This window comes from Gossypium raimondii, chromosome 1 (genome assembly GCF_025698545.1).
Source record: "Gossypium raimondii isolate GPD5lz chromosome 1, ASM2569854v1, whole genome shotgun sequence".
NCBI classification, from domain to species: domain Eukaryota; kingdom Viridiplantae; phylum Streptophyta; class Magnoliopsida; order Malvales; family Malvaceae; genus Gossypium; species Gossypium raimondii.
In genome coordinates this window covers 12,979,641-13,032,066 of record NC_068565.1, presented here as the reverse complement: position 1 = coordinate 13,032,066, position 52,426 = coordinate 12,979,641, and the positions used below count along the sequence as shown (strand labels likewise).

At 33.0% G+C, this 52,426-nt stretch overlaps 4 protein-coding genes across 5 annotated transcripts; 3 read left to right on the top strand and 1 right to left on the bottom strand.

The window, feature by feature from the left end:
• The first annotated feature begins 18,702 nt into the window (after nucleotides 1–18,702).
• Nucleotides 18,703–19,191, top strand: LOC105786793 (uncharacterized). The gene is made up of 2 exons (XM_012613270.1): nucleotides 18,703–18,840; nucleotides 18,907–19,191. Exons 1-2 carry the CDS (start codon nucleotides 18,703–18,705, stop codon nucleotides 19,189–19,191), a joined length of 423 nt encoding a protein of 140 aa, XP_012468724.1.
• A 4,925-nt stretch (nucleotides 19,192–24,116) lies between these two features.
• LOC105782828 (uncharacterized) lies at nucleotides 24,117–28,670 on the top strand. 2 transcript variants are annotated; one of them, XM_012607860.2, is made up of 7 exons: nucleotides 24,117–24,267; nucleotides 26,878–26,985; nucleotides 27,152–27,207; nucleotides 27,359–27,485; nucleotides 27,575–27,681; nucleotides 28,193–28,259; nucleotides 28,362–28,670. In XM_012607860.2, exons 2-7 carry the CDS (start codon nucleotides 26,904–26,906, stop codon nucleotides 28,439–28,441), a joined length of 519 nt encoding a protein of 172 aa, XP_012463314.1. In that variant the 5' UTR covers nucleotides 24,117–24,267; nucleotides 26,878–26,903; the 3' UTR covers nucleotides 28,442–28,670. The 2 variants fall into 2 exon arrangements, with proteins under 2 accessions (XP_012463314.1, XP_012463305.1); XM_012607851.2 differs by lacking the exon at nucleotides 24,117–24,267 and adding an exon at nucleotides 25,480–25,720.
• A 10,893-nt stretch (nucleotides 28,671–39,563) lies between these two features.
• Nucleotides 39,564–41,876, top strand: LOC105786792 (heavy metal-associated isoprenylated plant protein 41-like). The gene is made up of 3 exons (XM_052631892.1): nucleotides 39,564–39,788; nucleotides 39,986–40,184; nucleotides 40,857–41,876. The coding sequence occupies exons 1-3, from the start codon at nucleotides 39,590–39,592 to the stop codon at nucleotides 41,695–41,697; spliced, it is 1,239 nt and encodes a 412-aa protein (XP_052487852.1). The 5' UTR covers nucleotides 39,564–39,589; the 3' UTR covers nucleotides 41,698–41,876.
• Nucleotides 41,877–45,899: 4,023 nt separating this feature from the next.
• Nucleotides 45,900–46,902, bottom strand: LOC128040605 (uncharacterized). Its single transcript, XM_052629756.1, has 2 exons — nucleotides 46,706–46,902; nucleotides 45,900–46,611 (listed from the first exon to the last, which is right to left on the bottom strand). The coding sequence occupies exons 1-2, from the start codon at nucleotides 46,900–46,902 to the stop codon at nucleotides 45,900–45,902; spliced, it is 909 nt and encodes a 302-aa protein (XP_052485716.1).
• Nucleotides 46,903–52,426: the final 5,524 nt, after the last annotated feature.

Genomic DNA, 52,426 nt, shown 5'->3' with positions numbered 1-52,426 from the left:
TTTTGGTAATTGAACATTTGAGGCCTGGGTTGTTTATAATTTCATGATATTTAGGGTGTTATAGCTAGTTTCTGAAATACCTTGATTGGGGGTCGGTTTAGTTATCAAAAAACTCGATTTTAAGCTGTTTATGGATGGTTTCGTGACTACACGGGTGGCCACATGGGTGTGTGTTGGTTCACACGGCTGTATGGAATTAGGAATTAGGATCTTCGGGAAAATTTTTGGTGCCACACGATTTGTCCGCACGACCGTGTGGCTGATTTGGGGATTTTAGTCGACCTCCACACGGCCGTGTCCAGTGGGCACATAGACGTGTGGCTAATTTAGGGATTTAGAGATTTTGTTTGTTTCTCACACAGACTTGTGTTTTGGACACACGACTGTGTCTGGTGGGCACACGGGCGTGTGAAACCTTCACATGGCTGCGCCTACCTTGGACCTTATTTTAGCGCATTTGAACAGAGAGTTACACGGCCTGATCACACGACCATGTCCCTAGGTCACACCGGTATGTGCCTCCTTTCACACGAGCGTGTGTCCCTCTATATGGGTGTGTTGACCTCCCGTACAGCCTAGGCATTTCCATACGGCCGGAGTGCACGACCGTGTGGCCCTATCTCGTAAAATTTTGTACTGTGTTTGTTTTTGATTCGATAATGTTACTGTGTGTTCCGACCCTTAGCTAAGTCTTAGTAAGGGTGGCTGGGATTTTGTTTCGGCCTAGATTTGCTTGTAATTCATAATCATTGCTTTAATTGATCGATTTGATGCAATAAAATATTTTGTATATGATCAATTGAGTATGTGCATTTTTGATTCCGTCTGACTGTCTGGGATGTGTTCATCATTTCTGTGAGATTGTTCACATACATGCATTTGCATAAATGTTTGGGTTGGGATATGAAGAAAATGAAGTCTGATTTGATTTGGCAGTTTTAACTGCAACACGTCTATATAGCGATTTACCGCACAGTGCGATACTTCTGGCAGCTCAGCTGTATACTATTATTTGCGTGGCTTAGTTCTACATATGTGGTGTGTAAGGTTGGATGGGCCTTTCGAGGTCCTATGTGGTGTGCATGGTTGGTTGAGCTTATTATAGCTCATTCGTGGTGTGAATGGGGGCGGAGAGGTGTTTGGCTGCATGAGTGGGATTGTTCTTCTATTTGTACATACATATCACATTTGATCTATCTGTAGGATTGCGTGATTAATTGCGTAAAGGTTGTGTGCTCGATGTGTTCTGTACCTGTGTTCAATGAATGATAACTTTGTAATATTTCCTGGCTTTTAACTAGTTGTTGAAATGGGTTGTTTCGATCACTGATTGAGTTCTTGTATAGTTAAGTATCTGCTTTGAAACGCTGCCCTTGATTTAGCTTCCACTATTGAATTCTTATTTGGAATTCTGTTTTGTAACTCTGTCTTTTGTTACATTTCAAACTCACACTGAGCTCGTGTAGCTCACCCCCATTTGTTTCCCTTTTTCAGGTATTTCTATTTTCTGTAGCTAGACTCGGTATGCAGAGGCTTCGGACAGTCATGGTTAAACAAGTTAACAGTTCTTCTTTTCACCCATTTTGATATACTGTTTCGAACTGTAAGGTTTTATAAAAATTGTGATACAAGTTCTGTTTTGCATTTTTCTCATAAATCTTACTTTGTTCATAAATTAAACTTAACTGTAATTTTTCTGATTGAAATCTAAATGATTAGTTTTTTTTTGGTTCGAAAATAGAAAAAATGTGTTTGTAATGGAATTTGAGATAATTTGTTTTGTAAAATTTTCCTACGATCACTTCGGTGATCAATGTAACCTCCGGGATTCAGTCTAAACTTCTAGGCCGGGTTTGGGGTGTTACATCTGCCAACACGACCATGTGATCCACCCACACGACCTCACCCCTTCCACACTTTCAGGGGACATGGCCATGTAACCCCTATTTTCAGAATTTTCCTAACTTTTTATTTTGATTCAATTTGATCCCTAATTGTTACCAATCTGCTTTTAAGCTTTTGTAATATCAAAATAAACCCGAGAATGAATTTATTGTATGTTGTGTTGATTATATATTAATAAATTATTATTTCATTGATATTTGAACTATGAAATGTAAATTAAATATTCTGTTTTTACTTGCAGCACCTTATAGCTCGGGTCTACGATCGGATTGCATATGGGGTGTTACATGTTCAATATTTAAAGATGTAATTGTTGAGGCAATTATATGAGTAGTGTTTTATGCAATGCCACAAGCAATGTCTATTGTTTTTGGCATTGTGCAAGTCACATAACTTACCTTAATTGGAATTGACAATCTTTTAACTAAATCACTTGGGTAATGACTTAGGTGATTTTATGGACATGAGTTACCCATATTTGAATATTTGAAATATTTAAAGACTGAATCAATCCAAATCAAGCAAATCTGGTCCCTTGATTCATGGATATTGACTTCAATGACTTGAAGACATATCTTGTAAATCTTTGATTTATTCTGAACTCTATGAAAATATTTGTAAAGCCTTTTTTATTATGCTATTTTAATGATATCTTTATTGTAAAAATATTTATCTTAGCAAGCGTTAAACTATTATATATTACAGGCTTGTGTTAGTTAAAAGAGTGGAAAGTTAAGCATTTAATATGTTCATTAGTGTTAGCTTTGATTTATATTGTTCTGATATAACAAAAATATATTCCTAGCATAAAGTATTTCAATCACATTCAAATATATATTCACGTGTTACAAACTCAAAAACAAAGTTTCTAAATGACTTAAACTTTCTACAAAAGTTTTTGAGTACCCCCAAATCTTTTATAATGTTTCTAAGCCATATTTTTCAAAGTTCCCAACATTATCTCAAGACAAATTGAGTCTTATCTCGAGAAACAAGCTTTTTTGTCTCGAGACAACAAAAAATAGAAGCAAAGGTTTGCTTCAAGGGAGCCCTGTCTCGAGACAATCGAGAAATTGTCTCGAGACATATGGCAAATTGTCTTGAGACTAGCCTATTGTGTCCCAAGACCTCAAGCTCCAACGGTTATATTTTTCTTCTTCCTATCTTGAGAAATATTGCTATAGGTTGCATTAAATTGTTGAAATAAATGCTCTCAATGGCAAGAATGTAACAACCTAATTTTCAGTGGTGTCGGAAACAGTGATTCGAGATCACTAAATACGACCAATGAGTTTTAAAATTTAATAAATCAATACATATGAGTCAAGTATGATTATAGAAGAATTTTGGATTAGTGAATTTTGTGATTTAAAATGAAATTAATAAGTAAATTGGGTCTAAAATGAGGTATCGAAACCTCGAACTCATAAACCGAGCCATAAAAATTTTATAAATATTTATAGAGTGTCATTGAGTTGGTATTAAAGTTTCGTTAGAAAATTCTAACGTTTGGATGGTCAATTAATTAAAAAGGACTAAATTGAGAACATCGTAAAATTTGTTAAATTATGATTAAATAGCTTAAGTGACTAATAAGGAGGGATTTAAAAGGAAATTAGACCCAAGTTATATGGGCTGGATGGTTTGGGCAAGAAAATCAGCAAGAAAACAAGGAGAAACAAGGGCAAAATTGGAAATTTTGTAAATTAAATATATAAAACAAAGACAAAATTGAAAAATCTAGAGATTTCCTCATAATTCATCAGAAAAAATTCCATAGGAGGTGTAAAAAAAGTTGGTTTCTTATATTTGTATACCATTTGAGTTCAATTCTTGCTTTTTCTTTGAAGTTTTTATGTTTTGTGACTTTTACAACTAGGTCCAACTATTGAATTCATTAGTTTTTGATTCCATGGGTGATTTTTTAAGTTACCATGAAGAAGTGTTGGAAGTTTATGATGAATTATCATAGATTTGAAGCTTTAATTTCATTATATTATGATTTTATTAAGTGATTTTAGTACGACCTAATTGTGAAAAAGCTAGGAATTGGGGTTTTGTACTGAAATTCTGAATATAAAAGGCTGTATAATAGCCTAAAATTATTATATGAAGTGTTTGTTTGAGGAATAATTAGTTTAATTAAAGTGTTAATTGAGTTGGGACTAAATTGTAAAAATTATAAATTTTGAGGCAAAAATGTAATTTTGAAAATTGAAGGGCATAAATTGCAAAGTGAATTAGTATTGAATTAGATGCTAATGAATGGAAAATTTTATATTATATATCGGGAATCCGAAGATGAACGCGGAAAAGAAAAAATATCAAACTAGTCCCTGAACTTTTACAACTCCTACAAATTGGCCCAGGTAAGTTCATACGGCTGAAATTTTATAACTAATTGTTAATGTGGAAATGATTTAATGTATTAATTCGTGTATTGTTGTTGAATTATGATTATTGTAAAAATGTGAAAATCATATTGTAAGTTCAAATTAAGGGAAACGCAAGATTGAGTACGTACGTTCAGTAACCAATGGTGAATTAACGAATGAGTCTATGGTGGATCCATGGCAAAGTGTGGAACGTAGGTATGGTAATTCAGTAAAGAAAACCATACTAAGTTGTGTAACGTAGGTATGGTATTTCAGTAATGAAAACCATACTGAGTTGTGAAAAGTAGGTATGGTATTTCAGTGAAGAAAACCATACTGAGTTATAGCATTTTAAAGGATTCAAACAAATCGTGGCACCGAGCAAACAATGTACTCAAATCCGTAAGTTGATCCTTAATTTGACAAGTATTTGTAAGTGCAATTGAAGCTAAATGTCGGAATATAAGTTGATATCTGATATTGAGCTCAATTGAGTAAATTCATTGTTTGAGATTGTGGTTGGCAGGAAATATTGTATTATACTTGTTTATTATAATTGTTAGTGAAATTTTGGTGAGATTTTATTATGAGCATATGAACTTACTAATCTTTCTGTAAGCTTACTTGTGTGTGTTTGTTGTTTCTTGTAAATTGATGTGAATATATGTTCGGAGGATTGGATCTACATCAAGGATCACATTATCCAGATTTACTCTGGTAGATTTGGTTAAACAATTTTTTGATTTATATGGCATGTATAGGGGTTGAAGTAATAAAGTAATAGTATGAATGATTAAGTATGCAAAGTAAATCTGAATGTGATGGTTGAGGTAGATATTGAAAAATACATGTTTTAGCTTGAAATGGTTGATTGTGTTTAAGTCCGGTAATGCCTCGTACCCTGTTCTAGCGTTGGACATGGGTAAGGGGTGTTACAAAGAAACTCCCTCCAATGACTCCAAACATCCATAATTCAATGAAAGGGTATAAATATCATTCAAGGACACTCATATGAAGACAAGAAACAAGTATACAAAGATTAAGAGCTAAATTCCGATCAATACTTGTAACATCTCAGTTTTTGGGGTTAGAATATTTGAGATTTGTAGGTAGGGTTAGTGGCTAGATCGAAAAATTGGGTTAGTTTCTGTGTTTTAGTGTCAGAATGGGCCTGCTAGTTTGGTGGTTGGTTGTGTGTTAGTGTACCTTTGGGTCCCGAGTTTAATTCCTCAGGTGTGTGTTTTGAGGAATTATTGTATTTTACTATTAGTGTTTGTTTTGTGATTAAAATACATATTAGTTCATTTTTATTTTATTTTATTTTTCTTGGTAATTAAGGGAGAAAAGATCCCAAAAATTAGTTATTTTTTCACGTTCTCTCCTCTTTCACGTTTATCTCCTCCTTTTTCTTTTTGATCTTACGATTGATTTTCTTTTTCTTTTCTTTCGTTGGGAAATTCTGCTTTTGTTTTTGGTTTCGAAAAGCTTCAGTTTTCTTGTCGTCAAGTCAGTGTCTGGTTTGTTTACATTTTTCGTCGACAAAAGCTTCGAGTTCGTATTGGGGTTGCCGACGTGTGTCGATTGATTTCAGGGCGTTTTGATCGCGAATCAAGTATGGGATTCGAACCTCTTTAAATTTATTTACAAATTGTTAATTTAATTTTGTGAAATTTAGTAATTTCGTGTGTGTTCTGAACTGTGAGATTTGGTACCGATTTGCGGTGGAATTCGACAATCTTTTTGGTGTGTTTTGATAATTGAGCAATTGAGGCTTGTGTCGTGTATAATTACTTGAAATTTAGTGTGTTATGGTTGGTTTCTGAAATGCCTTGATTTAGGGTCTCTAGGATGATTTTGGTGCCATAAGGCCTGGCCACATTACCGTGTGACTAATTTTACGAATTTACAAATTTTTTTAGTCATTTTTTACACGGGCGTGTGTTCTGGACACACAATCGTGTTTTGTGGGCACACAGGCATGTGATATTTACACACGGTCGTGTCTGCCCTGCCCTATATTTTAGCACAAATAGACAAAGAAATATACAGGCTATCCACACGGCCATGTTCCTTGGACACACGGGCGTGTGTCACCTACATATGGTCGTGTGCCTCCCTCATACGGGCATGTGCCTCCCTCATACGGGCGTGTTGATCCCCACATGGCCTAGGCACTTCCACACGGCCGAGTGGCCCTGTTTCATAAACTTTTGCTTTGTAGCATAACTTAATCCATTCTATTTCTTATACCGTCCAACGGTTAGTGGGGCCTCCGTATAAGTATTAGGGACTTTTATACGGCTTAGAGTCCTGTGTTTATTTGTAAATATAGTGTTAAACTTTTGAGTTGTTCAAGCGTGTTTATGATGTGCTTCTGAATTGAAACCTTGTCCAATGATAGGACCTGAGGTAATCTGCTATTGAGCCTGTGTATATGTAAGAACATTTATGATTCCGTACTCTGTTTCTGTATGTCTGATTCTAAATGGTGTGCATTTTGCATTCGCATGGAAATTCTGTAAAGGACGGTCTGAATGTGAGTTTCTGTATCTATGAGACCGATGATGCTTGATGTGCATTCATTCACGTGCATAAAATTAGGGTTTTAGTTGTGAAGAGAAGGAAGTCTGATCTGATTTGGCAGTTTTAACTACAACACGTCTGCATAGCGGTTTTTCGCACAGTACGATACATATGGCAGCTCAGCTGCATACTGTTCTTTACATGGCTTAGTTCCACATTTGTGGTGTGTAAGGTTGGATGGGCCTTTCGAGGTCCTATGTGGTGTGCATGGTTGGTTGAGTTTTCTTTAGCTCATTTGTGGTGTGATTGGGGGATGGAATGGTGTTCGGTTGGTGGGTTGGGTTGTTCTTTTAATCTGTTTTACATCATCACATGCTTCTGGTTGCGCGAGCATCTGTTTGTCTAAAAGATACATTTAAAATGATAGGATGTACTTTGATTGTTAGTTATGATTGAGACATTGATTCCATGTGTGCATTTCGGTTTATAGTCGTGTTATAAGTATGTTTCGCTATCGAAATGCTATTTGAAATTCTGTTTTGTAATTTGGCCGTTTGTTATGTATCGAACTCACACTAAGCTCGTGTAGCTCACCCCTTAGTTTCCTCCCTTTAAGGTACTCTCTTAATCTGAAGTTGGACTTGTAACACCCCTAACCCTCATCCGTTACCGGAATAGGGTTACGGAGCATTATCAAACTTTACAAATTAAATACAGAAATTTCCCAACTTTTGTTACACATATTAATAATCAATTATATAACACTCATATTGTCCCTTAGATAGACCTTTGAGGCCCAATATTCACCTTAGAAGTGAATCGAGACTAAACCGGGTACTCAGGGAATTTTTCCCAAAATTTCAAAAATTTTCTTAGAAGTAGGGGACACATGCCCGTGTCTCTGCTCATGTGAACGAAAATAGGCCATTTTAAGGCCACTTTTGTAACAACCTTACTTTCAGTGGTGTCGAAAATAGTGGTTCGAGGCCACTAAATTCGACGAGTAAGTTCGTAAATGTTATTATTTAATATTTACGAGTCAAATGTGATTTTAAAAAAATTGCATTCCTGGGAATCCGTTCCGGTAAATTGGATTCTTAAATATTTTTAATAAATATTTACGAAGCTAGTTCTGCAGTTAATTAGGTTTTAATTAGGTGAGTTTGACTTAATTAAGGTTAATTAGATAAAAGGACTAAATTGAATTGATTGTGAAAGTTTAATTATGAAATAGAAAAAATAAAGGGACTAAATTAGTAAATAAACCAAAAATGTGACACTTGTGTGGTAATAATAAAATACACGTGTAATAAAATATATACATACAATTGTAATAATATGTATAATTTACCTATTATTTAAGTATAAGATATTTTAGATTAAAATATTATTATTATATTTATAAAACAAATAGAGAAGAAGGAAAGAAACAGAGAAGCAAAACGAAAACAAGGGAGAAAGGAAAGAAAAAGAAAAAGGGAAAGAAAGAAAGAATATTTGGGATTTCAAGGTTCAAGGTTTGATTGGTAAGTTAATTTAGTCCATATTCTTATAATTTTGATGTTTTTGGAATCCTAGAACAGAATACTACTTGATTTAAGTTGAAATTTTGAAAGTTAGTAAATTTTTAGATGTTGTTCATGTTGAATTAATTGATGAATTAGGGGTTAAATTGATTGAATTTTAAGTTAGGAGTTAGTAAATGGTTGATTTGTAAAATAAATTATAAGTTTTGAATAGTAGGGACTAAACTGAGTGAATTTTGAAATTAGGGATTTATGGTGAAGTTAGATAATTAAATTAGTTTAAAATGGGAGTGAAATGAAAATATGAAATTAGTTTTGAGAAAAAAAGTTAGTCTCGGTTCAGGGACTAAATTGGAATATAGGCAAATATTGAGTAAAAATTGAAATATTTAATGTGAGATTGAATGGTGTTGTATTGGTGATTTTTAATTGTTTTAATTCCGTAGCTGGCGTCGTACCGGAATTCTCGACTAAAAAGGGGAAAAATATAGTTGACGAGGAATAGCTCGAAATTCCTGGTTTGTATTTCTATAATCCGAATTTAATTATTAATTGTTGTATTTTGATTAAATGTTATAGTAAGTGATTGAGGTGAGAATTATTGTGTTTTACAATTGAAATGGATTGTCTTGATATGTGATGAAATTATATTGGTTGAATTGAATTGGAATATATATATTATGAATATATATATATATATATATATATATATGTGTAAATGTGAAATTGTGCAAATATGATAATTGGATTATTTTTTATATGTATAAAATTTAGTTTTAATATCCAAGTAGACAGAATTTAGAACTACTGGGATATTAGTGGCATGCCATTAAGGAACTTTAGCGCGCTCTCTGATTATTAGCACGTTGCTGCTCTCTGATTACTAGCACGTCAGTGCTCTATGTTTAGCACGTTTGTGCTCTTTGTATATCACTTTAATGCTCTCTGTTCATTAGTGCATAATAATGCACCTCTGTATTTGTTCCGTATATCTGGTGTGTTCTATAAAATCTACTTTGGGATAAGAATATGAGATAGTAAATTAAAAGTAAAATGTGAAATATGTTGTAAATACATGGAATACACGAGTTATATATTCATAAATTGAATGTGGAAGGGATAGTGCCATTGATTAAATGATACGTGAATAAATTATGGAAAGGTATTATATATAGCAAGTGATGAAAATTGAGTATTGTGTGATTTTAAATGTTCAATTGTGGTTAACATTTTATTATACATATTTTATTGTTTTATTTTTTAAAAAATTCGGATTATAGAAATACCACTGAGTTTTTACTCAGCGTACGGTTTTGTTTTCCGTGCGCAGGTTAAGTACTTAAGTTTGATCACTGATTCAGCATCCAACAACGATCCCGAACTCATATATGGTGATGTTTATTTCTTTGTGTCGGCATGTACCTAGAGTGTCTAAATATTAGTTATTTTGTGGTTTGATTGTAAATGAAGTTATAAGATTAATTTTGGAGAGTTTATAATTTGGATTAAAATGATGCTTTGATGACTTGTTTCAATGATATAAAATGTTTGAGATTTTTGTCTGCTTGATCTGTAAACTCCGGTAATGCTCCGTAACCCGGTTCCGGCGAGGGATACGGGTTAGGGGTGTTACAACTTTTCTCACCCATTTTGACATTAACATGTACTCAACATTCACATACACCAATATATCCCAACCAAGCAATCAATACAAGCTAAAACATGTTCTCAACATGACATAACATCACAAATATTTCATTTACTTATACCTACCTATTTAACTCATTTCATTGATTTATCAAATTCTACTACTAATTACATGCATACAAACATTTAATATTCACAGCCACAATTCAAACTATTTCATTGCCAAACCAACCCTATACATGCCATATAAACCAAAATTTACATTGTAAAAACTACCGGAATAAACTGGATAGTGTAGCTTGATGTGTTGATCCGATCTTCGGACTACATGTTAATCTACAAGAACATTAAACAACACGAGTAAGCTTAATGAAGCTTAGTAAGTTTAATAGATTAAACATTGATCTTATCGAATTTAATATAATATAATAAATTAAATTGTAAATAAATCATACATTTTTCCCTGTCAAATACAATATAATTGATAAACACACTTCCTTCAGATCAATATCAATAATAATTTATAAATCTTTCAATTCAATCACATAAGTCTCTTACCATTTCTTAATGAATCGAAGAACGGCTTACGGATATGAGTACACCGTTCTTTTTGTGTCGTAGTCCAATTATGGTCTTACACATGCATTGCTATTGCAACGCCCCAAAATTTCTAATTTCGTTACTATGAAAATATGACACAAATATCTATCAGCTTTAGTGGTTATGTGTTCTGGAAGTGTTTGGGAGGTCCCAAGTTCAAGCCTTTGCTTTGGCAAATTTTGGTATTTTGAATGAATTGGGCATTACTCTTGTTCAGTAGGCTTTTATTTGATTGTTGGGTAAATTATATCAGAATGGGCCTGTTGGTCTTGTGGTTAAATGGTGTGTTATTATGGTGGAGGTCATGGGTTCGAATCTTTGGGACGGAAAGGGTTGTATTTTTTTGCTTCTAATTTCGACAAGAGTTGTGTTGAACTGGGTTTTTGAGTGGTGGATGTGTAGTGGGAAGTGGGGGAGTGATTTTAGGAGTGAATTAGGGGATTATATCCAAAATCTGATCATTTTTTTTATTTTTCAAAAAAAAAGAGAGAGTCATTTTTCTCTCCATCTTTCTGACGTTTTCTCCCCCCATCTCTATCTAACTTTTCTTTTTTCTTTGCTTCTTACTTGGTTTTCTTTTCTTTTCTTTCCTCTACTACAGCTGAAGTTCCATTGTTTCCCCTAATCCATTCTTTCCTCTTAATTTTTTAGCGTTAAGCAGCGCTTGTGCAAATTCAGTAAGTTTTTGGGTATCATTTTAAGATATTATTTTGTGTTCAACACTCTAATTATGGGGTGTTGGCAGCAACATTTCGCGAGGATTAAGGCTCTCATCGTGATTTTTGTAAACGTACCGATTTAAAGTTTTGCGGTAAGTGTTAATTGTTTTATGGGTAAGTATTTTGGTTTCAGGATTTTGATTAATCACGAGGTAAGACTGATTATGGTGTTATTTGTTCAATTATAGGATTTGGAGTGCTCGGGGACTGTTTTAGCATCAAACAAAACCAGGTGTGTATCCGAAACATAAAAATAAGGGATTCGGCGAAAAGCCAAAATTGCTTGCTGTTTGGACAACAGCAGTAGGATAAATTTGAAAAATCACCATAAATTGTGGAAACGAATTAGAGGATGAAAAAATATGGTATTAAAGATATTTGAGTCTAGTTTCTCATAGAAGAAACGAAGTAAGCAAAAGAATGATTTTGGAATCCCCTGTCCTGAATTTGGAAAATTATTAAAAATTGTATAAAAATAATTATGGGTTAGAATTTATATGTTTAAAATCTTGAATGAGTTTACTTTCAAGGGAAACAAACGGGAACATCATCCAAATTCTGTAAGAGAAGATAATTAATTTTTAGTGCAGAAAGGTCAAAACTGTCAGACACTAGAAAAAGGGAAAATTTAAAGAATAAACTGTACTTATTGCCTAAACTAATAATTCTAAAAATTTTATGGTAAAAAGATATGTGAGTTTGGTTTCAGGAAAAAATTGCGGATCTTAATTTGGAATTCTGTAGCTTAAGATACAAATAATTTAGTAGCAGTGACTCAAGTAGACAGCTTTGAAGGATCATATAAGTAACTAGTGGAAACACATCTGAATAATTAACTAGCACGGGTTACATTAAAATGGATCACGAGGCCTATGCCAATTTGGGTCATGTGGGCCACATGGGCGAACATCATGGGCTTGTAAGCCCATTTTCACTATTTGACTGATAAGGTTGCATGGGTCGCCTAAGTCGACTGTGAACCTACTGTAGGGTCGATAAGTTTACCTAGACCCTAATTGGTGAAATGATGTATGGTGATATGATTAAGCTCGATGATGTCCCTTTGGTTTGATCTTGTATGCCTGTTTACATGCATGATATTATGTTATAGCATGTCATATCTGTATATTGCATTACATTGGGTTGGCAGATTATAATGTTCAGAGGAAGTGTACTGAAAGGCCTCGAGCCTAATTTACTGGTAGCTCAGCTACAAGCTACTGTCTAGTGCCGCATTCGGTACTACTTGGAGTGTAGGGATAGGTGGGTTAATTATATCCCCACATGGAGTGCAGGGTTGGACGGAGATGGTGTGTAGAGGCTGGATGGGTAGGATTTTTGTGACTGCATATCTGGTGCTGCTACTGATACTGTAATGGGCTAAATCCCTACTGCATGACTGTTTTTGTATTGAGATGGGCTAAGGCCCAAACTGGACTGATACTGATACTGAAAAGGGCTTAAGCCCAAACTGTGATTATCTGTTTACTGTCTGTTCATTTGTATGGGGATTACACACTAAGTTTACGTAAACTCACTCCTTCTGTTTAATCTGTACATGTGATATTGAGATTTAGACGGATCGGTGCAGCGGAGTACTCGGTGGTGGCCACATGACTTCTTTTACACTGTTTATTACCTATTTATGATTTTACTTTTATTTGGGAGTATTTTGCTGAAATTATGGCCTTTATGGATTTTGGTTTAAATTTGGTTTTTATACGGTTTTATGATTTAAATCTACTAGTGTTAGGTAAAACTCAAGTTTTCAAATGAAATTAATGTTTTATAAAAAATACCACTAATACGTAAACTATTTAAAACCTTTCGCAATAAGAAAACGTTTTGAAATTGAATAACGATTTGTAAATGAATAATTTTTTGGAAACGAATGACACGATTTGAAATTAATATAAGATAATGAAAAAAATGGTTAAATAGAAAAGGGGATTTAGCGATGACATATTTTTCGAAAAGCACTACCTTGTGACATCATCAGATTCGGCCATAACGTCTAGGCCGAGTCTGGGGTGTTAGAGCCATGGCCCTGCCATGGTCTTATCATCAAAATGTCATAGCCCAGTTATGGTCTTATACATGTATTTATATTGCCATGGTCCAACCATGGTCTTACGTTCAAGATGTCATAACCCAGTTATGGTCTTTTCATTAAAATGTCATAGCCCAACTATGGTATTACATTTAACCATTGCCATGATCCAACCATGGTCTTATCCGTCAATTCATTCTTTGCCACGGAACGATCGTACTCAATCCTGCGTTCTACTCGTTTTAAACATTCAATTTTCATACTTTTACAATAATCTTAATTTCAACAACAAAATATGAATAAATATATTATACCATTCCTAAATTAACAAATAATCATGAAAGTTTAACCATATGAACTTACCTGGGTTGAATTGTAAAATTGGTAATAGTTTAGAGACTACTCGGCTAATTTCCCTTTTTTCTCGTTAATCTACGAGCTCTTGATCTAGAATGTAAAATTTTTCATTCATTAGCATATATTTCAATTTCAGTCCACTTCACAATTTATACCCCTCAATTTTCGAAATTACACAATTACCCCAACTTTTATAATTTTTACAATTTAGTTCCTCACCAATTAACTAATCAAATGAGATATTTTTTCTAAATTAACACTTTATCTAAATATTATAAGCTATTACACAGCCCTTAATAAATATAATTTAATACCAAACCCTAAGATTTAATCTTTTTAGAATTTGGTCCTAAAATCAATTTCTATTGAAATTACTTGATAAAATCTTCATATAACAAAATTAAAACTTCAAATCCATTTTAATTCATCATAAAATCCAGCAGTCATCAAAGGTAACTTTCAAAATTACCTATAGAATCAAAAACTAATGAATTAGATATTTGAACCTAATTGTAAAAGTCTTAAAAACATAAAAATTTCAAGAGAAAAGCAAGAATTAAACTTACATGAAGTAAAAGTATAAAAAAAAGCTTTAAAAGCTCTCTAATGGTTATTTTTAGCTGAGAATTGAAGAAGAATTGCCTAAAAATCTTTAGATTTCTTTTTATTTAAGATTAATTTTACCAAATTTACAATTTTACCCTTAAATCACCAAATTCCATGATTTTTTTCTGCTTATGCCACCTCAGCCATTCCTTGGGTGTCTAATTGCCCTTTTAGTCCTGCCTTATTTACCATTTATGCTTTTTAATCACCTTAGCAAGTTTTGCACCTTTTTCAATTTAGTCTTTTTTAATTAATTAACTATCGAAACGATAAAATTTTCTAACGAAACTTTAATACTACCTTAATGACACTCCATAAATATTTATACAAATATTTATAGCTCAGTTTATAAAATCGAGGTCTCAATACCTCGTCTTCAAAACCAATTAATCTAACAAATATTTCTAAAGCATAATTCACTAATTCATAAGCCTTTCTAAATTCACAATCGACTCATAAACACTATATAATAAAATTTACGAGCTCACTTGTCAGATTTAGTGGTCTCGAACCACTGTTTCTGACACCACTGAAAATTGGGCTGTTACAGGACTCGACATACCGGAGGTCTCGAAGTGACATGTTTTAAAATGAGCTAATTGGTTCCTTTCTCAGTTCTCATTTTGTTAAATAGTTTTTGATTGTAAACAATTATCAAAACTATGGTATGATTTTTTTTTAGGTTTTTCGTAAATTTCATTTTGGATTGAATTTTAGAGACCTCGGATTTGTGTTCTCGAATAATTTAAACATAACCTAAAGTATCCGATAAAAAATTAAATGATTAAACGTTTTTATTCGAATTTGGAAAAGTGTGTTTGTAACTAGACTTTTGAATAATACATTTTGTAAAATTCTTCTATGATCACTTCGGTGGTCAATGTGACCTTCGTGATCCGGTCAAAACTTCTAAGTTGGGTTTGGGGTGTTACAATACCCATTACTATTCTTATTTTCACATGTACACACTTGTAAGTGTAGTTTTGATTCATTCTTTCAAGTGTTGTATGGGTAAAGTGCTTAATTGTTGTATGTCTACACTTCTAGATGTGATAATCCTTTCTCAATTTCATTTCTATTTTTTTGAGGATTTACTTAAGATTTTGGGTAGAAAACCTTAAAGGGGAGTGGCCCTATCATGTATTTTGAAAAGATAGAGATTGTAAAGGTTAAACCTTGTCCTCGAAAGTTTCAAATTAGTGAATTTGGAAAGTCCTTAATCGTGGCAAGTTAAGATAGTAGAAATAGGAAATTGAGACTGAACCATTATAAATTATTGAGTCTCTATTGATTGCTATCTTTGCTTTAAATTTTTAAAACACTAAACCCCCTCTTAGTGATTATCAAGGTTAACAATTTGTATCTGATCTAGATATCTAGAGATGGTATTACTATTATCACATCCCAAAAATCGGGCTAGTAGAATGGGATAGTAAATCGAGGGTTAGTGAATGGAAAATCGTAATTGGGTTAGATAATTAAGATAATTAGGATAATTAGGAATTAATTAAATAAAATATTAAAATAAATAAAATTACTAATTTTAGGTTAAGAAATTAAAATTGAGTGTTTGAGAATTAATTAGGTTAAAACGGATTTTAAAAACGAGATTGGATTTAAAAATAATTTTGAAATTGACTTTAATTTAAAAACAATGACCAATTTGGAAAAAGGAGAAAACTGGAGGTGGTTAAATGGACAATGGCCCAATAACAACCCCCACATCTCATTCCCTCCCATTCTTCATCTTCTTCAAAAATTTGCCAAACACCAAATCAAAGTTTTTCTTTCGAAATTAGTTCATCCTTTTTTATTCCTAAGCTCTCTAAACACAAAATCTCTTTTCAATTTTGAATAACACTCATGGTTTAATTCTTGAAATCCTCAAGAGATCTTCACACGTTTTAGCTTGAATTAGCTCCATAGCTCATCGATTTTGCAAAATTAAGGTGAGATTCTAACTTTTTATTATTAAACTAAGTGGTTTGTTATTTTAATTCGATATTTAAATTATTTAGTCAAGACCTCAATATATCACTTGATTTTAAGTTGATTTTTGGCTTGAAAATGGTAGATCTCGTATTTCTTGGCTAAGCTTTAGTTTTAAAGTGGTTTCTAACTCATTTTGATCTAATGAAAAGGTATTTGATCTTAATTTAACAAATCCTTAATGAATTTAAGCAAATTGAATGTTTTCCCCTTTTTAAAGATTGTATAAGCTTGATTTTTCTAGAAAATTTAGGTTGGTGTAATTGGGTAAAATTGATGGTTTAAATATGTAATTGAATGATATTTAGGATGTTTGGAATTGAAATTAAGGTTTAGAAACTAGATTTGAGTGGTGAAATCACATTTTCGGCAAAACTAGCTAGTTTTCAGTAAGTATGATAGATGAGTTGTGGTCTACATTTTTATATGATTTAAATGTGTTTGAGGCTATTTATAACGTGTTTGTAATATATTTAATGTGAATGCAAAGTGTTAGACTCGTTGGGATGTTCTACAAGTAAGGACAAATGCAAACAAAGGCTTATTTGAGTTTTTGCCATTAAAGTCAAGGTTGAAAGGTGAGTGGTTTGGTGTGCTACAATTATGCACAAATCAAAGTGTTAAAAGGGAGCTTAGGGAGCCTAATCACCTATACTAAGTTCCATGAGTAAGTGTTTCTACCTAAATTAATGATGATTTGCAAATGATGCCTAAATGTGGTGTGTTATGTGATGTATATTGAGTTGACAATGAAAACGTTATGTGTTTATGACTGAAAATGATATGAGTCTTGCCGATTTTATGTACACTATATAAGATCTATATGTTTTGGTTATTTGAGCATAATGTGAGCACTTGTAAGTGTATGATATGATACTAGAATATGTGATATGAACATGAGTTGTGCGACATGTGAAAGTACGTATAAAATAGAAAGTATACATGTTTAAGTGGATATGTTGAAGGGTATATTGGTTGTGTTTGGACGGTATGCTTGGTTGTGTTCAGAGGTTACATATATGGTTGTGTTTGGAGGGTAAATGTGGTTGTGTTCGGAGGGTATATTTGGTTGTGTTTGGAGGGTAACTTGTTTTTGTTTAGAGGCTATGATTGGTTGTGTTTGGTGGATGATAGCTTTATACTACACATTATATTGGTCGTATTTGGAAATTCGGTTATCCCTTGTAATATGTTATATATATGCTTAATAATCATATTGTGCCAACATATCAATGAAAACGATATGAGTTATGCTTGATTACTTACCATGATTAATTGTGATAGTATACTTTTTTTTTAAACTTTGGATATTGTGACTACTTGTGGCAATCTTTGAATACTCACTGAGCATTAAAAAGTTCACACTCTTTTATGTTTAACAGTGCAAGGATATAGCTGAAACGAGGAGGAGAAGTGAGCTACCAAGTGATCCGCAGTAAGGCAATCTACATTGAGTATGTTTGATGTGTTTCCAACTTAATAAGGAAGGCAATGTGGGATTAATCTAGAGGGTTTTTGACTTTGAACTGTTAATGGTTTGTAATTGGACATTGTAGACTCTTTAATTGGTTTGATTCGAAGCTTTTATTACTGCTTCAAATAGATGATTGAATGGTAGATTATGAATGCTTGATGAATGGTATGAGTAATTGTTCGATCAACTTGTAAGTGCAAGTTGAAGAGCCACTGGTTATTAAGGTAAGTCTTATATGTTTTATATGTGATTTGGAAATTAATCATGAGTTTAGTATACATGAAATATAAAATTAGACAAATTATGTAAATGGTAGGTGGCACGTGAAATAATTAAATAATGATGACTTTATGAAGAGATGCATAATGTATTAATGAATCTTCCTAAACAAGATTTATACATTTTCTTGTACTATACTATTTCCAACATTATGTAATGGTGTTTTCCAACATTTTACTACATTACAATTTAGATTTAATCATTTGTTTTAAATAAAATAGTTTCTAAAATCCTTTCAAATATAGCCTTTTAAATACCTTATCACTTGCATGAATGTTCAATTGAAGCTTTTAGATTATTTGCTTGTTAAAAATTCAATTTACGAATTATGCTAATGACTTGATGACCAGAGTAGCACAACAGAAGCATGACTTTAGGTTATCAAATATTCCATGACTAATTGTGTGAGGTGTGTCTGGTGATTGTGTGCTTTGTGGTGGTTTTAATGGAGAGTCACTTCGGTGACTAATGTGAGTTCGAAATTTGGGTCGAACCATCTTGGTCGGATTTGGGGCGCCACAACTACCAAGAGAAAAAAGATCCATAAGAAGCTCAAGATAGAAGCAAGATTTCAATTATGTTGGGAGAATGTCATTTCACCATGAGGCCTCCTTTACTCAATGACAACAACTATTCTTATTGGAAGACAATAATGAAGTTATTCATCCAAGAAAATGATTATAAAGTATGGAGGGTGGTCACAAATGAGTCATTCATTCCAAAGAAAAGAGTTAACAGTGTCACTGTTATCAAGAAGGAAGATGAATGGGATAAAGTTGATATTAAGATGGTGTAACTAAATGCTAAAACCAAGCACAGTATATTTTGTTCCCTTGGTCCTAATGAATACAATAAGGTCTCATTGTGTGACAATGCTAAGGAGATATGGGACAAACTTAAAGCCACTTATGAAAGCACAAGTAGAGTCACAAAATCCAAGATTAGTCTCCTTGCCCTTGATTATGAGCTCTTCAAAGAAAAATTAGATGAAAGAATCAAGGAGATTTTTGACCGCTTCACCGATATCATCAATGGTCTCAAGGCTCTTGGGAAGACTTATGCCAACAAGGAGATGGTGAAGAAGATATTGAATAGTCTCACAAAATCATGGGAAGCTAAAATGGCGGCCATAGATCATTGATACTCTTTCTCTTGATGAGCTCATTGGGTCCTTGTTGACATATGAAATGAAGATCAATCATAATGCTCAAAAGACCAAGGAAGCTCAAAATAAAGTGGGGGTGACATTCAAGTCTACCACTCATGACAAAAGATGATGATTCTAGCAATGATGACGAGGAGAAGGAGGAAGAGGAGGAGAAGGAGACGGCTATGTTTGCAAGAAAGTTCAAAAATTCATGAAATTACAAGAAATTTGTTCAAGTGTCAGACTATTCGTCAAAATATAAAGTTTTCTTTAAATATAGAGAGATATGAACAAAAAACAAGATTTTAAAAATGGGATTAAACAAGATATTAGACAGATCCATCTTTTATTCAAGCCAAACCTTGGAAAGAAATTTTGACCTGAGTTCAACCTGATTTTATATTTTTAAATAAAATAATTATATTTATAAATTAATAAATAAAATAGAATTATCAGGAAAAAAAATATTTCTCGTTTCTTATAACTTATTCCCATTAGCTTAAAAATCGAATCCATTTACTCGAACTTAAAATTTAAAATTCAAAATTCAAAATCCTAAAACCTAATTTCTAATAAGAAAACTCTAATTGCTTCAATCACATCCACATACAATGTTAGTCGTCCGAAGCACTTATGTTTTTGTTTTCTAGTCTTTGTTTTAGGATTTTGTATTGTTTAGTTTTTATTTAGGGAATAAATACTCAAGATATTTTTGTGTTACAAGGATATGAGCAATTTAGTCCCTCCCAAAATAAATAGAACAATTTAATCACTATAAAAAAGTTAACAAAAAAGAACAATTGATGATGGTGTTAAGTCATTAATGATTTCCATTCATAAACTATTAGGTTAGGCTTCAATGTAATCCCTTTCAAAATAAGTGGAGCAAAGTAGTCCCTTTACCATTTAAAAGTAAGCAAATAAAGACAACTTAATATGAATCTCGTGTGTTGGCCTAATGGTCAGGGTAATCACTGCCTTAGGTGTGGCCTAGGTGGCCTAATGGTCAGGGTAATCACTGCCTTAGGTGTGGCCTAGGTTTAAGTTGCACTAGTCGCGTTGTTATTAAGGCTTTGCCCTCCTCTTATAATTCACAAAAAAAAAAAGACAACTTAATATGGCATTAAGGATAAATATAGTTGTGAGAAACAACTTTATAAGGTTATCCTCATTTGACTAACTTCTAAAGGCAATCTTTTAAAAATATATATATATTTTAATTATTATAAAAATTCACAAAATTAATAATTATTTCCATTTTTAAAAAGTTAAAAAATCCAATCAATTAAGTATTTATACCATAAGTTAATAACTACATAATTTATTGATAAAATACTCTTTTAAAGGTCGTGATCTTTTTTTTCTATACAATTGAACAATTATAGTACAATGGGAAAGGGGAAAAAGGGTTTTACAAACACAAAAATCAAACCCTAAACCTCATACTAATCAAATTGAAACTCACACAAGTTTATCGTCGAGCCAATGTTGTGATTGGCTGATGGTCATGACCAAACCTTTAAAACATTAATCATCAAATAACATTATGTGAAGATTTATATAAAAAATGTAAGTAATCAAATTTGTTGTCCAAAAATTTGAAAGGGGAAAGATAGGAGATGTAAGGGTAAATTTTTTAGTCACCACTTAAATTTATCTAGACATAAATTAAAAGCTTAGGACCAATTTTTGTGGTGACTAATTGATACATGAATAGTTTAAAGTACTAGAGAAATCCCTACACTTAGAGACGGTTGTATTTTGGTCTCTGTATTGAAAAATGGGCAAATTAGTTCTTATACATTTTGAAATGTGCAATTTAGCCCATTCGTTAAATTTTTTTCTATAAAATGATGATGTGGAAGATTAAATATATGCTGAAAATTCATTTTTTTATGGGTAAACTATAAAATGGTCACCAAACTATTAATTTTTTCGATTTAATCACTAGACTTTTTTACATTAAATATTTTAGTGACTCGAGCTTTTGTGGGTTTTTATTGGTCTAGTAACAAAACTAGCCCTCTAATGTTTACACGTTCTATCAATTTGATCCTAAATATAAAAATCAACAAATTTAACACTCAATGTTTACAAAATTTATCATTTTAGTTCTAATTCTAAAAATTCAATAAATTTGGCCTTAATATTTGCAAAATCGACAATTTAGTACCAACTCTAAAACTTAAAAATATTAATTTTAGCCATTTATAACCTATTGACTAATCCGTGTGATAAATTAAAATAAAAAAGAGAGTATCATTTTTCAAGTCACTTGCAATTTTTTTTTTTTAAAAGTTAGGATAAAACACAAAAAAAAGCATTAAAAGCGTTATCTGTTCGAGTAATAATGCAATCAATTATTTTGAATAAGTTTCAAATAAATTGGATTAGTCGAGTGTGAAACATAAATTATAGTAAAAAAAGGTCAAATATAAAATTGGTATCCAAACTTGTCCACTTCTCTCAGATTGATACTTATGGTTTTTTTTGCTTAGATTGATACCTAAACTTTTTTTCCGTCAACTATATTGGTACCCGAGCCTAACGCCATTACTTTTTTACTGACATGGCAACGCTGACCACTCGTGCGGCACCACGTGTCATCCTTTTTTTACCTTTTTATCTTTTTATTTTCTTTTTCATTTTCCCTCATTTTCTTCTTTTTCTTTTTCCTACATTGGCTGCCACATTGCCTTCTTCATCTTTCTTCTTCTATTTCCTTGTTGTCAATGTCAATAAAGAGAGGTTTTTTTTTTTTTGTTGCTAATGATTTTATATTGAGTGTATCTAGTGTCTGTTCAAATTCGTGATAATCAGTAGTAAGAAATAGAGCATGAATCTTATTTATCCAAAATGGATTCGTGTTTTTGATTTATACTTAAAAGGAGAACTACATTTTTTTGATTCTTTCAAGGTAGGGTCCTTGCTAGAAAGGATCATATAGTTTAGGCAAGTATTCTCTTTTAGTTTCATTATTAGAGAATCAATTCCTTTTTCAAATTTGCCCAAATCAAAAGATTCCTTATCTAAAGATTTGACTCTTTTATAATCTCCTTACTAAAATTTTTTCCTTTTAGTTCATTGATAAAACTCCAATCAATATACAATTAATCAAAAATGATTTTGTGGTGTGAAAATATATGTTTATTCTTTGGTTTTATATCACTGTCTTCTTCATCTCTCATTTCTGAGCTTCATGATTTTTTATTTTTTTAAGGATAAAATTGGTCAACAAGCATTTTGGAAAGCATACAATATGTAATAAATAAGCACAAAAACAAAACAAAAAAAATTCAAGAAAGTTGAATTTTTATTAGCATTTGGTGCATGCCCGTTAGCTTCAACATATTTTAGCCTCCCATTTTCGGAAACCCCAATTTCTTCGACAATCCCATTGTTCTTGGAATCATCTTCATCTTGTAAAGTATTAAAATCAGTCTCTAAACACGAAACCCTCTTATCCAATTCCTCGAATCTCTTCCTCAATATTTCCAAATTAGATTCAGTTTTGGCTTTCTCATTTTCAAGTTTGCAATTCTTGCTTATCAAATCGATAATTTCGTGTTCTTTCTCATACATACTCTCCACTTCCTCCAACAATCTTTTATAATTTTCCTCCGCAAACTTTCCTCTTCCCCTCACTTTTTCCCGCAACTTTAAAACCTCATCCCTTCTATCCTCCAATTCTTTCTTGCATTTCCTCAAATTGTTTGTAAAACCCATTTTTTCCAATCCCTCTTCTTCGAATTTGTAGGAAAATGAATCCTTTACCTGTTCTAATGATTCGATTTCCAACTTTTATTTCTGCTTTCTCGCCAATAATTTCCTTTCTACCATGGCGAAATCGTTGGAACGAAAAATGGATTTTGCAAGATAAATCATTTTGGGAATGCTCCAAGTACTAATATTCCCAATTTCGTTGTCACCCAAATCTATTGAATTAACAATCTCATTCTTAATAGCCATTTTTTGTGAAACTAAAAACAAAACAAAGAAAAAGGGAGATAAAGCGTTGTGAAGAAGAAGCAGAAAAGACTTTTAGAAATTATCCTTTAAAAAATCAGAAATTCTGAAGCTCAGAAATGGGAGATGAAAAAGACAATGTAGCGGCCAGGGTAGGAAAAAAGAAAAAGGGAAGAAAATGAGGGAAAAAGAAAAAGAAAAAGAAAAAAAAGTATAAGGAGGAGGACATATGGTGCGACACGAGTGGCCAGCATTGCCATGTCAACAAAAAAATAACGGCGTTAGGGTTGAGTACCAATATAGTTGACGAAAAAAGAGTTTAAGAAATAATCAGGGACAACAAAAATCATAAATACTAATCTAGGAGAAATGAATAAGTTCATATACCAATTTTATATTTAGTCCAAAAAAATTGCAAGGGCTTTAACAAATGTTATAATTAAGGGTAAACTACAAAAATAGTCACTTTTGTTTGTATTAGACTACATTCTAGTCACTTATGTTTGAAATGTTACGTTTTAGTCACTTACATTATCGTTTTGTTACGAAGTGATCACTTTATCGTTAAGCTCCGTTACCTCCCTAACGGCGGTCCTATGTGGCAGTCCAAATGGGTTTTAATTGTCAACATGGATGTCCTACGTAACAGTCGAAATTGAATTTTATTTAATTAAAAACCTATTTTCATCCCAACAACTAGACATCCAAGTTGGCATTTAAAACCCATTTGGAGTGCCACATAGGACTTCCGTTAGGGAGGTAACGAATTTTAACAGTAATGTGACCGCTTCGTAACAAAACGATAACATAAGTGACTAAAATGTAACATTTTAAACATAAGTGACTAAAATATAATTTGAGGTAAACAAAAGTGACTATTTTTGTAGTTTACCCTAATTAATACTCAAGTTAAAACATACATATTCTAAAATTAAGACTGGGCCTTTGCCAAAATCTAAAACGAAAGCTTCGTCAAATTTGACAATAGTGCCTAAAACAAACAAGTTAAAAACCGTAACTTGCCCAAGAAGTAATTTTTTTCTGCCTATCTCATCTGAAAAACATACCGCTCTTCTTCCCAATCACCTCTATCTTTCCTAACCGGTAAGTCCCTTTGCTTATGCCTCTTTTGTAAAGGATTTTTTTAATCTGTCTTAGTTCTTAATTCTTGTTTCATGCTTTTTTTTATTATATATAAATAAAAATTACTTGCCTTATTTGAAGGTCTGAGCTTTAAGCAAATCACTGCAGTTATTGTTGAATATATTTGTTGTTTTGGCGAACGAAGTTTGTCTGCTTTTGCGGGTTCCCGGGTTATGCATGTGAAATGTTTGACAAAATGACACTAAGGAAATTTGGGTTTCTTCGAATGAGGGGAAAAAAGGTGATTTCATGACTGTATGGAGGTGAAGATTACAATGGGGTTGATTATGGAAGTAACCGATTTTTTCTGGTTCAGTGAAGTATGCCATTGATGTTGGACTATCCTTCCTTCTGAGGAATGCCAAATGATGATGTTCATAGTTTATTCTAATTAAAAAAGCAATGAACTTTGATACTTGGACATTTATAATCTTTGTTGAAATTTTATTAATCTCAAACATTTTGGCTAGAGAAGTAGGTTCAACCGTTTTCTTTATCTCCCTGAAATGTGGAGATTGATGCTGATAATATTTCTGTTTTGCTTAATTGGCTAGTGCGCAGAGCTTGAGCTTTAAATTCTAAAAATGGAAGATGTCATAACAGAAATACCCCCACCATCTAGATTCTTTCAGGAACATCTTAACAACTTTATACCTCCATCTCCATCTCTCATGTTGCCATTCCTTATGATATTATATTGTTTTAGATTTTGGCACAGGTTTGACTACAAATCTAATTTAAAAATGGCATAGTGTTTACATTCGGATTTGAGTTTTCTAAAACCTTTTACCAAAACAGCATTAGAAACTTTAAATATAACAATTAAGTAATGATTTTATGTTTGATTTTTATCTGTATTTTTATCCAAACTCTCTCTCTCTTACATTAGACTTTCAAGCTGAATGGATGGCAATTCCCTCTTAAGAGTGCTACTTCTTTTTTCATAGGAAAAGGTCCACTTGGCTTCCATGCAGTAATGGGTCTGAAGAACAATAAGATTAAATTACACCATTAATCACTAAATTATGAATAAAATTTTGTTTTTCGAAATTGTTTTTCTTTCATAACTTTACTTTTACCTATCAGAATCAAATAAAAAGTTTGGTTATTAGGTTTGTTTCTACGGGATTTCTTGTACTTGATTCCCCCGCTAAGTGGCACGGTGTTCCATTATTCTCTAACCCATTCGCAAACGGTACTTCTATTTCTCAGGCGTGATTGTTTTCAGTAAAATAAAGTCTCAAAGTAAAATGTTTTCCCTGTTAAATCACTTTACCCAATTTAAACCCGTAAGTAGTTTTACGAACTCAACGTTCAGGCTCCTATTGTCTTCTTCATCTTCCAAGCCCAAACATTTTACAACTTAAATACCATCACCCACGCATATTCCTCTTCGACGGCGGCGTCTCCTCGGGTTAGTTCTGCTGTCTTCTTCTTTCTTTCCTATTATTTTCTTTCTCTCACTATGGTATTCCAGCTTCAAATTGATTTGGAAACCCTAAACAACTCATATTTCATCCTTTTTCAGATCTAAGCTTACCCCTGTTTCCAACGGAATAACCAATTCCAACTTTTTTTTTGGGATTCTCCATTGGAATCTTTTATGAGCTTATTGGGTTAAATATATTTTTAATAGTAATTGGTATTGCTGCATTTCGAAATTTTTGAAAGGGTTGGAATTTCTTTGAAGAGCCTTTGGAATAAATGAACAAAAGGAGGAATATATTTTTCGAATTCTGAAATAAAGATGATTATTCATTTTGCATCAGAAACCTGTAAAGAGAGCTTCACCTTCAGATAGTCAATATGAACAAAAGAAAGATGAAAAGGTGACATAAAGATTTTCATGAACCATTTGGAGAAGGCACCAGCAAACCCATGACTGATTGGCTGGAATCACTTAAAAAACCCACTTTCTCAATGCATTATGATGCAATGTACTGAGATTATGATTAAAAACGAGCTGCCTTAAAGTTCAATATCTTTTTTCTTTTGCTTTTCCATGTCCTCTCCTCTCCTTGCTGGCATCTCTTCATTCATTTCCCTTTTAGATTTTATTGGTGCATTAGGATTTCAAAAGATCCCTGATTGCAAGTTTTTTTAATTGCTTTACTTCTCTCTACTCATTTAGATCTGATTACTGATGCCTTAATTAGTCATTTGTTTGATCCAGGAATTGTTTCTTTAGGATGCTACTTTTTCTGTAGCTTACTTATGTTATTGAGTAGACTTATTGAAAAAGAAAGTGAATTATAGCGAAAATTAGGGTTCTCTTTTATGAGAGTAATGGAACTGAACAAAGAGAAAAAAATTGACAAGGGGAACAGATTTCCTTGGTGGGTTGTTTAGATTTCATTAATGAAAGAAACAACTAGTTAATCTTAGTTTGGTTCTCGGGTTTGCCCATCTCATCATTCAGCAGATGAATGCAACCACTTGTGGAGGGTGTGTGCTTCTTGTATTATGGTTTCCATTTGATAGGATGAATTCTTAATCTATCTAACAATGCTCCCAGTTTAATTTCTTAAAAGAAATTATCTGACAGTTCAGATGACTTGTTTCTTAAAACAGGAGTTTAAGAAGGCAAAGTAGCAAAGATGCAGCAGAGATTGTCGGCATCAGGGAGGCCTTCTGGTACAGATGGCTACGATTTCTCATATCGGATGGTTGTTGATTCCCGTATGTTCTTACCTCTCAAGTATTCTGATCATTTAGATAAAAAATTACTGTATCTGCCATCTTTTAATCAAAGCCTTTGTTTCTTCTTCTTATATTTCAGCAACTTTATTAGCTTCTTTATTTCTTCCATTGGCGATTGTTTACTTTATTTGATGTTAACCTGTAGGATATCAAAAAGTAGCTCGTACAAAGTCTATTCTGCGTTCGTTTTTCTTAGTTCAGGTGTGCTACTCTTGCATTTCATAGAGAATCTACTATTGCTTTCCTTACTTTGGGGTTGACTTGAGTGTTATGGAAACATTAATTTTCTTATCTTTTAGAATATCAACTTGTCTATCCTTTTATTTACCTGTATTGCATTCTTTTATTTCAGGCTATCACACTATTGTTGGGGCTAGTTTTGCTAATATTTCAATCTGCATCAGAGGGTTTGGCTTCCCGGGTTCTTGAAATTTCAACTACTGCTTGTGGTATCATTTCATTGAAAATAGGAGAATTAGGTAATTTGCTAACTCCCATGCTCCTGTATAATTATTTCTGAGATTGGCATATCTTTTGTTTAATGCTAGGTCTTTGTTGTTTGTTTAAGGTCGGAAACGCAGCCGAGTGAACATGTTGAGATTTTTTATGGTTGCATCTTCTATCGCTGTCTCATTATTAATGTTTTGTGCCATTCGGAAGTGTTCAGGATTCATGGTAAGGACTTCAGTTTCTTTCACATTCTTTGTTTAAAAAAAGAAGGTAAAATTGGCAGTAAATTTATTTTGTTAGCATTGATTATCACATTATTCTATATCTCCAGAAAATTAATATCACCAAAACTATAAGAAATAATGTGAAGAAAGAAATAAATTCTTGAACGACAAATAAAAATAGCTCTTCAAAGACATCTTGTCCCTCATCCAATTCCAAGCACCTCGAACATTTTCATTGTAGATTTTAGTTAAGCAATTTTGACCATACAATGAATTAAATGCAAACTTCTGAAAAGCTTCTTTCTGGTTACTAATATAGAATGATTGTTGAATTCAGCAAATATTTAGATGATATAACATACGTTTCTTTTTTTCTAGCAATGATTATTGTGGTGAATTCATAGAATTATCTCTATTAATATTACTTTTAGTAGAAAAGATCAATATCTTTTTTAATATTTTAAGAGATGAATCCTATTATGATCTTGTGGTTGTTTGTGTGTTTTGGTAAGGCTGCCAAAAGCCCAAGTTTCTGGGAAACAATTTTGGAGCTTCCTGAGGTGGCCCTTGCTGTTGTGGGTAAGTTTTGATTGTTTTGGTAATTTTATATATATTTTTAAAGTTTATAATACTAAACATCATGGTTATTTTTTTTTATAAAAAAAAAAAAACTTTTTGCAGGACTGGTGTTTCATCTATTTATCATTGGCTACACAGTTCATCTCATTGCTAACATGTCTGTCCCTAAGAGAGCTTCGTAGCTTGTATAAATATAGCTGTCACAAATACCTACATCAGTGGTAAAGGCAAAAATTGCTGTTTTGTTCATTGCCTTAAAACTTCATTTCCAACACCCAGAAAGCACTTATAACAGTGAAATTGTTAGGGTTGATTTTATTTCCATTGATTTATGAATTAAGCAAACTAAGCATAATCTTTTGAATTGTTTTAAATGAAAGCAAAGGTTATTATTCCTACAATTTCCTACAACATTTTGCCTATTCTATTTGTCATATGTGGATGTTAGATTCATGGACCATAACACTATGCATGTCAAAGTTATGGAATAGAAGATATGAAGTTGGGAAGTTGGATGGGAAGAAGAGTTCATCATGATTTAGGTCTTTCCCTTTTTTCTGATAATTTTCCTTAAATGCTTGAGCCCAATCGGAAGACCTCATCCATAGTGATGCATTTATTGTTAAAAACAACCTCATTACGAACAATCCACAGTGACCACAAAGAAGAACAATCCACAGTGACCACAAAGAAGAAGCACAACATATAAATAATTTTGAAATCTGAAAAGTGAAGTTAAATTTCTAGAAATAAAAGAAGAGGGATTAAATTTTAAATTTATGAAGAGTACAAGGGCTTATGGCATATTTTATAACTATTTTTATCTTTAAATTATAGTTTCTTAATATTATAAGAATTTATGACATATTTTAATTTTATGTATATATATCTAATTTGATTTTATCAAAATGAATATATTATAAATTAATATTTAAAATTTCAAGGTGAATCGAAACGAGATTGAGAAAAACTAATTGGAGGAGAGGGTCAAAAATTCTTAATAAAATCAGATTTAAAGCGAAAGGTAAAGGTGAAGGTCGAGGAGTAAAAAACCATCCGCTTTATTATTATTATTATTATTATTATTATTATTATTATTATTATTATTATTATCCTGGTCTACCCTCAATTTAAAGAAACTAAAAGGAAAAATAGTTTTAATTTGTAAAAGATAATTTTATCTTTGTATATTTTAGTTTATTTTAATAATATTTAATATTATTTTGGTACATTAATATTATTTTTATACTTTTTACATTTAAATGCATTACTTTACATTTGAATTAAAACTCGATTATCATAATTAAATTTAATAATATTTATACTATTTATTAAGTGTTTTATTGAGTTGGTATCACCCTCAACTGGGTCACCAACTCAATTAAGGAAATTATGGAAATGTCTTTCGTAATTAAAATAAGTTATATTATTTGAGGTAATTTAATCTTTTATTGCAACGAGAAAGGATTGTATGAAACATAGATTATCCATTTTCTAATAGTTTTATGCCACGTCAGCAATTTCATTTTGAATTTCAATATTTTACTTTGGATTTGATTTTTTTCAAGATGAAAATGCTGAAATTTAGGATGAAAATATTGATATGACATTGAACTATTAGAAAAGGGTTTCAGATGATGTGGTGTTATTGTTTCATACAATCCTTTCTCTAGTGGTCAAATAGTTCATCCATTATAAAAAGTCAAAATATACCATGACTCCTTATACTCTTCGTAAATTTCTATTTTAGTCTTTGTACTTTTATTTTTTAGGAATTTGTCCCATTTGTTTTTAGATTTCAAAATTAAGGTCCAATTGATAACACTATTAAAATTATTTGGTTAAATTCAAATTTATTTTTTTAGTTACATGACCATCAAGTGAGAATTAATTTTAAAATGGCGGACCAACAAATTTAACAAAAAAATTTAATATTGTTACCAATTAAACCTAAATTTTGAAATCGAAAAGTAAAAGAACTAAAGTACTAGAAATAAAAGTACAAAGACTAAATTTTAATTTTTACGAAGAATACAAATCCTTGTCACATGTTTTAACCTTATAAAAGTATCAATATATTCATTATACGTTAAATTTTAAAGCAAACGGTTAGAACTAGTCTGCAATTCAACATTAAAAAACAATTAAAATATACTTTAAGTCCCTGTATTCTTCGTACATTTGAAATTTAATCCTTTTACTTTTATTTCAAAGAATTTAATCTTTTTATTACATTTACTTAGCCTATGCGGAGGAACAAGTTAACTCACGAAATCATAAGTCATATGTAACCCGGAAGTATTTCACTAGGCTGTGCGGAGGGACAAGTTAACTCACGAAGGCGTAGCGTTTACTTCCACTTAAACGGACGAAGCTCGGGTAGAGAGCTCATTTTATGAAAGAATGCAATTGCACGGTGTGTGGGGAGAAACTCACAAACCTTTTTTATTTTTTACTAAAAAAAACTAAAACAGTAAAATTTAGAGCTGAAAAGCAAAAGGATAAAATGAGTTAGAAAAATATTTACAACATGATGTAGATGCATGACTTTTCAAAAACAAACTTCAAAGATCACAATTAAATGTTAATTTGAACAAGGAATTCTAAAAATTTTGACAACACGCGTTTAACATCAGACTCGACTCTCAAAATTAATATCCCTAGTTGAGTCGCCAGCTATAGCGACCTAAAAATTTGCACGGGCGCTAGTCGAGGCGATTATTGAAAATTTGAAAACAGAGTCTCAATTTTTTTTAAAAAAAGAGGAGTCGCCACCGATCCTTTTTCTAGGTGTGATCGGACACCTACTAAATTATCTTTTTAAAATAAAAAATTATTTTTAAAATTTTCTAAAAAAAGAGTCAATTTTAGGTCCACGTCAAAATCCAGAGAAAATTAGGGTTCGGGAGTCAATTACGCACGAGGAAGGTATTAGCACCCTGGTGACACCCAAAATTGATATCTCATTAAGCGCGCGTTGTCTTAATTTTTAAAAATACGAGTTCAATTTAATATTTAATCATGATCCGATTTTCTAAAAAAATGAGAATTTTAATAAATTACATATTATCGAATTATAATTTTAAAAATGAAATGCCGATAATTTACAAATAATCACAAAAATAAACATTTTATTTAAAACGCAGGGATTTTTGAATTTCTTGATTTTTAGGTCATGCCGTATTTAACAAAAAATCAATGACATCCACCCAACATAGCAGCGAAATCAATGATTTAATACTAAATCGGTTCGTTACCTAATATTAAAAAAATTATTTAAATTAAAAAAATAAAAAAATTGTAAAATAAAATATTTCAAAAAAAAGCTATTTAAAAATACTAATTTAATTAAAATGGGATAATATTTAAATACTGGGACTAAATAAATAAATAAATAAATAAATCAAGAATTTACCGAAAACCCAAAGTTACGGGCTTGATCGAATGGGCTACACGACTCGGGCTCTTTTTTTTTCCTTTTTTTCTTTTCTCTTTTTTTTTTCTACTGCTGGGCTAGGCTAGCTGCTGCTGGCCTGCTTGCTACTGGGCTGGGCGCTGTTGGGCCTGCTGCTACTGCTAGGTTGGCCTGCTAGGCGCTGCTGGGCCTAGACTGGAGTGGGCCTGCTAGGTGCTAGGTCAGACCTCTGCTGGGCTGCTTGCTATTGGGCCTCTGCTGGGTTAGGCCTGCTGCCTTTTATTTTTTTTCTTTTTTTTGGGTCGTATCTGGGCTTACTAAAAATGGGCCTGCTGGATGTTGAGTTGGGCGCTGGGTTGGAACGGATTGTGGGTCGGGTCAGATCCAAGTCAGGTCAGGTCGGGTCGACCCGACTGCTCTTTATTTTTTTCTTATTTTTTTCTTTTTCTTCTTCTTCCTTTCTTTTCTTTTTCCTCTTTTCAAACCCTAGACCATTTTTTTCGCCGCCGATTCTTGCTCTCGGTGGTGCAACAGCGGTCGCAGTGGTAAAGGGCGGCAGTGGGCACGACCGTGCTATTTTTTTGATTTTTTTCTTTTTTTCTTGCACTCTTTTGATTTTTTTTTCCTTTGGCTTACTTGTGTTTGGCGATAGTGGTGTGACGGCTGAGTGGTAAAGGGCGACAGTGGGTACAACGGTGAGGCAGCGTGTTTTTTTTTTGCTACTGTTTTTGTTGTTTTTTTTCCTTTGATTTTGTTTGCTTTTTTGTTCTTTTTTTTGTTGATTGGCTCCTTTTTTTGTTACTTCTTGGTGTTTTATTGCTGATTTTCTTTCCTTGCAGGTAGAACCTGAGGAGGTGGGCTACCACCCATACCGACCGCCGGAAATCGCAGAGCGTAGGTGCGCAAATTGTGCCCTTGTGCTAGAAGGACTAGATTGTAAATGTGAAAAAATTTTGGGGCCAAAATGTAATTTTATGAAAATTTAAGGTTAAAAGGTAATTTTAGGAAAATTAAGGGGTCAATATATAATTTTAGGAAATTTTAAGGGTCAAAATATAATTTTAAGAAAGTTAAGGGTTTAAAATGTAATTTTATATTTTGTATTTTTTTATTTTGATATTATTATTATTATTTAAAATTAATAAAATATAAAAATAAAAACAAAACACTAATGGCTAAAGCCTAAACAAGCCCAATTATCCAAACACAATGGGCCCGATCATTGGGCCCGTACAATCCCAAACCCATAATTTAAAAAAAACACGAAATTTGAACCGGACAAAATTCAGTGATTACAGATGGCAATTCTAGTTCAAACCAGCTTGAAAAAGGTTGTTACCGGGAAAAAGCCTGAGAATCCAAATCAAACAGAATGGGAAGAGTCTGATGAAAAGGCCTTGTCTGCAATCCAGTTGTGCCTCGCAAATACGGTATTGCAAGAGGTATTGAAGGAGAAGACCTCATCCGCCTTGTGGAAAAGGTTAGAAACTCTTTATGCGACTAAGTCTCTAGCTAACCGTTTAGTGTTGAAATAACATCTATTTACATTTCGCATGAACGAAAGTGAGCTTCTTAGATATCACATCAGTCAATTCATTACTCTTTTAAATGATTTAAAGAATGTTGAGGTTTATATTAATGATGAAGATCAGACTATGCTATTATTGTGCTCTTTACCCCATTCATACAAGCCTTTTAGGGAGACCCTAATTTATGGCAGAGACAAACTCTCGTTCGAAGATGTGAAGGGTCATTTGTTGAGTAGGGACAAACTTAAAAATGAGTTTAGTTTGGATAGCAAGGCAGATAGGCAAGCTTCCGTTTTGGTAGCATCAAAGAAACGAGACAAAAGGTGTCGCTATTGTAAAAAGTTAGGTCACGTCAAAGCAGATTGTTATAAATTGCGAAATAAAAGAGCTGTTGAGAGTAACGAGGAAGATGTAGCTGGTACTAATTTGGTCGAGGAAAGCGGTGATAATTTCTTGTTAGTGTCAATGAGCGATAACTCCAAGCTCATGTCCGAGTGGATCCTAGATTCGAGATGTTCTTTCCACATGTGTCTCAATAGAGAATGGTTCTCCACATACAGTTTGGTTGAAGGTGGAGTTGTGCGCATGGGAATCGATTCATCTAGTAAGGTAATTGGTGTTTCATCTATTTATCATTGGCTACAGTGTTCATCTCATTGCTAACATGTCTATCCCTAAGGGAGCTTCATAGCTTGTATAAATATAGCTGTCACAAATACCTACATCAGTGGTAAAGGCAAAAATTGTTGTTTTGTTCATTGCCTTAAAACTTCATTTCCAACACCCAGAAAGCACTTATAACAGTGAAATTGTTAGGGTTGATTTGATTTCCATTGATTTATGAATTAAGCAAACAAAGCATAATCTTTTGAATTGTTTTAAATGAAAGCAAAGGTTATTATTCCTACAATTTCCTACAACATTTTGCCTACTCTATTTGTCATATGTGGATGTTAGATTCATGGACCATAACACTATGCATGTCAAAGTTATGGAATAGAAGATATGAAGTTGGGAAGTTGGATAGGAAGAAGAGTTCATCATGATTTAGGTCTTTCCCTTTTTTCTGATAATTTTCCTTAGATGCTTGAGCCACCTCATCCATAGTGATGCATTTATTGTTAAAAACAACCTCATTACGAACAATCCACAATGACCACAAAGAAGCACAACATATAAATAATTTTGAAATCTGAAAAGTGGAGTTAAATTTCTAGAAATAAAAGAAGAGGGATTAAATTTTAAATTTATGAAGAGTACAAGGGCTTATGGCATATTTTATAACTATTTTTATCTTTAAATTATAGTTTCTTAATATTATAAGAATTTATGACATATTTTAATTTTATAAATATTTTTTATAAATTATTTTAATTTTGTGTATATATATCTAATTTAATTTTATCAAAATGAATATATTATAAATTAATATTTAAAATTTCAAGGTGAATCGAAACGAGATTAGGAAAAACTAATTGGAGGAGAGGGACAAAAATTCTTAATAAAATTAGATTTAAAGCGAAAGGTAAAGGTGAAGGTCGAGGAGTAAAAAACCACCCGCTTTATTATTATTATTATTATTATTATTATTATTATTATTATTATTATTATTATCATTATTATTATTATTATTATTATTATTATTATTATTATTATTATTATTATTATTATTATTATTATCCTCGTCTACCCCAATTTAAAGAAACTAAAAGGAAAAATAGTTTTAATTTATAAAAGATCATTTTTATCTTTGTATATTTTAGTTTATTTTTAATCTTTATACTGTAATATTTAATATTGTTTTGGTACATTAATATTATTTTTTATACTATTTTACATTTAAATGCATTATTTTATATTTGAATTAAAACTCGATTATCATAATTAAGTTTAATAATATTTATACTATTTATTAAGTGTTTTATTGAGTTGGTATCATCCTCAACTGGGTCACCAACTCAATTAAGGAAATTATGAAAATATCTTTCTATAATTAAAATAAGTTATATTATTTGAGATAATTTAATCTTTTTATTGCAACGAGAAAGGATTGTATGAAACATAGATTATCCATTTTCTAATAGTTTTATGCCACGTCATCAATTTCATTCTGAATTTCAATATTTTACTTTGGATTTGATTTTTTTCAAGATGAAAATGCTGAAATTTAGGATGAAAATATTGATATGACATTGAACTATTGGAAAAGGGTTTCGAGTGATGTGGCATTATTGTTTCATACAATGTTTTCTCTATAGGTCAAATAGTTTGTAACACCCCCTAACCTGAATCCGTCACCGAATTAGGGTTACGAGGTATTACTAATCAAAACACGGTTCAGAACAGTCATTCATTACAATTCAAGCACAAAGTAATATAATCTCTTTTACAATTTTTTTTTCGAGCTCAACTAATAACCATCCTCTTATTCCTACTAGTCAAATTCGTAAAATTGAATCACATAGTCATTATTTACCAATTAGAACCGTACCTAAATAACCAACCAATCAACCATAAAACATATTCATTCTTTGTCATCATTTAATCATAAAAAACGTCACCTATCATAATAAGCATGCTAAACACATAGCTAATATACATACACTTCAATTACCATGATTCATCTCATAACATAATCCTAAACACAACTCTATCATATATACCATTTCCAAGCCAACTCACATGGCTAGAATTATAATTCAAAATAAACCAAAAGTTCACTAGCCTATACATGCCATATACCATATATACAAAGCTTTAAAAGTACTAACAAGATGATCGATAGTGTGATGATGTTTCCCGACGATCCCCGAGTCTGAGCTAGCTTCGATAATCTATAAAACAGTGGAAGAATGCACAAAGTAAGCTTTGGAAACTTAGTAGCCATAAGCAAATAAATCATTTCAATGATATTTATAATTCAATTCAACTCAAATAAATTCATAAACATATAACTAACTCATATAAATTCATATTATTACATTAAGTACTAAACTTACCTTTATATTTCATAAACATATAACTTCACACATACCTGAACCATTCAACTGAAATTCACATTCGGATTTGTTAAGAGCACACATAAATCATATAAAGCTCGTATAATGCCATATCTCGGATATGGTATTACATGTTAACGTTTATCGATGCCACTGTCCCAGACATGGTCTTACATGTTTTTTTACTTCGATGCCAATGTCCCAGACATAGTCTTACACGAAATCACACCTCCGAAGTCATAATATCATGTCATCAATATCATATACATTTTCTAAGGTTCATTTAGAGCTATCGACTTCGTAATTAAATCATTTCATACACGAAACCAGTCATCCAATGCTCAAATCAATTCAACAATATATATATATATTCATATACGAATCAAATTTGACAATGTATAATCATATACAAATCAATTTGGCAATGTATAACCATATATGAATAAAGTTCGCAATGTATAATCATATACGAATTAATTTGGCAATGTATAACCATATACAAATCAAGTTCGCAATGTATAATCATATACTAATTAATTCAGCAACTTATATCCATATACAATTCAATTTCAATAATGTATACCATTTACAAATTAATTTCATCAAAGTATAATCATATACGAATCAATTTGGCAACTTATCTTCATATACAAATCAATTTTGATAATGTATAACCATATACAAATAAATTTCAGCAATATACGAATTAATTCGCAACTTATATCCATATACAATTCAATTTCAACAATGTGTAACCATATACAAATTAATTTCAAGAAAGTATAATCATATACGAATCAATTTGGCAACTTATCTTCATATGCAAACCAATTTCGATAATGTATAACCATATACAAATAAGTTTCAGCAATGTATAATTATATACGAATCAGTTCGGCAACTTATCTTCATATACAAATCAATTTCGATAATGTATAACCATATACAAATAAATTTCAGCAATGTATAATTATATATGAATTAATTCGGCAATGTATAAAACAATCAAATTCGACAATATATATATCTATAATTAATCAAATTCGGCCACGTATATAACATTTACATTTAAAGTCAAAAATATTTATTTACTTATGAACTTACATCATTTGGAAACGAACGGATCGGAATGACTATTCGACAACTTTCGATTTTCCCCGATCCAAATCCGATTTCTTACTTTCTTGATCTAAATGAATTCAAATTTAACTTATTTAAAGACATATTCATTCAATTTCATCCAAAAACACATAAATGGTAATTTTGCACTTTAGCCCCTGACATTTCATATTTTTACAATTTAGTCCCTATTTCACAAAATCACAAATTACACAAAATTTCAATACACCCATGCTTTGCCGAATTTATTAAAGGTCCCTAGCAGCCCAAAACTTGCATTTATTTCACATTTTAACCACTCAATTTACACATTTCTCAATTTAATCCCTATTTGACATTTTCATCAAAAATCACTCTATAAAATATGAAAATCTAACATCAAATATTCATATTTCACCATTAAACATCAAAGAACACATAAGCTCATCAATGGAAACTATCAAAATCTTTAATAGTTTTGAAATCGAAGACACGGGTTAGCTAGTGCTAGTTGCAACGACTCCAAAAACATAAAAATCATTAAAAATGGAACAAAAATACTCACCATGCACCCAAGGATACCATGGCCGAACCTTGATAGCTTAAATAGTGTTCTTCCTTACCCAAAATCGGTTGAAGATGGTGAAGAAAGATGATAACTATTTGTTGTTTTATTTAATTTATCTTTATTTACTAATTTACTATAACGCCATTAATGAAATCATTAGAAAATCATATAATGGATGACCATTTATGTCATTATCCACTAACTATGGTCTAATCGCACAATAAGGACCTCACATTTAATTAATCATAGCAATTGAGCACTTTAACAAATAGTATGCAACTTTTGTATTTTACGCGATTAAGTCCTTTTATCAAATTAACTAACCAATCGGTAAAATTAAATCACGAAATTTTCTCACATATCAAATAACAGGCTGTAAACAGCAAAAATAATATTAAAATAAATTTACGATCTCAGACTTGTAGTTCCGAAACTACTGTTTCAATTTAGCTAAAACTAGGCTGTTACATAGTTCATCTATTATAAAAAGTCAAAATATACCATGACTCCTTATACTCTTCGTAAATTTCTAGTTTAGTCACTGTACTTTTATTTTTTTAGGAATTTAGCCCATTTATTTTTTAGATTTCAAAATTCAGGTCTAACTGATAACACTATTAAAATTATTTTGTTAAATTCAAATTTATTAAAAATTATTATTTTTAGTTACATGACCATTAAGTGAGAATTAATTTCAAAATGGCAGACCAACAAATTTAACAGAAAAATTTAATATTGTTACCAATTAAACCTAAATTTTGAAATCGAAAAGTAAAAGAACTAAAATCGAAATAAAAGTACAGAGACTAAATTTTAATTTTTACGAAGAATACAAATCCTTGCGACATGTTTTAACCTTATAAAAGTACCAATATATTCATTAAACGTTAATTTTAAAGCAAACGGTTAGAACTAGTCTGCAATTCAACATTAAAAATAATTAAAATTACTTTTAAGTCTTTGTATTCTTCTTACATTTGAAATTTAATCCTTTACTTTTATTTCAAAGAATTTAATCTTTTATTAGATTTATAAATGTAAGTCCAGTTATTAAGACTGTTAAAATTTTTTATTAGATTCAAAATCATTACAACATCATTTTTCAAGGGTGCATGTACTTGAGAGGTCCCTTTATTATAGGGACTGATCAAATTAGTCACTCTACCATTAAATGGATCAATTTAGATCGTGTATTATTAAAAAGAATCAAATAAAGCCAAATTGGAATTGAATTAACATTTATTATTTAAACAATGTCATTTACTATTTAGTAGAGTTATTATTTTTAAAGTTTTATGGTTCTATAAATAAAATTTTTATTTGGAATTGAACTACAACTGAAAAAATTCAAGATATTTTTTATAGAATAAAAGTTAGCTCTGTTACAATTTAGACTTATTTGATTCTTTTAATAATATAAAGACTAAATTGATCTATTAAATAATAGGACTGATTTGATCCAATTCCCATAATACAGGGAGTTCTAAGGTACTTTAACCTTTTAAAGATACATTATTACTAAGCGAGTTTATTTTAAAAAATTCAAAATTTTAAGTGAATAAATTTAACAAAAAAAAATATTTATCTGTGTTAAAATGAAACTTGTTTTATTATTATTATTATTATTATTATTATTATTATTATTATTATTATAAGGTTCAAAACAAGGAAACCAACTTGCAGGGTAAGTTACAGAGTATACTTGTGTCCTTTCAAGTCCGATGACAATGAGAGGCCTCAGAAAGCTAATGCTCAGTGCTGAAAATGGAGAATCAGATGAAGAAGAAAAAAGGGACTCTCACTATTCATCCAACCATCAAATACTGTTAGTTGGTGAAGGGGATTTCTCTTTTTCTTTGAGTTTGGCCAATGCTTTTGCCTCTGCCTCTAACATTTGTGCTTCTTCCTTAGACTCCTATGGTAATCAAACACACCCTTTTCTTTATAAAGTGTTTTATTGCTTTAGCTATTTACACCAAAGTTTCTTTCTTTCTTTTTTCCATAATGGTGTGCGGTTCTGTTCCTCTTTATGAAGAATCAAGAAAGGGTTTGACATTTTTCTTTTAATTTAGTTGTTAAGAAAATTTTTTGATTTTACTGATATTTTGGTTAAATAGATATTTTGGTTAAGAAATACAAGAATGCAATTTCAAATTTGGAAAATCTTGAGAAGCTAGGGGCATGCTTACTACATGAAGTGGATGCAACCAACATGAAGCATCATACTGACTTAGCCAACCGAAAGTTTGATCGAATCATCTTCAATTTTCCACATGCTGGCTTTCATGGAAAGGAAGATAATCCCCATATGATTCGGTAAATTTCCTCTTTGCAATTTCATATATGATTCTGGGATTTCTTTCTCATGTTTCTAGATGTGTATTTAGTGTCCAGGATATTTATGTTCATGCATGGCATCTTCTAATATTTTCGTATCATTAATGTCTTTGCTATCCTTTTTAGTTATACCCAAGTTTTTAAAGATACATAAATGGATAGAGCAAATTTACATGAATTTCTGCCGTTATTTGAGTGTTGAATATGTTGGTCTTACGATTCTCTACATAGAGGGTCCTTGAAGGGTCCTATCTTTATACCTATGTCTAGAAATGTGTCAGGTTCAAGTGTCTGACACGATTGCTTGAAGAATAAAATGAAGCGTTTAAGCGACATAATGGTAGTGTACTAATATTTCTATGTGTCATTTTCGCTTTTCATCCGTGATGTGATTAAATAAGTGTCTTTACTGCACTTCGTCCTAGAAATTAGGAGGATCAAACATTTTATTCCTTTTCCATTTGGAGGGAGTTAAACCATGAATGTTGTCATAAAATGACAGGAAGTTCATACTTACGGTATATTCCAAATCTGAGATGTGATATTGATGCTTGTATTCAAGTATCAAGAGATCATAAGTAAGTATTTAGTTGTCCCTTTGGCTTCCACAATCCACACTCTGTTTTTCACAATATTGTTGTACTAAAACAGGATGCATAGGAACCTTGTACAAGGTTTCTTTAGGAGTGCAAGGGGCATGCTTCGAGCTAATGGTGAAATTCATGTAAACCACAAGACCAATGCTCCGTTTTCCCTATGGAATCTTAAGAAATTAGCTTCTGGGTGCTTTCTGGCATTAATTCAGTGTGTAGATTTCAATGTAGAAGATTACCCAGGTTATCACAACAAGAGAGGGGATGGTTCAAGATGTGATGAACCCTTTCCTCTTGGCAAGAGCAGCACCTTCAAATTTGGCTTTTTCCCTAGAGCTAAGAAGGCGTCTAAAGCAACCAAAAGATGGGGTTCAATGTGTAACAAATCTCAGCATTTTCAAACCATTTCAATGCCAATGCAGCTGCGTTCAACTTCTGATTTCAACTATCATCGAAGGAATCATACTGTGAATCGCATCCCACTGCGTGTTAAACTGCGTCCTGTCATCCCTAACCAGAATCAATACTCCGGGGTCTTCGATAGAAACTTTAATGGTTTGGTCCAAACATGTCAAGCGAATTGCCTGAGGTCTGATTTTGATGCAAGATATGATGATCTAGGAAGCTTGAGGCATGGTCTTGACAGACAATTGGTAGAGGTGCCAAGAACCTTGAATGGTAACTCGTATTACATGCATGAGCACAAGCCAGCGAGGCATAGTGTTGACAGACAAATGGTAGAGATGCCAGGAGCCTTGAATGGTAACTTGTACTACATGCATGAGCATGAGCATGAACTTGCCCGTATTAGCAATTCGAGGCCTCATCTTCACAGGGCGCTTGCATGTCCAACCTACCAGCTGAAAGTACCTAATACTCGGGATGTTCTCCGTTTGTAAATGCATGGAGTCTTCTGCTTTTTTGTGTGCATCAGCATAAAATGACGAGTACATACAACTTGTGATGCTGACCATGTAAAGTCAGAAATGCTTAACCTTCCTCTGAAACTAGTTTTCTTTTGTCTATGGAACATACAATGTAATGCTTAAGTACGGGTATCTTTGGTTGCTTTGCTTTACTTGATGTTTAGTGCCCAACTAATTCTAAATTCATATGATTATTGACTACATCTAAACAAGTTGCATGCTTTGCTTTACTTGATGTTTAGTGCCTAACTAATTCTAAATTCATATGATTATTGACTACATCTAAACAAGTTGTATGCTTACATGAATACTCTCCTCAAATGATAAGTGGATACATTCTTGGCAGGGTAAAAGTACTGGGAAACTCCTGTATTTAAGGGTGAATTGTATTTTGGTCTTTTTATTAAAAAAATAGTATACTTGTTCATATATATTTAGAAACTTGAAAATTAGTTCATCCTTTAAATTTTATTTATTAAATAATGATGAAAATTATTTTTATGGGTAAACCATAAAATAGTCACCCAACCATATCTTTCGTTCTATCATAATCACCTAACTATTAATTTTTTGATTTAATCACTAAAATTTTTAAAATTAAATATTTTAGCTATTGTGAATTGATGTGAAATTTTTTATTGGTTTAGTAACAAAATTAGCTATCTAATGTTTACACATTCTATCAATTTGATCCTAAATATAAAAATTCAACAAATTTAGCCCTCAATGTTTACAAAATTTGTCATTTTAGTTCTAATTTTAAAAATTTTAACAAATTTGACCCTCAACATTTACAAAATTTATCAATTTAACCCCAAAACTTGTACTTAAGCATTACATCGTATGTTCCATAGACAAAAGATAACTAGTTTCAGAGGAAGGTTAAGCATTTCTGACTTACATGGTCAGCATCGCAAGTTGTATGTACTCGTCATTTTATGCTGATGCACTATGTAACTGACGCGGACAAAAAAGCAGTAGATTCCATGCATTTACAAACGAAGAACATCCCGAGTATTAAGTACTTTCAGCTGGTAGGCTTGACATGCAAGCGCCCTGTGAAGATGAGGCCTCGAATTGCTGATATGGGCAAGTTCATGCTCATGCTCATGCATGTACTACAAGTTACCATTCAAGGTGTTGAAAAAAAAAACAGCAGCAACAATGAACAACAAAGAGCATAAGCTCATGAAAAACAGCCAACAAAACAATTTGATAAGCTAAAAGAAAAATGACCGAATAAGAAAGTCCCCTTCAGCTTTCATTCCATTTCCATTTCAAAATATAAAGGAGATACAAAAAAAAAAATAACAAGTCAGTTACCTAAACGTAATCGCTCCTACCAAATTTGGCAAGTTGCCAACTAAAATATTACAAAAGAAAAGTGAAAAATTCAATTGTTACATCCATCAATTTCAAATCTAAAAGTACTAGCTTTAGATATCAAGCAACTTGCCAACTTGTTAACATCACAAAATACAAAATTTAAACAAAAGAAAGTAGCTTCGTTCAATCTTCAAACAGACATGTCATTGGAAGTTTGTTGCATTGCGTGCCAATGCTCAACACTCCTCCTTAGGCTGTAGGCAACAAACACCGATTGAATCCCTTAGAAATTCAAACTGATTGTGCCAAGAGGCTTTGTCAAAATGTCACCAATTGATCTTGTGAGTGCAATGTGTTAGACACACTTCTTTGGATTGAACAACTTCTAACAAAGTAAAACTTGAGCTTAAAATGTTTGATTTTGCCATGAAAAGCAGGATTTTTGGAGATGGCAATCTGATCGGTTATCCACCATAATTTCAGAGGCTCAAGTCGTTCTTCATTCAAATCACATAGCAACTTCCTAAGCCAAATGGCTTGATTCATCGCTGCATTGCTGCTATGTATTCGGCTTCAAGAGAGATCGAGCAACAGTTTGTTGCTTCTTTGAACTCCAACTGAAAACTCCCGAACCAAGTGTAAAGAAGTAGCCTGAAGTACTTCTCATATCATCAACTGATCCACCCCAGTCACTATCTGAGTAGCCAGTTAATTTCAGCTCACTTCCTTTCTTGAACATTACACCAAACTTCAAAGTACCTTTGACATACCTGAGTATTCTCTTTGCTGCTTTCAAATGAGTTGTATTGCAGCTGTGCATGAATCTGGACAGTAGACTAACTGAATGCATAAGGTCAGGTCTGGTTGCTGTCAAGTAAAGTAAACAACCAATCAGGCTTCTATACTCCTTTTCATCTACCTTTTCTTCATTTCCAAAGCTACTTAGTTTCTCTCCCACAGCTAATGGTGTGCTCACTGGTTTGCTGTTTTCCATATGAAACTTAGTGAGAATTTTCAAGGCAAATGCATGCTGGCTGATAAAAATGCCTTGATCAGACTGGTCTACTTCCATACCAAGGAAGTAAGTCATGATTCCCAAGTCTGTCATGTCAAACATGTCTTGCATATTCTTCTTGAACTCCTGAATCAAATCGACCCTGCTTCCAGTCACTAATAGATCATCCACATATATTGAGACAATCAGCAAAGTCTCATCTTTGGACTTCTTTATAAACAAAGTTGGCTCACTCAAACTTTTCTCGAAATTGAGCCTAGACAGGTAAGCATCTATCCTGTCATACCAGGCTCGAGGAGCCTGTTTTAGTCCATAGAGTGCTTTCTTCAGCTTGTAAACCTTGTCCTCCTTTCCTTGGACTTTAAATCCATCAGGCTGTTCAACATAAATTTCCTCTTTAAGGAAGCCATTCAGGAAAGCTGACTTGACATCAAGCTGATGGACCTTCCACTGTTTCTGTGCAGCGAAGGCAAATAGAAGCTTTATGGTATCCAGCCTTGCCACTGGAGCAAATGTCTCCTCAAAATCAATGCCAAACTGTTGATTGTACCCTTTCACCACAAGCCTTGCCTTGTGCTTGTTCAGAGAGCCATCTGCATTGAACTTGGCCCTGAAAACCCACTTGACACCTATGACCTTCTTTTGATCAGGTCTGTCTACCAGATCCCAAGTGTCATTTTTGTGGATCATGTCAATTTCAACCTCCATAGCCTTCTTCCAGCTCTTGCTTCTTGCAGCTTCTTCATAGCTTGAAGGCTCAACAATGACCACATTGCATCTTTGGTAGATATCAGTAATAGACCTGGTCCCTCTCACAGGAGCATCATCTACATTGGCATTACTGACTTCATTTTCTGCCAATTCCAGATTGCTGTCAATCTGCTCTTCTTCAAACTGACTTGTGTTAGAGCCATCTAGACTCCAAAACCTTCCTTCATCGAATTTGACATCCCTGCTTACCAAAATCTTCTTGGTTGAGGGATCAAATACTCTGTAGCCCTTCTTGCGCCATCAGAGCCAACAAATATTCCAGGAACTGACCTCTTCTCGAGCTTGGTTCTTCTTTCTGCAGGGACAAGTACAAAACACATGCAACCAAATACTTTTAAATGGGAAACAGTTGGTTTAAGATCATACCATGCTTCAAAAGGAGTTTTATCATTCACAGCATGTGTTGGCAGCCTATTGAGCAGGTACACTGAGGTGTTGACACCTTCAGCCCAAAAAATGCTTGGAAGCTTGCTTTGAAACAACAAACATCTGGTCATGTTCATCACTGTCCTGTTCTTCCTCTCAGATACTCCATTTTGCTGAGGAGTATACACTGTGGTCAATTGATGATGAATCCCAGCCTGCTCACATAGCTTCTGAAATCTTTCAGACAAGTATTCAGAACCATTGTCTGTCCTCAAGGCCTTAATCCTGCAGCCTGTTTGATTTTCTGCTAATGCCTTGAACTTTCCAAAAACTTCAAACACTTCGACTTCATTTCATGAAATAAACCCAAGAAAATCTGGTCGATCATCAATAAACAAGATAAAATACTTATCGCCATTCGGTGAAGGCGTCTTCATTGGTCCACGACATCCGAATGCACCAACTCAAGTCTTTCTCGAGCCCTCCATGCTTGGTTTACTGGAAAAGGCAACCTGGCCTGCTTACCAAGCTGGCACACTTCACAAACACCTTCACTTGCACTAACCTTCACCATGTCCTCTCGTCATGTTCATTTTGTGCAAAGAAATCAAGTGATTTGAGGTTAACATGGCTAAACCTCTTGTGCCAAAGATCAGATTGTCAATCGAGCTTGTATAGGCACTTTTCTCAAGTCGACTCACATCCAAAGCATAAAACATTTGTCTCCTATAGGTGCTGAGACAATCTCCCTACCATGAGCATCACTTATAACACAAGAATCATTCTTGAAAACTAGTGAAAAGCCTTTCTTGACTAGCTGGCCTACACTGAGTAAATTTTGGTCTATTTCTGGCACATAGAGCACATCAGAAATAATTTTGTTACCTGAACCAGTGTGAATCACCACATCACCTCTGCCTTTTGCTTCAATCAAGTTGCCATTGCCTATCCTGACCTTCGAGACATAGCTCCTGTCAATGTTCTTGAAAAGGCTCTCATCTGCAGCCATGTGGTGTGAGCAGCCACTATCCACAAGCCAACTGCTCTTGCTGTTAGCTGCAAAACATGAAGCTGTAAATACATGCTCTTCCTGAGCTTGGACATCCACGGCAGACTTGGCTTGCACTGGCTGTGCTTGTGCCTTCTCATGACTTCTACTGATTTTCTCATGATGGCCATACTTATGACTTTTGTAATTGTATGTCCAGTCCAGTCCAAGAATACTTCTCCAAATGATTAGTCTTCTTGCAGTGAACGCATGGTGGAAACCTCCTTCTACCGGCATCTTTCTTTGATCTTTCCCTCTTTTCAAACCAAGGCTTCTTAGCTTTCTGACTTGAGCTGGAGCCTTCTCCGACCTTTGCTTGAAAAGCACCTTCAGGACTCTCCTCCTGCCTACTTGCTCTTCTCTGCTCAAGTGCATAGAGTGAGTTAACCAACTCAGACAAAGAAATGGTTGTGAGATCTCTCGAGTCCTCCAATGATGAGATTTTTGACTCAAACCTTTCAGGTAAGGTGGTAATAACCTTCTCAACAACCCTGCTGTCACTGAAATCTTCTCCAAGGAGTCTAATATTATTGACAGTAGCCATAATCCTATCAGAATATTGCTTGATAGTTTCTGACTCCTTCATCTTCAAATTTTCAAACTCCCTTCTAAGGTTGATGACTTGTTGCTGCCTAGTCTTGTCTGATCCCATGAACTCCTCTTTAGCTTGTCCCAAGCTTGTTTGGGTGAGTCATGTGCCATGATGCAGTAAAATCACATCGACACTCTATTCGTAGGCGTGCCATGGCTTTATGCTTCTTGGCTCGCTCCTCACCATGTTGCCCGATCCGAGCAATGGTTGGATTTGCTCTCGGTGGTGGTGGCTCAACATCATTTTCAACTGCACTCCACAGATCAAGTGCTTGGAGGTAAGTTTTCATTTTAACTACCCAAATGTGGTAGTTTTCTCCAGTAAAAACTGGTGGTGGAGGAGGTGCAAAGCTCATGTTGCTGAAACTAGTTTGACAAACACAATTTTTGAGTTTATTTTGAAACAAAAAAAACTTAAACAACAGAGGTCCTTAAAGACAAGAGGCTCTGATTACCATTTGTTGAAAAAAAAACAGTAGCAACAATGAACAACAAAGAGCATAAGCTCATGAAAAACAGCCAACAAAACAATTTGATAAGCTAAAAGAAAAATGACCGAATAAGAAAGTCCCCTTCAGCTTTCATTCCATTTCCATTTCAAAATATAAAGGAGATACAAAAAAAAAATAAAATAACAAGTCAGTTACCTAAACGTAACTGCTCCTACCAAATTTGGCAAGTTGCCAACTAAAATATTACAAAAGAAAAGTGAAAAATTCAAATTGTTACATCCATCAATTTCAAATCTAAAAGTACTAGCTTTAGATATCAAGCAACTTGCCAACTTGTTAACATCACAAAAATACAAAATTTAAACAAAAGAAAGTAGCTTCTGGTTCAATCTTCAAACAGACATGCTGCTGCTGGAAGTTTGTTGCATTGCAGGCCAATGCTCAACACAAAGCTCTTGGCATCTCTACCATTTGTCTGTCAACACATGCCTCGCTGGCTTGTGCTCATGCATGTAATACGAGTTACCATTTAAAGTTCTTGGCATCTCTATCATTCGTCTGTCAAGACTATTTTCACGCTCATGCATGTAATACAAGTTACCATGTAAGGTTCTTGGCACCTCTACCTTTTGTCTGTCAAGACTATGCTTTGCTTGTTCATGCTCATACATGTAATACAAGTTATCATTTATGGTTCTTGGCACCCCTACCACTTGTCTGTCAAGACCATGCCTCACTCATTCATGCTCATGCTTGTGCTCATGCATGTAAGGCAAGTTACCATTCAAGGTTCTTGGCACCTCTACCAATTGTCTGTCAAGACCATGCCTCAAGCTTCCTAGACCATCATATCTTGTATCGAAATCAGACCTCAGGCTATTCGCTTGACATGTTTGGACCATATTATTAAAGTTTCTATAGAAGATCCCAGAGTATTGATTCTGGTTAGGGATGATAGGATGCAGTTTAACACGCAGTGGGATGCGATTCACAGTATGATTCCTTCGATGATAGTTGAAATCAGAAGTTGAATGCAACTGCATTGGCATTGGAATGGTTTGAAAATGCTGAGATTTGTTACACATTGAACCCCATCTTTTGGTTGCTTTAGACGCCTTCTTAGCTCTAGGGCAAAAGCCAAATTTGAAGGTGCAGCTCTTGCCAAGAGGAAAGGGTTCATCACATCTTGAACCATCCCCTTTCTTGTTGCGATATCCTGGGTAATCTTCTACATGGAAATCTACATGCTGAATCAATGCCGGAGAGCATCCAGAAGCTAATTTCTTAAGATTCCATAAGGAAAACGGAGTGTTGGTCTTGTGGTTTACATGAATTTCACCATTAGCTCGAAGCATGCCCCTTGCACTCCTAAAGGAACCTTGTACAAGGTTCCTATGCATCCTGTATTAGACAACAATATTGTGAAAAACAGAGTGTGGATTACGGAAGCCAAAGGGACAACTAAATACTTACATATGATCTCTTGATGCTTGAATACAAGCATCAATATCACATCTCAGATTTGGAATATACCATAAGTTTGAACTTCCTGCCATTTTATGACAACATTCATGGTTTAACTCCCTCCAAATGGAAAAGGAATAAAATTTTTGATCCTCCTAATTCCTAGGACGAAGTGCAGTCAAGAGACTTATTTAATCACATCACGGATGAAAAGCGAAAATGACATATAGGAATATTAGTACACCACCATTATGTCACTCAGACACTTCATTTTATTTTTCAAGCAATCGTACCAGACACTTGAACCTGGCATATTTCTAAACATAGGTATAAAGATATGACCCTTCAAGGACCCTCTATATAGAGAATCATAAGACCAACATATTCAACACTCAAATAACGACAGAAATTCATGTAAATTTGCTCTATCCAATTATGTATCTTTAAAAGCTTGGGTATAATTAAAAAGGATAGCAAAGACATTGATGATACGAAAATATTAGAAGATGCCATGCATGAACATATATATCCCTGGACACTAAATACACATTTAGAAACATGAGAAAGCAATCCCAGAATCATATATGAAATTGCAAAGAGGAAATTTACCGAATCATATGGGGATTATCTTCCTTTCCATGAAAGCCAGCATGTGGAAAATTGAAGATGATTCGATCAAACTTTCGGTTGGCTAAGTCAGTATGATGCTTCATTTTGGTTGCATCTACATCATGTAGTAAGCATGCCCCTAGCTTCTCAAGATTTTCCAAATTTGAAATTGCATTCTTGTATTTCTTCACCAAAATATCTATTTAACCACAATATCAATAAAATCAAAATATTTCTTAACAACTAAATTAAAAAAATTGTCAAACCCTTTCTCGATTCTTCATAAAGAGGAACAAAAACGCGCAACATTACGAAAATAAAAAAAAAGATAGAAACTTTGGTGTAAATAGCTAAAGCAATAAAACATTTTATAGAGAAAAGGGTTGTTTCTTTTGTGTTTGATCACCATAGGAGTCTAAGGAAGAAGCACAAATGTTAGAGAGAGGCAAAAGCATTGGCCAAACTCAAAGAAAAAGAGAAATCCCCTTCACCAACTAACATTACTTGATGGTTGGATGTTGAGTATGACTCCTATTTCAGTCAAATTTGAGAAATAATCTTTTAGTTAGACTCTGTTTATTTGTTTCAATTAAATTCTGATTAGTCTAGATTATTTTATTATTATTTGACCTATGAATTTAGCCTATAAATAGGCTCTTTTACAACCTTAGAAAATACACCTATTAGAGATTAGAACTCATAACACATTTAGAGAATTTTGTGTTTATGTTTTGAGGGTTCTTTGTTTTCGAGTTTTCGGGGTTTAGTTTTTTATCTCTATATTTTGTACTCTTCGTTCTTTTGCCATTATAGTAAAATTATCTTTACCCATGATTTTTTATTCTCTTTTGAGGGTTTTTCCACGTTAAATTTGTGTGTTCAATATCTCAATTTATTCCGCTATTTTTGTTACTTTTTGCTTAATCGGTTCGGTCCTAACAAGTGGTATCAGAGCTAGTTTAATTTTCATAGATCAGCCCATTCAGAGATGGCAGCAACAAGGCTTGAAATTGAGAAGTTCGACGGTGAGACAAATTTTAATCTGTGGCAAGTTCGGATGATTGTGTAGCGATTTAAAAATTTGCACGGGCGCTAGTTGAGGCGATTATTGAAAATATGAAAACAGAGTCTCAATTTTATTTTATTTTTATTTTAAAAAAAGAGGAGCCGCCACCGATCCTTTTTCTAGGTGTGATCGAACACCTACTAAATTCTCTTTTTAAAAGAAAAAATCATTTTTAAAATTTTCTAAAAAAAGAGTCAATTTTAGGTCCACGTCAAAATCCAGAGAAAATTAGGGTTCGAGAGTCAATTACGCACGACGAAGGTATTAGCACCCTCGTGACGCCCAAAATTGGTATCTCGTTAAGTGCGCGTTGTCTTAATTTTCAAAAATACGAGTTCAATTTAATATTTAATCATGATCCGACTTTAAAAAAAACGAGAATTTTGATAAATTACATATTATCGAATTATATATATATTAAAATGAAATGCCGATAATATACAAACAATCAAAAAAATAAACATTTTATTTTAAAACGCAGGGATTTTTGAATTTCTCGATTTTTAGAAGGTCATGCCGTATTTAACAAAAAATCAATGACATCCACACAACATAGCAGCAAAATCAATGATTTAATGCTTAATCGTTTAGTTACCTAATATTAAAAATTTATTTAAATTAAAAAAATAAAAAAATTGTAAAATAAAATATTAAAAAAACTATTTAAAAAATACTAATTTAATTAAAATGGGATAATATTTAAATACAGGGACTAAATAAATAAATAAATCAAGAATTTACCGAAAACCAAAAATTACGGCCTTGATCGAATGGGCTACACGACTTGGGCTCTTTTTCTTTTTCCTTTTTTTCTTTTCTCTTTTTTTTGTCTTTGGTGGGCGCCATCGCCGTATTATTTGTTGTCGTTTTGGCTCTGCTAGGCAATCTGGGGCTGGACTGGAGTGGGCCTGCTGGGTGTTGGGTCAAACCTCTGCTGAGCTGCTGCTGTTGGGCTTCTGTTGGGTTAGGCCTGCTGCCTTTTATTTTATTTTTTTGGCCGGATCTGGACTTACTAAAAATGGGCCTGTTGTTTGCTGTGCGTTGGGCATACTACTGGGTCGGCTGTGGGCCTATTGGATGCTGGGTTGGGCGCTGGGCTGGAACGGATTGTGGGTTGGGTCGACCCGACTGTTCTTTATTTTTTTTATTTTTTTCCTTTTTTTCTTTTCCTTTTTCCTTTTTTTTCTTTTATCTTCTTCCTTTCTTTCCTTTTTCCTCTTCTTTTCAAACCCTAGGCCATTTTTTTGCTGTTGATTCTTCCTCTTGGTGGTGCAGCGGCGGTGGCGGTGGGCACGGTCGTGCTATTTTTTTTGATTTTTTTCTTGCACTCTTTTGAGTTTTTTTCCTTTGGTTTGCTTGTGTTTGGCGATGGTGGTGCGACGGTTGTGTGGTAAAGGGCGGCGGTGGGCACGGCGGTGTGGGGTGGCATATTTTTCTTGCTGCTATTTTTATTGCTTTTTCTTTGATTTTGTTTGCTTTTTTGTTGATCGGCTCCTGTTTTTTGGTTGCTTCTTGGTGTTTTATTGCTGATTTTCTGTCCTTGTAGGTAGCAGTTGAGGAGGGGGGCCACCACCCACACTGGCTGTCGAAAATCGTGGAGGGCAGGTGTGCAAATCGCGCCCTTGTGCTAGAAGGACTAGATTGTAAATGATGAAAAACTTCTGGGGCCAAAATGTAATTTTATGAAAATTAAGGGGGCAAAATATAATTTTAGGAAAATTTATGGGTTAAAATGTAATTTTAGAAAAGTTAAGGGGTCAAAATATAATTTTAAATTTTGTATTTTTTTTCTGATTTTGATATTATTATTATTTAAAATTAATAAAATATAAAAATAAAAACAATACACTAATGGCTAAAGCCCAAACAAGCCCAATTATCCAAACACAATGGGCCCGATCATTGGGCCCAGTCATTGGGCTCGTACAAGCCCAAACCCGTAATTTAAAAAAAATGAAATTTAAACCGAACAAAATTCAGTGATTACAGTTGCC

Excerpts from the sequence above, each read along its gene's own strand:
- LOC105786793 (XM_012613270.1), top strand. The coding sequence starts at position 18,703 with ATGAAGTTATTCATCCAAGAAAATGATTATAAAGTATGGAGGGTGGTC. Across the intron at positions 18,841-18,906 it reads ATAAAGTTGATATTAAGATG|GTCTCATTGTGTGACAATGC; the intron begins GTGTAACTAAAT and ends GAATACAATAAG.
- LOC128040605 (XM_052629756.1), bottom strand. The coding sequence starts at position 46,902 with ATGGGATCAGACAAGACTAGGCAGCAACAAGTCATCAACCTTAGAAGG. Across the intron at positions 46,612-46,705 it reads ATTACCACCTTACCTGAAAG|AGAAGAGCAAGTAGGCAGGA; the intron begins GTTTGAGTCAAA and ends GCACTTGAGCAG.
- LOC105786792 (XM_052631892.1), top strand. The coding sequence starts at position 39,590 with ATGACAATGAGAGGCCTCAGAAAGCTAATGCTCAGTGCTGAAAATGGA. Across the intron at positions 39,789-39,985 it reads TTCTTCCTTAGACTCCTATG|ATATTTTGGTTAAGAAATAC; the intron begins GTAATCAAACAC and ends TTGGTTAAATAG. Across the intron at positions 40,185-40,856 it reads GATAATCCCCATATGATTCG|GATGCATAGGAACCTTGTAC; the intron begins GTAAATTTCCTC and ends GTACTAAAACAG.
- LOC105782828 (XM_012607860.2), top strand. The coding sequence starts at position 26,904 with ATGCAGCAGAGATTGTCGGCATCAGGGAGGCCTTCTGGTACAGATGGC. Across the intron at positions 27,208-27,358 it reads GTTCGTTTTTCTTAGTTCAG|GCTATCACACTATTGTTGGG; the intron begins GTGTGCTACTCT and ends CTTTTATTTCAG. Across the intron at positions 27,486-27,574 it reads ATTGAAAATAGGAGAATTAG|GTCGGAAACGCAGCCGAGTG; the intron begins GTAATTTGCTAA and ends TGTTTGTTTAAG.